The 72,089-nt window shown below is 51.2% G+C and overlaps 2 protein-coding genes across 2 annotated transcripts in view; both read right to left on the reverse strand.

The window, feature by feature from the left end:
* Positions 1-5,434: 5,434 nt before the first annotated feature.
* On the reverse strand, positions 5,435-28,340 carry LOC129694102 (LIM/homeobox protein Lhx8-like). Its single transcript, XM_055630828.1, has 8 exons — positions 28,275-28,340; positions 24,282-24,413; positions 19,863-19,984; positions 17,275-17,483; positions 15,626-15,729; positions 10,055-10,150; positions 8,283-8,466; positions 5,435-5,906 (listed from the first exon to the last, which is right to left on the reverse strand). The coding sequence occupies exons 1-8, from the start codon at positions 28,338-28,340 to the stop codon at positions 5,833-5,835; spliced, it is 987 nt and encodes a 328-aa protein (XP_055486803.1). The 3' UTR covers positions 5,435-5,832.
* Positions 28,341-65,610: 37,270 nt separating this feature from the next.
* The window catches only part of tyw3 (tRNA-yW synthesizing protein 3 homolog (S. cerevisiae)), a 25,861-nt gene continuing 19,382 nt past the window's right edge, over positions 65,611-72,089 (reverse strand). The window contains exons 4-6 of the mRNA XM_055630826.1: positions 69,366-69,437; positions 67,061-67,194; positions 65,611-66,100 (exon numbers count right to left, since the gene is read on the reverse strand). Of these exons, the coding sequence (XP_055486801.1) occupies positions 65,908-66,100; positions 67,061-67,194; positions 69,366-69,437 (399 nt within the window). The 3' untranslated portion in view covers positions 65,611-65,907. The remainder of the gene's footprint in view (positions 66,101-67,060; positions 67,195-69,365; positions 69,438-72,089) is intronic.

Genomic DNA, 72,089 nt, shown 5'->3' on the forward strand with positions numbered 1-72,089 from the left:
CTGCCTCCACCGCCCTCTGAGGCAGAAAATTCCACAGACTCACAACTCACAAAAGTGTTTCCTCGTCTCCGTCCTAAATGGCTTACCCCTTATTCTTAAACTGTGGCCCCTGGTTCTGGACTCCCCCAACATCGGGAACATGTTTCCTGCCTCTAGCGTGTCCAATCCTCGAAGAATTTGATATGTTTCTATAAGATTCCCTCCCATCATTCTAAATTCCAGCGTATACAAGCCCAGTTGCCCATGGTTACATCCTCAAAAAACTCCAGAGGATTAGTCAAGCATGACTTCCCCTTCGTAAATACATGCTGACATTGACCAGTGGGGGTCCCTGTGTTCTGGGGGTGGGGTCCCTGTGTTGTGGGGGTCCCTGTGTTGTGGGGGTGGGGGGGTTGTGGGTCCCTGTGTTGTGGGGGTCCCTGTGTTTGTGTGGGGGTGGGGGTCCCTGTGTTGTGGGGGTGGGGGTCCCTGTGTTGTGGGGGTCCCTGTGTTTGTGGGGGTCCCTGTGTTATGTGTGTGGGGGTGGGGGGTCCTGTGTGAGGGTCTCTGTGTCACACTCTGCCCCCTGTCCACAGTGGAGGACCTGGAGAGGAACGATGGGTCGGAGGAGAAGCCGTACTTCATGAGCAAGACCCTGATGAAGATCCTGCACAAACGCAACGACGAGAGTGACGGGCGGAGACACTAACGCAGCTCCTGCCTTCATCTAGCGCCCGTCTAATCCCACCGCTCCCCCGTCACCCCCGGCAACAGCGGCTCCCCCCTGCCTGTGGGATGGGGCGCAGCGAAGGGGGGGGGGGGAGAGAGTCCTGCACCCTGCAGTCGCCAGTCCCCCCACCCAGCCCAGTCTACCCAGGGGGGGAGAGAGAGGGAGGGTGGGGGGGGGGGAAAAGAGTGGGGGCACCCGGGGTCTCTCGACTGCCCTTTGGCCTGCTTGGGGGGGGGGGGGGGGGGGGCAGAGGGAATCTCGACCCCCCTCCCCTACCAACCCTACTCCCCCCCTCACCCACACTAGGGGACAATTTACAGAGGGCCAATCAACCTACAAACCTGCACGTCTTTGGAGTGTGGGAGGAAACCGGAGCGCCCGGAGAAAACCCACGCAGGTCCCGGGGAGAACGTACAAACTCTGCACAGACAGGGCCAGAGGGCGGGATTGAACCCGGGCCTCTGGCGCCGTGAGGCAGCAGCTCTACCCGCTGCCTGACCTCAATCACCAAGTGTAGACGGACTGGTAGGGGGGTAAACTCAGCGGGTCAGGCAGCATCTGTGGAGAGAAGGAATGGGTGACGTTCCGGGTGGAGACACTTGATCAGACCGGCCACGTGTGGGTGGGGGAGGGGGATGTTTCTGGGCGCTATCTAAATTCAGGGGTGCGGAGGGGGGAAGGGGGGGGGGGGGAGGGGGACCCAGTCCTCGCCCCTCCCCCACTGGACTGATCTAAAAGCGATACTAACCAAGAGCCAGTGGGCCCCACCGGTTTTAACTCGGCAAGCTCATCATCTGCATGACAATTTCAAGCTTGGTTTTTAATAAGCGTCTACTTCTGCTGTGCAGAAACAGATGAATATTTTGCTGTAAATCCTCTTGCGTGGAGCTGGCGACGCTGGGCATTCGCTGCCTTGTGTTGTCCAGTATAATCTGCCTACTCACAACGCACAATTTTATTCCACACCAATGCTTTCAATAAAAGTTTTTAAGTAAATCGTCTGTTGCTTGCGACGAGCGTTTGAAGGCCCGAGGCTTGGACATGTCGTTTAGTTTATGGATACAGCGCGGAAACGGGCCCTTCTGCCCATCGAGTCCGTGCCGACCAGCGATCCCCACACATTAACACTATCTTAAGGGGTTGGACAGACTAGATGCAGGAAGATTGTTCCCGATGTTGGGGAAGTCCAGGACAAGGGGTCACAGCTTAAGGATAAGGGGGAAATCCTTTAAAAACCGAGATGAGAAGAACTTTTTTTTTCACACAGAGAGTGGTGTATCTCTGGAACTCTCTGCCACAGAGGGTAGTCGAGGCCAGTTCATTGGCTATATTTAAGAGGGAGTTAGATGTGGCCCTTGTGGCTAAGGGATCAGAGGGTATGGAGAGAAGGCAGGTACGGGATACTGAGTTGGGTGATCAGCCATGATCATATTGTATGGCGGTGCAGGCTCGAAGGGCCGAATGGCCTACTCCTGCACCTAATTTCTATGTTTCTCTGTTTCTATCCTACACACACTAGCAGACACACGCAGGTCACGGGGAGAAGGTACAAACTCTGTACACAAGGCCCCCGTAATCTGGTTTGATCCCGGATCTCTGGCGCTGTGAGGCAGCTGCTCTACCCACTACACCGCCAAAGTGGAAACAGGCCCTTCAGCCCTCCGAGTCTATGCTGATCAGCGATCGCTCACACTTGAACAAACTCCTGCACTTGTATAGAAATATCATAGGGCCATAAGTGATAGGACTAGAATTAGGACATTCGGCCCATCGAGTCTACTTCGCCAAATAATCACGGCTGATCCATCTCTCCCTCCTAACCCCATTCTCCTGCCTTCTCCCCATAACCCGACACCCGCACTAATCAAGAATCTATCTATCTCTGCCTTAAATATATCCACTGACTTGTGGCCTCCACAGCCGTCTGTGGCAAAGAATTCCACAGATTCACCACCCTCTGGCTAAAGAAATTCCACCTCATCTCCTTCATAAAGGAACATCCTTTAATTCTGAGGCTGTGCCCTCTGGTCCTAGACTCTCCCACTAGTGGAAACATCCTCTCCACATCCACTCTATCCGGGCCTTTCACTATTCTGTAAGTTTCAATGAGGATACCACTCATCCTTCTAAACTCCAGCGAGTACATTCAGCCCATCAAGTCTACTCCGCCATTCATTCATGGCTGATCTATCTCTCCCTCCTAACCCCATTCTCCTGCCTTCTCCCCGTAATCTCTGACACCCGCACTAATCACCTGTATGGCACTGGGCCTGTACTCGATGGAGTTCAGAAGGATGAGGGGGCTCCTCATTTGAAACTTGACATAGTGTGTCGATGTGCTGTGCAATCTCTGCAGCAATATTTACTGTCAGCTCCAGAGGGCAGCAGACACAAGAGAAAACACACACACACACCTCCAGATTCAGGGACAGTTTCTTCCCGGCTGTTATCAGGCAACTGAACCGTCCTCTCACCAACTAGAGAGCGGTCCTGACCTCCCATCCACCTCATTGGAGACCCACGGACTATCCTTGATCGGACTTTACTGGCTTTACCTTGCACTAAACGTTATTCCCTTTATCATGTATCTGTACACTGTGGACGGCTCGATTGTAATCATGTATTGTCTTTCCGCTGACTGGTTAGCACGCTGCAGAAGCTTTTCACTGTACCTCGGTACACGGGACAATTATCTCAACTGATGTTGGAAGAGTCCAGAACTAGGGGCCACAATCTAAAGGCTTGGACTCACTAGAGGCAGGAAACATGTCCCCGATGTTGGGGGAGTCCAGAACCAGGGGCAAACACAGTTTAAGAATAAGGGGTAAGCCATTCAGAACGGAGACGAGGAAACACCTTTTCTCACAGAGAGTGGCGAGTCTGTGGAATTCTCTGCCTCAGAGGACGGTGGAGGCCGGTTCTCTGGATGCTTTCAAGAGAGAGCTAGATAGGGGTCTTAAAGATAGCGGAGTCAGGGGATATGGGGAGAAGGCAGGAACGGGATACTGATTGTGGATGATCAGCCATGATCACATTGAATGGCGGTGCTGGTTGGAAGGGCCGAATGGCCTACTCGTGCACCTGTTGTCTACTATAAAACCAACAACAGAGAGGTCATCACAGTGAAACCACTGGGTTTTGACCTCCATCGCAAGCAATGGCGAACACTGAACAGACCCCGCACCCTCCATGCAAGAACAGCCCAGCACCTACATCAGTGGGGGATGACAGACACCCAGACCAGACCAGCCTACACATGGTGAATGACTGCCCACTGAAGCTTTCCCCTGGGGCCATCAACACCACCCACCCAGTAATTGATGCTGTCCTGGCCTGGACGTCTCCCCTTGATCTACATAGAAAACAGGTGCAGGAGTAGGTCATTCGGCCCTTCGAGCCTGCACCGCCATTCAATATGATCATGGCTGATCATCCAACTCAGTATCCCGTACCTGCCTTCTCTCCATACATCCTGATCCCTTTAGCCACAAGGGCCACATCTAACTCCCTCTTAAATATAGCCAATGAACTGTGGCCTCAACTACCCTCTGTGGCAGAGAGTTCCAGAGATTCACCACTCTGTGTAAAAAAAGTTCTTCTCATCTCGGTTTTAAAGGATTTCCCCCTTATCCTTAAACTGTGACCCCTTGTTCTGGACGTCACCAACATCGGGAACAATCTTCCTGCATCTAGCCTGTCCAACACCTTAAGAATGTTGTAAGTTTCTATAAGATCCCCCCACAATATTCTGAATTCTAGCGAGTACAAGCTGAGTCTATCCAGTCCACAATGTTCGGCAAGAAGGAGGTTTGAAATGAGAGCAAATGTTTTCTAGTTGATTCACCCTCAAGTCTGCAGAAAAATATCACTGTTTCTGAGAATACGCAGTTCAATAGACAATAGGTGCAGGAGTAGGCCATTCGGCCCTTCGAGCCAGCACTGCCATTCAATGTGATCATGGCTGATCATCCCCAATCAGTACCCCGTTCCTGCCTTCTCCCCATATCTCCTGACTCCGCTATCTTTAAGAGCCCTATCTAGCTCTCTCTTGCAAGCATCCAGAGAACCGGCCTCCACCGCCCTCTGAGGCAGAGAATTCCACAGACTCACAACTCTCTGTGAGAAAAAGTGTTTCCTCGTCTCCGTTCTAAATGGCTTACTCCTTATTCTTCGACTGTGGCCCCTGGTTCTGGACTCCCCCAACATCGGAAACATGTTTCCTGCCTCTAGCGTGTCCAAACCCTTAATAATCTTATATGTTTCAATGAGATAACCTCTCATCCTTCTAAACTCCAGAGTGTACAAGCTCAGCCGCTCCATTCTCTCAGCATATGACAGTCCCGCCATCCCGGGAATTAACCCTGTAAACCTACGCTGCACTCCCTCAATAGCAAGAATGTCCTTCCTCAAATTAGGGGACCAAAACTGCACACAATACTCCAGGTGTGGACTCACTAGGGTACTGTACAACTTCAGAAAGACCTCTTTGCTCCTATACTCAACTCCTGTTGTTATGAAGGCCAACAGGCCATTATAACAAGGGGTCAAATGCTGGTGGTTTCACTATGAGGTCTGCGATGACCTGCGTGTTGCTGGTGTTGGCATCTTGCCAGGATTGTAAACCAGGGTAGTGTGTCTATTTAATCTCCGTACATACTTCCACCTCCGCTCTCCTCCAGAATAAAAGAGCTGCTATTTGAACACTGGCGGTGAGCGTTCTAGTGAACAAGACTGAACTGGAAACAAGAACAGTAGCAAATGTTTATTTGTGTTTAAGGCTCCGAATCCAAAAGGTGCCAACAGAAAAAATGTGAAACTTACGACAATATTCCTCACACGAGTTCCTTTCAATAGTCAACTGTATAAAACACAGGATTTACAAACAGGGAATACATTCTTCAACAATAACTTAGCAATATAAACTAGTGTGAATTCACACACACACACACACACACACAGACAGACACACACTCACACACAGGCGGGATTGTAAACATTTGGCACGCGTGTCACCAAGTATGAATCAAAGTGCTCCAACTAAATACCAATAAATACAAGAGTCGGGGTGGGGAAAGTTCCCCAACTCTAGGAGGTTGGTCCAATCATCGTCCAACGTGAAGAGTTCAGGCGTGACCTGGGGCCAGCTCCGTCATCAAGTGAGTGCCGTGATCTGGGAAGCCAAGTGTCTGAGACTGGGCTGTTGGAGAAATAGATAGATAGATAGCCTTTTATTGTCATTCAGACTTAGTCTGAACGAAATTGCAGCAGTCATACATATAATACAATACAATAAAACAACAATAAACACACATTAACATCCACCACAGTGAGTCCACCCAGCATCTCCTCACTGTGATGGAGGCAAAAGTCTTAGGTCGCAGTCTCTTCCCTCCTCTTCTCCCTCTGCCCCGGAGCGGTCTGTGCCCCGGAGCCAGATACCAGAAATCAGAACAAGTTTAAACTCAAACTCTTGTGGTGTGTGGGAAGGAACATGGTGAACCCTTTCCAGCTTGACAATATCTTGCCTATAACACGGTGCCCAGAACTGAACACAATATTCTAAAAGCTGGAGTAACTCAGCGGGACAGGCAGCATCTCTGGAGTCGACCCAAAACGCCACCTACTCCCTTCTCTCCAGAGATGCTGCCTGTCCCGCTGGGTTACTCCAGCATTTTGTGTCTACCTTCAAAAACTTGTAGCTTTAGTTGAGATAGAGTGGAAACAGGCCCTTCGGCCCAACGAGTCCGTGTCGTCCACACTTGAACAAACTCATGCACCTGTATAGAAATATCAGCACAATTATAGATGCAGGCACTTCTGCCCACTTTGCCCATGCCAGCCAACATGCTTTTTAGGAGGAAGTCATAGGAGTAGAATTAGGCCATTCGGCCCATCAAGTCTACTCCGCCATTCAATCATGGCTGATCTCTCTCTCCCTCCTAACCCCATTCTCCTGCCTTCTCCCCATAACCCCCGACACCCGTACTAATCAACAATCTATCTATCTCTGCCTTAAATATATCCACTGACTTGTGGCCTCCACAGCCGTCTGTGGCAAAGAATCCAACAAAACATTTCACTGTACCTCAGTACACGTGACAATAAAGTTGTCAATCACTCCCTCTCCGTATATCTGCACAATATATTTTCAAAGACATAATTCAATCCACTTCTGTAGTAGATTTAGACCTTGGAGTTCCAGCGTGGAAAGAGGCCATTCGGTCTAGAGTCTACGCTGACCAGCGATCACCCTGTACACTGTCCGACACACACTAGGGACAATTTTGCAACTTACCAAAGCCAATCAACCTGCACATCTTTGTTAGTGTGGGAGGAAACCGGAGCACCTGGAGAAAACCCACGCAGGTCACGGGGAGAACGTGCAAACTCCGTACAGACAGCACCCGTAGCCAGGGTGGAACCCGGGTCTCTGTCGCTGTGAGGCAGCCGCCCGCACTCCCTCTGGTAGTGTGCTCCAGATACGAGTGCCATAGATAGAGCAGACACAGAACCTTTTTCTCCCAGGGTGGAAACGTCCAAAACTGGAGGGGAAATATCTTTTGAAAGTCAGTCATCGTTCTATCCGTTCCTGTAACTTCTATAGACTTTAGTGATACAGCATGGAAACGGGAAAACTAAACTCAAGGCAGACACAAAAGCTGGAGTAACTCAGCGGGTCAGGCAGCATCTGTGGAGAACATGGATAGGTGACGTTTCACAGAGTGCTGGAGTAACTCAGTGGGTCAGGCAGCATCTGTGGAGAACATGGATAGGTGACGTTTCACAGAGTGCTGGAGTAACTCAGCGGGTCAGGCAGCATCTGTGGAGAACATGGATAGGTGACGTTTCACAGAGTGCTGGAGTAACTCAGAGGGTCAGGTAGCATCTGTGGAGCTAAGGAAATAGGTAACGTTTTGGGCCGAAGCCCATAAGGGTTTCGGCCCGAAACGTTGCCTATTTCCAGAGGGATTTCAGCCCGAAATGTTGCCTATTTCCAGAAGGATTTCAGCCCGAAACGTTGCCTATTTCCTTAGCTCCATAGATGCTGCTGCACCATAACTGAGTGGGTCAGGCAGCATCTGTGGAGAACATGGATAGGTGACGTTTCACACAGTGCTGGAGTAACTCAGCGGATCAGGCAGCATCTGTGGAGAACATGGATAGGTGACGTTTCACAGAGTGCTGGAGTAACTCTGAAATAGGTGACATTCCCCCGCACTCCCACATCAGTCTGAAGAAGGGTCTCGACCTGAAACGTCACCCATTTCCTTCGCTCCATAGATGCTGCCTGACCCGCTGAGTTTCTCCAGCACTTTTTGTCTATCTTTGATTTTCCCAGCATCTGCAGTTCCTTCTTAAACATCGTTAGCTGTGATCTAGATGAAAACGAGTTACAGACAACGAGACTGAAGACGACTTTGAAACTAGCACAAAGAGTTGGGTGGATGGGGGAAGGGACGGAGATAGAGGGGATGTCGGGGTTACTTGAAGTTGGATGAATCAACATTCATACCATTGGGCTGTAACCCGCCAAAAAAACATCAACTCATCATATCACCCAAACACAACTTACAGTCCATGTAGGTGTGCAGGCTGGCCAGTATCTGTCCATCAGATGCCCCATACGTAGTGAATACCACCTGCTCCATGGTGTGTGGTGACATGTTCTCCAGGTGAGTAGTGGACGCTGGTGTAGCGGGCAGTTGGCCCGGACCCACATGCTTTTTGTGTCGAGCTCGGCAGTTTTGAAACCAAACCTGAAACATCGTAATGAATGAATGAATACGTTTATTGGCCAAGTATTCACATACAAGGAATTTGCCCTGGTGCTCCGCCTGCAAGTGACAACATGACAGTTGTGAATGACACATAAAACATTAATAATGTTATTAATATTACATCAACATAAAAATATAAAACATTAATAATGTTTTTTCTGAAAACGCTTTTTAGCTCCAGACAAATTATTATAGAGCTAGTCATTGCTTCAGGGTAGACAAAAATGCTGGAGAAACTCAGCGAGTGCAGCAGCATCTATGGAGCGAAGGAAATAGGCAATGTTTCGGGCCGAAACCCTTCTTCAGACTGATGGGCGTTTCAGCCCGAAACGTTGCATATTTCCTTCGCTCCATAGATGCTGCTGCACCCGCTGAGTTTCTCCAGCATTTTTGTCTACCTTCGATTTTCCAGCATCTGCAGTTCCTTCTTAAACACATAGCTTCAGGGAGTCGGGCAGCACAGAAACATGCCTTGCGGACCAACTTGTATCTGTACATCAGATTGGTTGTAACCACGTAGGGCTTCTGCCGACTGGTTAGCATGCAACAAGAAAGCTTTACACTAACTCGGCACACATGACAATAAACGCACGCACACCAACATGCCCCATCTACACTCCTGGACAGAGTGGATGTGGAGAGGATGTTTCCACTAGTGGGAGAGTCTAGGACCAGAGGGCACAGCCTCAGAGTTAAAATATGTTCCTATAGGAAGGAGATGAGGAGGAATTTATTTAGTCAGAGCGTGGTGAATCTGTGGAATTCTTTGCCACAGACGGATGTGGAGGCCACAAGTCAGTGGATATATTTAAGGCAGAGATAGATAGATTTTTGATTAGTGCGGGTGTCAGGGGTTATGGGGAGAAGGCAGGAGAATGGGGTTAGGGGGGAGAGATAGATCAGCCGTGATTGAATGGGGGAGTAGACTAGATGGGCCGAATGGCCTAATTCTACCCCATCACATATATGAACTTGTGAACTAGTCCCAGCTAGTGGCCTTGTTCCTATAGCAGGAATGGGACATAATACTCCGTGTGGCCTCACCAACATCTTGTACATTCACCCCAATTCCTCAATGCAACTTATTCAGAATGGAGTGCCCTTCACTGACATGCGATGAAAGACTGGGTCGACTGGAATTGTATTCACTGGATCTTAGAAAGATCAGAGGGGAACTTATTGAAACATAAAATTATTAAGGGATTGGACAGGCTAGAAGTAGGAAACATGTTCCCCATGTTGGGGGAGTCCAGAACCAGGGGTCACACAGTTTAAGAATAAGGGGTCGGCCATTTCAGACCGAGATGAGGAAAAATCTATTCACCCAGAGAGTTGTGAATCTGTGGAATTCTCTGCCACAGAAGACAGTGGAGGCCGATTCACTGGAGGTTTTCAAGAGAGAGTTGGGTCTTAGGGCTAACGGAATCAATGGATATGGGGAGAAAGCAGGAACGGGGTACTGATTGGGGATGATCAGCCATGATCACATTGAATGGCGGTGTTGGCTCGAGGGGCCGAATGGCCTCTACTCCTGTACCTGTTGTCTGTGTTTCTAACACAGACTCACTTGAATCACTCGCCGGCTAAGCCCAGTGGTCTCCGCCAGAGTTTGCAGTGTCTGAGCGTCAGGGTTATTGTCCTGTGTAAACTGTGCTTGCATCACCTGCAAGGACAAGAACAAACCAGTGTTGGAAGCTGCCTGGGGATTAGAATATCTGGAGGCCAGTGAGAGAACGGCCCCAAATAAAACAGAATGCTGCAAACACTCGGGTCAGGCAGCATCTGCGGAAACAGTTTAGTTTAGCTTAGAGATACAGCGTGGAAACATAGAAAATAGGTGCAGGAGTAGGCCATTCGGCACTTCGAGCCTGCACCGACCAGCGATCCCAACATCGGGAACACGTTTCCTGCCTCTAGTGTGTCCAAACCCTTAACAATCTTATGTTTCAATGAGATAGCCTCACATCCTTCTAAACTCCAGAGTGTACAAGCCCAGCAGCTCCATTCTCTCAGCATATGACAGTCCCGCCATCCCGGGAATTAGCCTTGTAAACCTACGCTGCTCTCCCTCAATAGCAAGAATGTCCTTTCTCAAATTAGGGGACCAAACCAGCACAAAGTACTCCAGGTGTGGTCTCACTAGGACTCTGTACAACTGCAGAAGGACCTCTTTGCTCCTATATTCGATTCCTCTTGTTATAAAGGCCAACATGCCATTCGCTTTCTTCACTGCCTGCTGTACCTGCATGCTTGCTTTCATAGACTGATGAACAAGGACCCCAGATCCCGTTGTACTTCCCCTTTTCCCCACTTGATTCCATTTAGATAGCAATCTGCCTTCCTGCTTTTGATACCCAAAGTGGATAACCTCACATTTATCTGCATTAAACTGCATCTGCCATGCATCTGCCACTCCCCCAACCTGTCCAAGTCACCCTGCATTCTCATAGCATCCTCCTCACAGTTCACACTGCCACCCAGCTTTGTGTCATCTGCAAATTTGCTAATGTTACTTTGAATCCCTTCATCCAAATCATTGATGTATATTGTAAATAGCTGCAGTCCCAGCACCGAGCCTTGCGGTACCCCACTAGTCACTGCCTGCCATTCTGAAAGGGACCCGTTAATCCCTACTCTTTGTTTCCTGTCTGCCAACCATTTCTCTATCCCTGTCAGCACTCTACCCCCAATACCATGTGCCCTCATTTTGCCCACTAATCTATGTGGGACCTTATCAAATGCTTTCTGAAAGTCCAGGTACACTACATCCACTGACTCTCCCATGTGCATTTTCCTAGTTACATCCTCAAAAAATTCCAGAAGATTAGTCAAGCATGATTTCCCCTTCGTAAATCCATGCTGACTTGGACCGATCCTGTTACTGCTATCCAAATGTGTGGCAACTTCATCTTTTATAATTGACTCCAGCATCTTCCCCACCACCGATGTCGGGCTAACTGGTCTATAATTCTCTGTTTTCTCTCTCCTGCCTCTTCAAGTGGGATAACATTAGCTACCCTCGAATCCACAGGAACTGATCCTGAGTCTATAGAACATTGGAAAATGATCACCAATGCATCCACGATTTCTAGAGCCACTCCCTGGGATGCAGACCATCAGGCCCTGGGGATTTATCAGCCTTCAGTCCCATCAGTCTACCCAACACCATTTCCTGCCTAATGTGGATTTCCTTCAGGTCATCCGTCACCCCAGATCCTCTGGGCACTACTATATCAGGAAGATTGTTTGTGTCCTCCTTAGTGAAGACGGATCCAAAGTACCTGTTCAACTCATCTGCCATTTCCTTGTTCCCCATAATAAATTCACCTTTTTCAGTCTTCAAGGGTCCAACTTTGGTCTTAACTAATTTTTTCTCTTCTCATACCTAAAGAAGCTTTTACTATCCTCCTTAATATTCTTGGCTAGCTTACCTTCGTATCTTTTCTTCCCGTATTGTCTTTTTAATTATCTTCTGCTGCTCTTTAAACATTACCCAATCCTCTTGCTTCCCGCTCATCTTTGCTACGTTGTACTTCTCTATTAATTTTTATACTGTCCCTGACGTCCCTTGTCAGCCACGGTCACCCCTTACTCTCCTTGGAATCTTTCTTCCTCCTAGGAATGAACTGATCCTGCACCTTCTGTATTATTCCTAGAAATGCTTGCCATTGTTGTTCCACTGTCATCCCTGCTGGTGTATCTTCCCAGTCAACTTTGGCCAGCTCCTCCCTCATGGCCCCATAGTCCCTATTATTCAACTGCAACACTGACACCTCCCTTCTCCCTCCCCAATTGTAGATTTTGTGTTTATCTTCAATAGAAACCAGCATCTGCAGTTCCTTCCTACACTGATAGTTGATTAGTGTGTCAGGCGTGTGGGGAGAAAACAGAATGGGTTAGGAGCGAGATATAGATCAGCTGTGATTGATTGGTGGAGTAGACTAGATGGGCCGAATGGCCTCATCCTTCTCCTATCATATGACCTTACGACCGTTTCCATACTGCATCACAAAACCAAACTGAACTGATCACACGGTGGCGGCAGGTACAGGGGGCTCAGGTACAGGGGTGTGGGCGCAGGTACAGGGGGGGGTGAAGGTACAGGGGGTGCGGGCGCAGGTACAGGGGTGCGGGCGCAGGTACGGGGGTGCGGGCGCAGGTACGGGGGTGCGGGCGCAGGTACGGGGGTGCGGGCGCAGGTACGGGGGGTGCGGGCGCAGGTACGGGGGTGCGGGCGCAGGTACGGGGGTGCGGGCGCAGGTACGGGGGTGTGGGCGCAGGTACGGGGGTGCGGGGGCAGGTACGGGGGTGTGGGCGCAGGTACAAGGGTGCGGGCGCAGGTACGGGGGTGCGGGCGCAGGTACGGGGGTGCGGGGGCAGGTACGGGGGTGTGGGCGCAGGTACAAGGGTGCGGGCGCAGGTACGGGGGTGCGGGGGCAGGTACGGGGGTGCGGGCGCAGGTACGGGGGGTGCGGGCGCAGGTACGGGGGTGTGGGCGCAGGTACGGGGGTGCGGGGGCAGGTACGGGGGTGTGGGCGCAGGTACAGGGGGTGCGGGGGCAGGTACGGGGGTGTGGGCGCAGGTACAGGGGTGCGGGGGCAGGTACGGGGGTGTGGGGCGCAGGTACGGGGGTGCGGGCGCAGGTACAGGGGTGGGGGCGCAGGTACAGGGGTGCGGGGCGCAGGTACAGGGGCGCAGGTACAGGGGTGTGGGCGCAGGTACAGGGGTGCGGGGGCAGGTACGGGGGTGTGGCACAGGTACAGGGGGTGCGGGCGCAGGTACAGGGGTGGGGGCGCAGGTACAGGGGTGCGGGCGCAGGTACAGGGGCGCAGGTACAGGGGTGTGGGCGCAGGTACAGGGGTGCGGGGGCAGGTACGGGGGTGTGGGCGCGCAGGTACGGGGGTGCGGGCGCAGGTACAGGGGCGCAGGTACAGGGGTGCGGGCGCAGGTACAGGGGTGCGGGGGGCAGGTACAGGGGCGCAGGTACAGGGGGCGCAGGTACGGGGGTGCGGGCGCAGGTACAGGGGCGCAGGTACAGGGGGCGCAGGTACGGGGGTGCGGGGCGCAGGTACAGGGGCGCAGGTACGGGGGTGCGGGCGCAGGTACGGGGGTGCGGGGGCAGGTACGGGGGTGCGGGGGGCGCAGGTACGGGGGTGGGGGCGCAGGTACGGGGGTGCGGGGCGCGGGGGTACGGGGGCAGGTACGGGGGGTGCGGGGGCAGGTACGGGGGTGCGGGGGCAGGTACGGGGGTGTGGGGGGCAGGTACGGGGGTGCGGGGGCAGGTACGGGGGTGCGCGGGGCAGGTACGGGGGTGCGGGGGCAGGTACGGGGGTGCGGGGGCAGGTACGGGGGTGCGGGGGCAGGTACGGGGTGCGGGGGCAGGTACGGGGGTGCGGGGGCAGGTACGGGGGTGCGGGGCAGGTACGGGGGTGCGGGCGCAGGTACGGGGGGTGCGGGCGCAGGTACGGGGTGGGGCGCAGGTACGGGGGTGCGGGCGCAGGTACGGGGGTGCGGGCGCAGGTACGGGGGTGCGGGGGCAGGTACGGGGGTGCGGGGGCAGGTACGGGGGTGCGGGGGCAGGTACGGGGGTGCGGGGGCAGGTACGGGGGTGCGGGGGCAGGTACGGGGGTGCGGGGGGGGTACGGGGGTGCGGGGGGCAGGTACGGGGGGTGCGGGGCAGGTACGGGGGTGCGGGGGCAGGTACGGGGGTGCGGGGGCAGGTACGGGGGTGCGGGGGCAGGTACGGGGGTGCGGGGGCAGGTACGGGGGTGCGGGCGGGGGCAGGTACGGGGGTGTGTGGGGCGCAGGTACGGGGGTGCGGGGCAGGTACAGGGGGGCAGGTACAGGGGTGCGGGGGCAGGTACGGGGGTGCGGGCGCAGGTACAGGGGTGGGGGCGCAGGTACAGGGGTGCGCGGGCGCAGGTACAGGGGGGCGCAGGTACAGGGGTGTGGGGCGCAGGTACGGGGGGTGCGGGGGCAGGTACGGGGGTGTGGGCGCAGGTACAGGGGTGCGGGCGCAGGTACAGGGGTGCGGGCGCAGGTACAGGGGTGCGGGCGCAGGTACAGGGGCGCAGGTACAGGGGTGTGGGCGCAGGTACAGGGGGTGCGGGGGCAGGTACGGGGGTGTGGGCGCAGGTACGGGGGGTGCGGGCGCAGGTACAGGGGCGCAGGTACAGGGGTGCGGGGCGCAGGTACAGGGGTGCGGGGGCAGGTACAGGGGAGCAGGTACAGGGGGCGCAGGTACGGGGGTGCGGGCGCAGGTACAGGGCGCAGGTACAGGGGGCGCAGGTACGGGGGTGCGGGCGCAGGTACAGGGGCGCAGGTACAGGGGTGTGGGGCGCAGGTACGGGGGTGCGGGGGCAGGTACGGGGGTGCGGGCGCAGGTACGGGGGTGGGGCGCAGGTACGGGGGTGCGGGCGCAGGTACGGGGGTGCGGGGGCAGGTACGGGGTGCGGGGGCAGGTACGGGGGTGCGGGGGCATACGGGTACGGGGGTGCGGGGGCAGGTACGGGGGTGCGGGGGCAGGTACGGGGGTGCGGGGGCAGGTACGGGGGTGCGGGGGGGCAGGTACGGGGGTGCGGGGGCAGGTACGGGGGTGTGGGCGCAGGTACGGGGGTGCGGGCGCAGGTACAGGGGGGCAGGTACAGGGGTGCGGGCGCAGGTACAGGGGTGCGGGGGCAGGTACAGGGGTGCGGGCGCAGGTACAGGGGTGCGGGCGCAGGTACAGGGGTGCGGGCGCAGGTACAGGGGTGCGGGCGCAGGTACAAGGGTGCGGGCGCAGGTACAGGGGTGCGGGCGCAGGTACAGGGGTGCGGGCGCAGGTACAGGGGCGGGCGCAGGTACAGGGGTGGGGGCGCAGGTACAGGGGTGCGGGCGCAGGTACAAGGGTGCGGGCGCAGGTACAAGGGTGCGGGCGCAGGTACAGGGGTGCGGGGGCAGGTACAGGGGTGCGGGCGCAGGTACAAGGGTGCGGGCGCAGGTACAGGGGGTGCGGGCGCAGGTGCGGGCGCAGGTACAGGGGTGCGGGCGCAGGTACAGGGGTGCGGGCGCAGGTACAGGGGTGCGGGCGCAGGTACAGGGGTGTCAGGCAAGCACATGGTCGCAGGGCTGGACATGAATGAATACTTCAGGTGGTTACCTGCAGCTGCTCGGCTGTGAAGCTGGTCCGTGCTCTCTTGGTTGGTCTGGGCTGACTCGCATCTTGATCCACAGGCATCACTCCCTCCTCACCAAGTCCCCGCCCTGCAAGAAGTCAGCTTGTCTCAAACCGTGCGAGGCAACAATATTTACAATCATTTAAAACAAGTCGAGTATGTTGTGTAGTCCACGGTCACCAGGCTTGAGATGCAAGTAACAGGGGCACAACTCAAACGCCCAGGGATGAAGAGAGTGGTGTGGCCACTGCCCGGTCTATCACAGTACTGACCCCCCCACCATCGAAGGTCCACCTCAGTACTGACCTCCCCACCATCGAAGGGATCTACAGGAGTCGCTGCCTCAAACAGGCAGCCGGCATCAGAGACCCACACCACCCTGGCCACACTCTCATCTCGCTGCTACCATCGGGGAAGAAGGTTCAGGAGCCTGAAAACCGTGACCTCCAGGTTGAAGAACAGCTTCTTCCCAACAACCATTACCCAATTGAACACTGCACAACACTAACCTCAGCAACTGTGATCTTCTGCGGGCTGTGTCGGTGGTTGAACTGCCCACTTCAGTTTTGTACTGTGGGTCTAGTTAGTTTATTATATTAATTATTATTGCATATTTGCGTGTTATTGCATATTATTGGGTGTGTAAACCTGCAGCATCCTATCACCAACTAGAGAGCAGACCTGAGCTACTATCTACCTCTGGAAACCCTCAGACAATCTTTGATCGGACGTTACTGGTTTTATCTTGCACCTGGAGTATTGTGTGCAGTTTTGGCCCCCTAATTTGAGGAAGGACATTCTTGCTATTGAGGGAGTGCAGCTAGATAGGGCTCTTAAAGATAGCGGAGTCAGGGGATATGGGGAGAAGGCAGGAACGGGGTACTGATTGTGGACGATCAACCATGATCACATTGAATGGTGGTGCTGGCTCGAAGGGCTGAATGGCCTCCTCCTGCACCTATTGTCTATAGACATTAGTCACGTTATTCCCTTTATCCTGTATCTGTACACTGTGGACGGCTCGATTGTAATCATGTATTGTCTTTCCGCTGACTGGTTAGCACGCAACACAAGCTTTTCACTGTACCTCGGTACACGGGACAATAAACTAGACTCAAACACACAGAACATTGGTCTGTTGTCAGTGCATACGACTCAAATACAACAATCTGCAGCTCAAAATATCCACGCTTATCCTCGTCTCCACAGATGCCGCCTGACCCGCTGAGTTACTCCAGCACTCTGTGAAACGTCACCTATCCATTTCTCCACAGATGCTGCCTGACCCGCTGAGTTACTCCAGCACTCTGTGAAACGTCATATATTCATGTTCCCCACAGATGCTGCCTGACCCGCTGAGTTACTCCAGCACTCTGTGTTTACTTTCATCCAGACCATTTCCTATTCTTGGAATTCCATCCCAGCCTTCCAATCCTTGGCCAGAGGGACAGTTTACAATTGACCAGCAAACTGTCCACACATGGTCCAAGACTCATCATCTCACTCAGCCTAAACACACCGAAAATTAAAAATGACAAAGTGCTGGAGTAACCGAGCTAACCCTCCTCCCCTCCCCCCCCCTCCCCCCTTCCCTCCCCCCCTCCCCACACCCTCCCCCGTAATGAATCGTTACCAGTGTTGATGTTGTCCACCAGGCAGTCGTAATGGACGCGACAGACCACCTTCTCATCCACCAGGGCAAACTCCTCTCCTGTGGACAGTTGCCTCTTGCAGGTGAAGCAGGCGAAGCAGGCCAGGTGGTAGACGTTGCCCCTGGCCCTACGGATCCAGTCTGTCGCCTGTACCTGACGACCGCACCGGGCACATCGCGTCCCGTAGCGCCTGTGGGAACAGCGAGGGTCAGGGAACGCTGGGTGGGGGGGGGTCTGGAGGGATTGACAACTATCTATCTGTGAAACATAGAAATTAGGTGCAGGAGTAGGCCATTCGGCCCTTCGAGCCTGCACCGCCATTTAATATGATCATATATCGCCATTCCCGTACCTGCCTTCTCTCCATACCATCTGATCCCTTTAGCCACAAGGGCCACATCTAACTCCTCTTAAATATAGCCAATGAACTGTGGCCTCAACTACCTTCTGTGGCAGAGAATTCCACAGATTCACCACTCTCTGTGTGAAAAATGTTTTTCTCATCTCGGTCCTAAAAGATTTCCCTCTGATCCTTAAGCTGCGACTCCTTGTCCTGGACTTCCCCAACATCGGGAACAATCTTCCTGCATCTAGCCTGTCCAACCCCTTAAGAATTTTGTAAGTTTCTATAAGATCCCGTCAACTACCCCAAGAAACTACCACAGAAACCACAGATTCAGGCACAAGTTTCACCCCAGCTGTTATTAGACAACTGAACCATCCTACCACAACCAGAGGGCAGTGTTTCTGGATTAGCGCGGGTGTCAGAGGTGATGGGGAGAGGGCAGGAGAATGGAGTTAGGAGGGAGAGATAGATCAGCCATTGTTGAATGATGGAGCTGACTCGATGGGCCGAATGGCCTAATTCTACTACGATCACATGACTTATGCTGCTGACCTCCCATCTACCTCATTGGGGACCCTCGGACTATCCTTGATCGGACTTTGCTGACTTTACCTTGCGCTAAACATTATTCCCTTATCCTGTATCTGTACACTGTGGACGGCTCGATTGTAATAATGTATTGTCTTTCCGCTGACTGGTTAGCACGCAACACAAACTTTTCACTGTACCTCGGTACACGGGACAATAAACTAGACTGGTCTGCACAGAAGATAGACCCAAAAAGCTGGAGTAACTCAGCGGGACAGGCAGCATCTCAGGGGGGGAAGGGTTGGGTCGAGATCCTTCTTCAGACCCAATGATGGTCCCAACCCAAAACATCACCCGAACGTTTTTCTCCAGAGATGCTGCCTGTCCCACCGAGTTACTCCAGCTTTTGTGTCTCTCCTCCCAACTCTAACTCTTCTGCTCTGAGGATGTTTCCACTATTAGGAGAGTCTAGGACCAGAGGGCACAGCCTCAGAATAAAAGGACATACCTTTAGAAAGTATTGAGTGTGTAGAGTGCTGACATGGATAGAGAAGTGGTTGGCAGACAGGAAACAAAGAGTAGGGATTAACGGGTCCCTTTCAGAATGGCAGGCAGTGACTAGTGGGGTATCGCAAGGCTCGGTGCTGGGACACCAGCTATTTACAATATACATCAATGATTTGGACGAAGGAATTCAAAGTAACATTAGCAAATTTGCAGATGACACAAAGCTGGGTGGCAGTGTGAACTGTGAGGAGGATGTTATGAGAATGCAGGGTGACTTGGACAGGTTGGGGGAGTGGGCAGATGCATGGCAGATGACGTTTAATGCAGATAAATGTGAGGTTATTCACTTTGGTGGCAAAAACAGGAAGGCAGATTACTATCTAGATGGCGTCAAGTTGGGAAAAGGGGAAGTACAACGGGATCTGGGGGTCCTTGTTCATCAGTCTATGAAAGTAAGCATGCAGGTACAGCAGGCAGTGAAGAAAGCAAATGGCATGTTGGCCTTTATAACAAGAGGAATCAAATATAGGAGCAAAGAGGTCCTTCTGCAGTTGTACAGGGCCCTAGTGAGACCACACCTGGAGTATTGTGTGTTGTTTTGGTCCCCTAATTTGAGGAAGGACATTCTTGCTATTGAGGGAGCCCAGCGTAGGTTTACAAGGTTAATTCCCGGGATGGCGGGACTGTTATATGCTGAGAGAATGGAGCAGCTGGGCTTTTTCACTCTGGAGATTAGAAGGATGAGAGGGCATCTCATTGAAACATATAAGATTGTTAAGGGCTTGGACACGCTAGAGGCAGGAAACATGTTCCCGATGTTGGGGGAGTCCAGAACCAGGGGCCACAGTTTAAGAATAAGGAGTAAGCCATTTAGAACGGAGATGAGGAAACACTTTTTCTCACAGAGAGTGGTGAGTCTGTGGAATTCTCTGCCTCAGAGGGCGGTGGAGGCGGGTTCTCTGGATGCTTTCAAGAGAGAGCTAGATAGGGCTCTTAAAGATAGCGGAGTCAGGGGATATGGGGAGAAGGCAGGAACGGGGTACTGATTGGGGATGATCCAACACGGACAGCTGCAGAAGATAGTCATAGTGATACAGAGTGGAAACAGGCCCTTTGGCCCAACTTACCCACACTGGCCAACATGCCCCAGCTACACTAGTCCCACATATCTGCACTTGGTCATGTTACCTGAAATAGTCCATCTTGCAAAATATCTCCTGCTCCTTGATGTAGCAGCTGGAGTGCCTGCCCAGAGGGGTCCCACAGACACTGCAGACCAGGCATCGGACGTGCCAACATAGTTTGTTCACCTGTCAAGGGATGAATGTTGTTAGAGGTGCAATGTACCAAAAAGTTGTACCAATACAGTGCGGAAACAGGCCCTTCGGCCCATCGAATCCACACCGACCAGCGATCATAGAAACATAGACAATAGGTGCAGGAGTAGGCCATTCTGCCCTTCGAACCTGCACCGCCATTCAATGTGATCACGGCTGATCGTCCCCAATCAGTACCCCGTTCCTGCCTTCTCCCCATATACCCCGACTCCGTTATTCCCAAGAGCTAAATCTAACTGTTGAAAACATCCAGTGAATCGGCCTCCACTGCCTTCTGTGGCAGAGAATCCCACAGATTCACACAACTCTGGGTGAAAAAGTGTTTCCTCATCTTAGTCCTAAATGGCTTACCCCTTATTCTTAAACTGTGGCCCCTGGTTCTGGACTCCCCCAACATGGGGAACATGTTTCCTGCATTACCACAAACCCCGTACACTAAAGGGCCTGTCCGACTATCTTTTTTTATTTTTTTAATTTTATTTTTATTAGCAGTACAGTAAATTACATTAATACATCGCATATATTTTATTACATTATTTTGTACCACTTCATTTTTTGAGCTTTAAAAAAGATAGAAATAAAAGAAGTAAGGAAAGTAAGCAAGAATCGTGAAGGTGCAGGAAAGTGTTGGGAGAAGAGAACCCCTTAGGGAAGGAATTAGAGAAGGAAGTAAAGAAAAGAAATAAGACCCTAGAAAGAAAAGAAAAAAAAGAAAGGAAAATCAATCGCTCTATTGTAACACAAAACTCCGCAAAAAAGGATATACCAACCGTGTTTTTATTAAAAATTTATTTTATACCCCCCGTTACCAGGTCCTGGTAGCCTTTATGTTTTAGCTTATTGTTGCACCTTATGCTTGTAATAGTTCCATAAATGCAGACTACGTCTTTTGGAAGTGATCTGATTTGCCTGCTAGGAGGAGTCTCATCTCTTCCAAGTGTAATGTTTCGAACATGTTTGAAATCCACATTTTTGTTGTTGGTATTGGAGCATTTTTCCAAAATTTAAGTATAAGCTTTTTTCCAATTATTAGCCCATAATTAAGTAAATTCCTTTGAAACATATTTAATTCTGGGTTACCTTCCGATATTCCAAATGTCTGTCCGACTTTCACGACCTTTTTCACTCGTGGGCTATTTTCATCATGCTAGAAAAAATGCCCCGACCTAATTGATGCCACGAGTACCCACGACTAGCATCACGACCTGCTACGACCTAGCTACGATCATGCTGCGAGTACGAGTCAAGGGCAAACTCGGCAGAGGTCGTGAATTAGGTCGTGAAACACTATCCTACACACACACTGGGGACAATTTACATTTACAGAAGCCAATTAACCTACAAACCTGCACGTCTGGAGTGTGGGAGGAAACAGGAGCTCCTGGAGAAAACACACGCAGGTCACGCTATCTTTAACAGCCCTAGCTCTCTCTTAAAAGTATCCAGAGAACCCGGCCTCCACCGCCCTCCGAGGCAGAGAATTCCACAGACTCACAACTCTGTGTGAAAAAGTGTTTCCTTGTCTCTGTTCTAAATGGTTTACTCCTTATTCTTAAACTGTTCCCCCAACATCGGGAACATGTTTCCTGCCTCTAGTGTGTCCAAACCCTTAATAATCTTATATGTTTCAATGAGATGCCCTCTCATCCTTCTAAACTCCAGAGTACACAAGCCCAGCCGCTCCATTCTCTCAGCATATGACAGTCCCTGATGTACAGATACTGGTATACCAGAACAGAAAAAATGTTCAAATCCAGAATCAATTTACCCCCTGGGTCGGTGAAATTTACCCCAAGTTAAGAACCCTTGGGTTAGAGCAAAGGTTCCCAACCTGGGGGTAAATTTTGCCAACCCAGGGGGTACATTTGTTGATTCTGAAATTGTTAAACAGCATTTTAAATGTTCTGTGTTCTTTGTCAGTAGTAGTGCAAACTTCAATTACTGAACCACAGGCTGGGGGTAAATGCTGGGGTAAATGGGACGAGAAAGGTTGGGAAAGCCTGGCTTAGAGATACAGCGCAGAAACAGGCCCTTCAGCCCGCACCGACCATCCATCACCCATTCTCACAAGTTCAATACTATCCCACTTTCTCCTCCACTCCCTGCACACAAGGGGTTACCTACAGAAGCCAGTTTACTTATAAACCTGCACATCCTTAGTAAGTGAGGGGAAACCGGAGCACGTTGGGAAAAGGGGAAGTACAACGGGATCTGGGGGTCCTTGTTCATCAGTCTATGAAAGTAAGCATGCAGGTACAGCAGGCAGTGAAGAAAGCGAATGGCATGTTGGCCTTCATAACAAGAGGAGTTAAGTATAGGACAAAGAGGTCCTTCTGCAGTTGTACAGAGCCCTAGTGAGACCACACCTGGAGTATTGTGTGCAGTTTTGGTCCCCTAATTTGAGGAAGGACATTCTTGCTATTGAGGGAGTGCAGCGTAGGTTTACAAGGTTAATTCCCGGGATGGCGGGACTGTCATATGCTGAGAGAATGGAGCGGCTGGGCTTGTACACTCTGTAGTTTAGAAGGATGAGATGGGATCTCATTGAAACATATAAGATTATTAAGGGCTTGGACACACTAGAGGCAGGAAACATGTTCCCGATGTTGGGGGAGTCCAGAACCAGGGGCCACAGTTTAAGAATAAGGGGTAAGTCATTAAGAACAGAGACAAGGAAACATTTTTCACACAGAGAGTTGCGAGTCTGTGGAATTATCTGCCTCAGAGGGTGGTGGAGGCCGGTTCTCTGGATATTTTCAAGAGAGAGCTAGATAGGGCTCTTAAAGATAGTGGAGTCAGGGGATATGGGGAGAAGGCAGGAACGGGGTACTGATTGGAGATGGTCAGCCATGATCACATTGAACGGCTCGAAGGGCCGAATGGCCTACTCCTGCACCTATTGTCACCCGGAGTAAACCCATGCAGTCAGATGGAGAACGTGCAAATTCCACAGAGGCAGCACTAGGGGTCGGGGTCAATCCCAGGTCTCCGATTACCGACTGTAGCACTGTGCCACCCAGTGAAAAAACACCAGTAATATTGGGTGATGCAGCGGGTAGAGCTGCTACCTCACAGCACCAGAGACCAGGGATCCATCCCAACCTTCAAATGCTGTTTGTGAGGAGTTTGCACGTTCTCCCCATGACCACCTGCTCCGGTTTCCTCCCACACTCCAAAGGCATGCGGGCGGGCGTGGAGTTAATGGGCCACTGTAAATTACCCCCAGTGAGGGGTAGAAAACAAGATTAGAGTAGTAGGTGGTTGATGGCTGGAAGGGACTGGATGGGCCGAAGGGCCAGTCTCCATGCTGGGTAATTACATTGGTGAATGGAAAGTACTTTCAAACAACCAACATTGAATCCACTGTGCTCCAGCCAGGTCACGATATTTTTTAAGACCTCTCTTGAAAGTATCCAGAGAACCGGCCTCCACCTCTCTGAAGGCAGAGAATTCCACAGACTCACAACTCTCTGTGTGAAAAAATGTTTCCTCGTCTCCGTTCTAAATGGCTTACCCCTTATTCTTCTCTCACCCTCTTCCCCCAAATCCCTAGCGTGCCTGAGAAAACATTGCAGGTCTTTTAGTTTAGTTTACAGATACAGCGTAGAAACAGGCCCTTCGGCCCACCGATCCCCGGCACTAACACTATCCCACACAACCTATGGACAATTTACAGGAGTTACATTAACCTACAAATGTCTTTGCAGTATGGTTGGAAACCGGAGCACCCGGAGAAAACCCACGCGGTCACGGGGAGAACGTACAAACTCCGTACAGACAGCACCCGTGGTCGGGATCGAACCCGGGTCTCTGGCGCTGTGAGGCAGCAGCTCTACCCTCTATCCCTATCCAACCAGTCACTTACACTCTAATCCATAGATAGACACAAAATGCTGGAGTAACTCAGCGGGACAGGCAGCGTCTCTGGAGAGAAGGAATGGGTGACGTTTTGGGTCGAGCCCCGTCTTCAGACTGAATGAGATCTCCACACACTTCGTCTCATTTTCACACCTTATACTTCCTTATCTCTGTGTCTCGCTCTCCCCCGATACGGTCTGAAGAAAGGTCTCGACCCAAAACATCACCCGTTCCTTCTCTCCACAGATGCTGCCTGTCCCGCTGAGTTACTGCAGCATTCTGTGTCTATCTTCGGTGTAAACCCGCACCTGCAGTTCCTTCCTGCACATTCCCTAACCCGTGTAGACCAGGGGGTTTAACTGCCCACACCAATCTCCCGTTCTATCCCGCATTCTCCCCCCTCCCGCCTCACCTTCAACAGGTAGCGATCCACGATCTCCAGCCCGCAGCTGCTGCAGATGTTCCGGCCAGATGTGGATGAGGCTGATGACCGAGGAGAGAGGGGAGGCGAGGCGGGAGAGCTCGAGTCTGCGTCGGCATTAGTCTAGAGACAGAGAGAGAGTTGAGAGATACAGCGCGGATACATGTCCCTCGCGCCGACCAGCAATCCCCGACCAACTATCAACAGACAATAGGTGCAGGAGTGGAGGCCATTCAGCCCTTCGAGCCAGCACCGCCATTCAATGTGACCATGGCTGATCATCCACAATCAGTACCCCGTTCCTGCCTTCTCCCCATATCCCCTGACTCCACTATCTTTAAGAGCCCTATCTAGCTCTCTCTTGAAAGTATCCAGCGAACCGGCCTCCACCGCCACAGAATATCCTGCACAATCCGAGGACCATTTACAATTTTACGGAATTTACCTACAAGTCCTTTCTATTTGGAGTGCGGGAGGAAACCGGAGCACCCGGAGAAAAGGGGTTGGACAGGCTAGATGCAGGAAGATTGTTCCCGATGTTAGGGAAGTCCAGGACAAGGGGTCACAGCTTAAGGATAAAGGGGAAATCCTTTAAAACCGAGATGAGAAGAACTTTTTTCACGCAGAGAATGGTGAATCTCTGGAACTCTCTGCCACAGAGGGTAGTTGAGGCCAGTTCATTGGCTATATTTAAGAGGGAGTTAGATGTGGCCCTTGTGGCTAAGGGGATCAGGGGGTATGGAGAGAAGGCAGGTACGGGATGCTGAGTTGGATGATCATATTGAATGGCGGTGCAGGCTCGAAGGGCCGAATGGCCTACTCCTGCACCTAATTTCTATGTTTCTAAAACCCACGCAGGTCACGGGGAGAACGTGCAAACTCGGTACAGACAGCGCCCGTAGTCAGGATGGAACTCGGTCTCTGGCGCTGTGAGGCAGCAGCTCTACCCGCTGCACCACCGTGCCGGCCCCGACATACGGGTTGAGTTAGTCTGGGGGTTAACCGGGGGAAGGGGGGGGGGGGGGGGGGGGGGGGGGGAAGAGGAGGTGGGGGGGGGGGGGGGGGGGGGGGGAGGAGGGGGTGGGGTGGGGGGGAAGGGGGGCGATTGAATACCAAGTCCATCAACGCTCTGGGGTGTCCGATTCCGCCCGTCGGCCGCTTCACTCTGACCCGACATCGCCTTTATCTGGAGAGAGAGGAAATAAAGGCATTACAGGGAAAAGTTTACAACGGGTTCAGCGCCGCTCAATATTCTAACACTAAATGACACAGAGTGCTGGAGTAACTCAGCGGGTCAGGCAGCATCTATGGAGAACATGGATAGGTGACGTTTCACAGAGTGCTGGAGTAACTCAGCGGGTGCAGCAGCATCTATGGAGCTAAGGAAATAGGTAACGTTTCGGGCCGAAACCCGTAAGGGTTTCGGCCCGAAACGTTGCCTATTTCCAGAAGGATTTCGGCCCGAAACGTTGCCTATTTCCTTAGCTCCATAGATGCTGCTGCACCATAACTCAGTGGGTCAGGCAGCACCTGTGGAGAACATGGATAGGTGACGTTATGGCTCTCGACCTAAAACATCACCCATGTCTGTGGAATTCTCTGCCTCAGAGGGCGGTGGGGGCCGGTTCTCTGGATGCTTTCGAGAGCTAGATAGGGCTCTTAAAAATAGCGGAGTCAGGGGATATGGGGAGAAGGCAGGAACGGGGTACTGATTGGGGATGATCAGCCATGATCACATTGAATGGCGGTGCTGGCACGAGGGGCCGAATGGCCAACTCCTGCAGTCTGTCCATGTTCTCCACAGATGCTGCCTGACCCGCTGAGTTACTCCAGCACTCTGCGCTTTCCCCCATTAACTAGTTACTACACCCACCTGCCCCCGATGGTCAGTCCCGATGGTCCGGAGTGACGGCGGCGGCGGCGGGACAAGGGATTTATACCCCGGCTAGAGTCACAGAGTGGGGTGGGGAAGCCGTGCATCTGTCCGACAATTAACGTCTATATTGGGTGACGAGGTTTAATGGGGGGACACTTGAGTTAATTGTAGCGGGTGGGCGGGGAAATTACCGGCGCAGGTGAGTGTCGTTAAGCGGAGATACTCCACTCGCCCCAACTACCCCACACATAGAAACATAGACAATAGGTGCAGGAGTAGGCCATTCGGCCCTTCGAGCCTGCACCGCCATTCAATATGATCATGGCTGATCATCCAACTCAGTATCCCCTCCGTACCTGCCTTCTCTCCATACCCCCTGATCCCCTTAGCCACAAGGGCCACATCTAACTCCCTCTTAAATATAGCCAATGAACTGGCCTCGACTACCTTCTGTGGCAGAGAGTTCCAGAGATTTACCACTCTATGTGTGAAAAAAGTTCTTCTCATCTCGGTTTTAAAGGATTTCCCCATTATCCTTAAGCTGTGACCGCCTTGTTTCTGGACTTCCCCAACATCGGGAACAATCTTCCTGCATCTAGCCTGTCCAACCCCTTAAGAATTTTGTAAGTTTCTATAAGATCCCCCCTCAATCTTCTAAATTCTAGCGAGTACAAGCCGAGTCTATCCAGTCTTTCTTCATATGAAGTCCTGACATCCCAGGAATTAGTCTGGTGAACCTTCTCTGTACTCCCTCTATGGCAAGAATGTCCTTCCTCAGATTAGGAGACCAAAACTGTACGCAATACTCCAGGTGTGGTCTCACCAAGACCCTGTACAACTGCAGTAGAACCTCCCTGCTCCTATACTCAAATCTTTTTGGTATGAAAGCCAACATACCATTCGCTTTGGGAACTAACCCGGGTTAATAACACGCTGGGTTATCAATGACAGGAGTGATAGGAGCAGAATTAGGCCATTCGGCCCATCTAGTCTATTCCACCATTCAATCATGGCTGATCTATCTCTCCCTCCTAACCCCATTCTCCTGCCTTCTCCCCATAACCCCTGACACCCGCACTAATCAACAATCTATCTATCTCTGCCTTAAATATATCTGCTGACTTGTGGCCTCCACAGCCATCTGTGGCAAAGAATCCCACAGATTCACCACCCTCTGACTGAAGAAATTCCTCCTCATCTCCTTCCTAAAAGACGTCCTTTAATTCTGAGGCTGTGCCCTCTAGTCCTAGACTCTCCCACTAGTGGAAACATCCTCTCCACATGTTTAACATGTTATTAAACATCAGTAGGAAGGAACTGCAGATGCTGGTTTAAATCGAAGACAGACACAAAAAGCTGGAGTAACTCAGTGGGTCGGGCAGCATCTGTGGGGAGAAGTGGGTGACGTTTCTGGTCAAGTCTGAAGAAGGGTCTCGCCCATTCCTTCCCACCTGGGACTATACTGGGAAAACAAGTTGTTGTTCGGGTGCAGCACGGAAACAGGCCCTTCGGCCCGTCCTGCCCGTGTGGGCTAGTAAATAATGGCAGAAACACGCGGATCGGTTTAACTCACTGCCCGGTCCGGACACTCTCACCCCACACAGACCCCCACCCACCCCTCCCCTTCAGCTCTTTCTTTCCCCACCCCCACGTTCCCCCCTCCTATCTCCCCCCCCCCCCCCAATCAGGGGTCAGTAAGTGAGGGGAGAACATCTCCCCCCCCCCCCCCGTTTTTTCTCGAGACCTCACATGCCCCCCCCCCCGTTTGGTAAGATCTCTCCCCCCGGGGGGAGATCTCTCGCCCCCCCGTCGCCGGCTGCCGGTTTGTGCAGCTGCCTTGCTGTAGCCGCCGGTAGCGTCCCAACTCTCCCGCGCCGAACCAGCATCGGCGTCTCCGCGCTTTTCCAACCACCCATGGGGGCGCGGCGCGCTCCCGGTCCCAGCTCCCGGTCCCGCCCGGTGGGAGAGGGTGGGACACAGACCCACACACACAGGGGTGACACACGGACACAGACCCACACCACACACAGGGTGACACACACACACGGGGGGAGGGGGGGGGGGGGGGGTACAGAGGTTACAATCCATGCCGCGACTCTGCCGCTCACCTGAGCGAATGTGTTGTTGGCGGAGTTACAGACACGGGCGGAACTTTCCCGTCCCCTCGCCGGCATCACTGACCGCGCCCCCTCCCAGCAAGATCACTGCCCCCCTCTCTCACTGCCCCACCCTCCACACTTCTCTTTCCCCTCCCCCCCCTCTCCCCCCCTCTCCTCTCCTCCCCCCCCCTCTCTCCTCCCCGCGGGGGCTTTATTTCACAGCCTCTACCCCCTTCACTGCCCGATGAATATCCACATCTCTGATCCGATCTTTTTTCTCCGAACCGGTTACAGAATTCCGCTGAATTCCACAGAGGACTCGAGTCAGAGCAGCGGGACCAACACTGGCGACCCCGGCCCGCCGGGTTACTCCCCCCGCCCCCCGGGTGAAGGGGCTAGACCGGCGGGCCGAGCGGACTCGCTACTGTCAACTGACCGCTAGTAATGTCCGGCATTTGGGTCACATCACTATTATTCTGCATCCCAATGACCCTGATACACGCGTCCAGTGAGACTGGGGCTGGGAACATGAGTAACTGGACACAGCCCAACGTCCACTCACACATGTGGCCGGAGCTCGGACAATGGCTGGACTTCGGCTTCGAGTTGTAACCGGCTGGGTTTGACATCGACATCGTGGATTCATCAGCTGGCTTGAAATGGTTCAGAGAAGATTTACGAGGATGTTGCCAGGACTAGAGGGTGTGAGCTACAGGGAGAGGTTGAGTAGGCTGGGTCTCTATTCCATGGAGTGCAGGAGGATGAGGGGAGATCTTATAGAGGTGTACAAAATCATGAGAGGAATAGATCGGGTAGATGCATAGAGTCTCTTGCCCAGAGTAGGGGAATCGAGGACCAGAGGACACAGGTTTAAGGTGAAGGGGAAAAAATTTAATTGGAATCTGAGGGGTAACTTTTTCACACAGAGGGTGGTGGGTGTATGGAACAAGCTGCCAGAGGAGGTAGTTGAGGCTGGGACTATCCCAATGTTTAAGAAACAGTTAGACAGGTACATGGATAGGACAGGTTTGGAGGGATATGGACCAAATGCTGGCAGGTGGGACTAGTGTAGCTGGGACATGTTGGCCGGTGTGGGCAAGTTGGGCTGAAGGGCCTGTTTCAACACTGTATCATCTATCACTCTATATGAGTGGTTTATTTTAGAATAATGGTAGTTGGATTAAATCTGTCCTATCCATGTACCCGTTCAAATGTTTCTTAAACGTTGGGATAGTCCCAGCCCCAACTACCTCCTCTGGCAGCTCGTTCTATACACCCACCACCCTCTGTGTGAAAAAGTTGTCCATCGGGTTCCTTTTAAATCTCCCCCCCCCCCCCCCCCCCCACCCTCACCTTAAACCCATGTCCCCTGATTCTCGTTTTTCCCCTACTCTGGAGGGGGGGAGGAGGGGGGTGCTGGGGGAGGGGAGGGGGAGGGGGGGGGGGGGGAGGGGGGGGGGTGAAGAGTGCATTCAACCTTATTTATTCTCTTCACGATTCTATACACCTCTACAAAATCATCCCTCATCCTCCTGCACTCCAAGAAATAAGATCCTAGCCGGCCCCAACCTCTGCAGGACACAGCATATGCAATTAACCATTCCCCAGACCACTTGCCCAACCGATCATGATCCTGCTGTAGTTTGTAATAACCACCTTTACTGCCTACGATACTATCCCCTTCAGTGTCCCTTCATTAAATGGTGGACCCAAGCACAAGACCTAGTCCAGCTGCTCCTTTATAGGTCAGTATTTGTCTGTCCATCTCTCATCTCTAACGTCTTCCTTTCAACTTCTTCCATTGTAAACTCTTATGTCAACATGTCACAGGCACTAATTCAAGTTCCATCCATATTGAGGCCAACAGCCAAGAACCACACCAATGCCTCTACTTACAAAGAAGGCTGAGGAAGTTCAGCATGTCGCCAACACCTCTCCCCAACTTCTACAGATGCGCCACACAGAGCATTTTATCGGGATACATCCCAGCACGGTTTGGGAACAGCTCCGTCCAAGACCCGCATGAAATCGCGGAGAGTTGTGGACGCAGCCCAGACCATCACACAAACCAACCTCCCTCCCATCGACTCCATGTACCCGTACACTGTGATAGACACTAAATGCTGGAGTAACTCAGTGGGACGGGCAGCATCTCTGGAGAGGAGTGGGTGACGTTTCGTGTCGTGACCCTTCATCAGACTGAGAGTCAGGGGAGTAGGAAACGAGAGATATGTGGAAGGGTAAGGTGTGAAAACAACAGATTAAAGCAGATGGTGATCAAGGAAAGGTACACAAAAATGCTGGAGAAACTCAGCGGGTGCAGCAGCATCTATGTTGCAGCCTTGACTTTACCGGATGCTCAGGTTGAATATGCACCATACCCAGTCTCCATCTGATGTGCACTTAAAAGACACCTGGACAGGTACATGGATAGGACAGGTGTCCAGGTGGATTATCTAAATTGTGGCCGATTAGGAAAAGGGGAGATGCAACGAGACCTGGGTGTCATGGTACACCAGTCATTGAAAGTAGGCATGCAGGTGCAGCAGGCAGTGAAGAAAGCCAATGGTATGTTAGCATTCATAGCAAAGGGATTTGAGTATAGGAGCAGGAAGGCTCTACTGCAGTTGTACACGGTCTTGGTGAGACCACACCTGGAGTATTGCGTACAGTTTTTGGTCTCCAAATCTGAGGAAAGACATTATTGCCATAGAGGGAGCACAGAGAAGGTTCACCAGACTGATTCCTGGGATGTCAGGACTTTATATGAAGAAAGACTGGATAGACTCGGCTTGTACTTGCTAGAATTTAGAAGATTGAGGGGGATCTTATAGAAACTTACAAAATTCTTAAGGGGTTGGACAGGCTAGATGCAGGAAGATTGTTCCCGATGTTGGGAAGTCCAGGACAAGGGGTCACAGCTTAAGGATAAGGGGGAAATCCTTTAAATCCGAGATGAGAATTGCATTTTTCAGTGATCAAGGAAATGTGGATCTATTTAAGAAGGAACTGCAGATGCTGGAAAATTGAAGGTAGACAAAAATGCTGGAGAAACTCAGCGGGTGCAGCAGCATCTATGGAGTGAAGGGTCTTGACCCGATACGTCACCTATTCCTTTGCTCCGTAGATGCTGCCTCACCCGCTGAGTTTCTCCAGCATTTTTGTCTATCAAGGAAATGTAGAATAGTTCGATGTTGGCTGAGGGGAAGGTGACAACGAGGCGTGCAATCAGTAAAATTAATCAGGAGGACAGTGAAACTGGTGGGTGAACGAGGGTGGGGGGCGGACAGAGTGAGAGAGAAAGCAAGGGTTACTTGGAGTTAGAGAACCAAATATTCATACCGCTGGGGTGTACACTGTGGACGGCTCAATTGTAATCATGTATTGTCTTTCTGCTGACTGGTTAGCACGCAACAAAAGCTTTTCACTGTACCTCAGTACACGGGACTATAAACTAAAGTAAACTCAACTAAAGTAAAGAAATTAAACTAGTAACTAAACCAAAGTAACTAAACTAGTAAATAAACTAAAGTAAACTAACTAAACTAGTAACTAAACGAGTAATTAAACTAAAGTAAACTAACTAAACTAGTAACTAAACGAGTAATTAAACTAAAGTAAACTAACTAAACTAGTAACTAAACGAGTAATTAAACTAAAGTAACTAAACCAAAGTAACTAAACTAGTAAATAAACTAAAGTAAAGTAAACTAACTAAACTAGTAACTAAACGAGTAACTAAAATAAAGTAACTAAAGTAAACTAAAGTAACTCAACTAGTAACTAAACTAAACTAAAGTGACTAATAATAAAGTAACTAATCTAAACTAAACTAAAGTGAAGTAACTAAACTAGTAACTAAACTAACCTAAAGTAACTTGACTAAACTAAAGTGGCTAAACTAAACTAACTAAACTAAAGTAACTAACAATAAAATAGCTAAAGTAACTAACGTGAGCTAAAGTAACTGTGCTGCCACCTTGACTTTACCAGATGCTCAGGTTGAATTCTGGTCTTTATTGTTCATATGTTCCTGCGTTTAGAGGCCATCTGTAAATCAAATTAAGAATGAGATGAATAAATAATAGTGAAAGATCAGAGTGCGATAAACACTCATGCACTGAGAGTGAATAAAGATCACCGCACAATGTTTTGGTTTGTGTTGTGTTCAACCAGGGTGTTGAAGATTTGATTCACATATACAACACACCCCAGTCTCCATCTGATGTGCACTTAAAAGACACCTGGACAGGTACATGGATAGGACAGGTGTCCAGGTGGATTATCTGAATGGTGGCCGATTAGGAAAAGGGGAGATGCAACGAGACCTGGGTGTCATGGTACACCAGTCATTGAAAGTAGGCATGCAGGTGCAGCAGGCAGTGGAGAAAGCGAATGGCATGTTAGCATTCATAGCAAAAGGATTTGAGTATAGGAGCAGGGAGGGTTCTACTGCAGTTGTACAGGGTATTGGTGAGACCACACTTGGAGTATTGCGTACAGTTTTGGTCTCCTAATCTGAGGAAAGACATTCTTGCCATAGAGTGAGTACAGAGAAGGTTCATCAGACTGATTCCTGGGATGTCAGGACTTTCATATGAAGAAAGACTGGATAGACTCGGCTTATACTCGCTAGAATTTAGAAGATTGAGGGGGGATCTTATAGAAACTTACAAAATTCTTAAGGGGTTGGACAGGCTAGATGCAGGAAGATTGTTCCCGATGTTGGGGAAGTCCAGGACAAGGGGTCACAGTTTAAGGATAAGGGGGAAATCCTTTAGGACCGAGATGAGAAATGCATTTTTCACACAGAGAGTGGTGAATCTCTGGAACTCTCTGCCACAGAAGATAGTTGAGGCCACAGTTCATTGGCTATATTTAAGAGGGAGTTAGATGTGGCCCTTATGGCTAAAGGGATCAGTGGGGTATGGAGAGAAGGCAGGTACGGGATACTGAGTTGGATGATCAGCCATGATCATATTGAATGGCGGTGCAGGCTCGAAGGGCCGAATGGCCTACTCCTGCACCTATTTTCTATGTTTCTATGACAGGTGTAGAGGGATATGGGCAACACACGGACAGGTAGGAGTAGTGCATATGGGGCATGTTGGTCAGCATGGGCAAGTTGGGCTGAAGGGCCTGTTTCCGTGCTGTATCACTCCATGACTCTAAGACACAGGGTCAAACAGCACAGAAATAGTCCATTCGGCCCAATTCATCCATACTGACCAACATGCCCCATCTACACTAGTCCCACCTGCCTGTGCTTGGTCCATATCCCTCCAAAACTGTCCTATCCATGTACCTGTCTAAATGTTTCTTAAACAATGGATAGTCCCAGCCTCAACTACCTCCTCTGGCAGCTCGTTCCATACACCCACCACCCTCTGTGTGAAAAAGTTACCCCTTGGATTCCTATTAAATCTTTCCCCTTCACCTTAAACCTGTGTCCTCTGGTCCTCGATTCCCCTACTCTGGGCAAGAGACTCTGTGCATCTACCCGATCTATTCCTCTCATGATTTTGTACACGTCTATAAGATCTCCCCTCCTCCTCCTGCGCTATGGGAATGTCACCAAGTCAAAGACATACAGCCACTAGACAATAGCAAGTGCAGGAGTCAGGCCCTCCGGCCCTTGTGTGAAAGCTTGTGCCGATTCCACGTCATTGATCATGAGCAATCAATACATATGGTGTCCTGCCTTCTCCCCATTCCCCTGGTCCCTCGTGCCTTTGTTCCGCCCATCTGAGCTCCGGCTGATCATCTCCCAATGCTTCCCCATCCCCTCTGAGCAGAGCTCCCCACAGACATCACACTCTCTGTGCCTTCTCCCCCTATCCCCTGACTCTCCGCATTTTTAATGAGACCTATCTAGCTCTCTCTTCTAAAAGTCTGCCCCAAATCCAAACCCCTCTCGTGGCTACATCCATAGTTCATCTGATGCAGATAATTCCCACCCCAGTACTCTGATGAAGATAACTCTCCCCTGCCTGAGAAAAAAGCCTTCTTTAACCCCCTGACGGGTGACACCCGCAGCCATTCATTTATTTTCTACTTGTCATCCAAATGTCAGGCTTGGTGAACAAACAGGGCCGGCTCGTATTCACGGGTGACGACCCGTGCGGGTGTGAGCGGGCTACCACCTGGCTCACCACCCACCTCCAGAAAGCCCCTGATTGTTCACTCTGGACGCTTCGTCCAACCCCTACTCTGCCGGCTATCTGTGGTCCTGTTTCTGGCCCCCTCCAGGCAGTGAGTGGATGGTCACTCTCTCCTCCCTCTCCCCCCCCCCCCCCACTCCCCTCCCCCTCTGACACTCCACTCACCCCTTATACCCCCCTCCCTCGGTCCTCCTCACCCCTCCCCCCGTACTGAAGGCAGAGTAGTAACGTCACGCACGACCCCTCCCCCACACATCCGCCCCCTCATCCCCCCCCCCCACCTGAATCCCGCACGTAGTCCCCCCTATTATTTACTCCCTGTTCCACTCCCCTGTCATTCATGTCACTCCCCTCAGCCCCCGCATTGGTGAGAAAACTCCCCCACCCCTGGCTCACCATTACTCGCCCCAATTCACTGCCCCTCGAGAGCCACAACCACGTGCAGTCCTTTGTGCCCTCCCTGCCCCCCACTACGTCCTTCTCCCCAGCCCTCCCTCCCCCTGGAGGGTTCCAAAGCCCCCCTCAAATTCATTCACCCCCTGTTCCACTGTCCCCCCTTCCCCAAGCCCCTCTCTCCGGCGGCTCCCCACCTGTGGTCTCCCGTCTCACTACCCCTGTCCCTCACCCTCCCCACTCCCTCCCAATCTCCTCCTACCCCTCACCATCTCTCGCAGTCTCCCCACTGATCCCCCACTTCTCCCCCCTCTTCCTCACTCCCCCCCCTGTACCCCCTCCACCCGCCCCCCATTTAGTTCCCCCCTCCTTCATCTCCCCATCCCCTTGGTGAATTCCCACACTTCCTTTACTTTCCCCGTCTACTTCATTGGGGACTCCACTACCCCTCAACAGGTTTAGCCCCCCTCACCCCTCCTCACCTCCCCTCACCCTTATCCCGACTTCCCCTCCTTTTGCATTCTCACCCTCCCCCCCACACCCATCGGCTCTGTCCTCCCCGCTCTTCCCCTCCTGTGGCAGTGAGTGATGGGTCTCCTTTTCCCCTCTCTCCCCCCCCCCCCCCCTCCCCCTCCACCCCCCTCACCCCCCTCACCCCCCCCTCTCACCCCCCTCACCCCCCCCACCCACCCCCACTCCCTCACCCTTCCTCCTCCCCCTCCCCCACTCCCCTCACTCCCCCTCCCCCCCTCCCCCTCACCCCCCCCCCCTCACCTCCCCCCCCCCCCCCTCACCCCCCCCCCCCCCCCCCCCCCTCCCTCACCCCTCCCCCACTCCCCTCACCCCTCCCCCACTCTCCCCTCACCCCCCCTCCCCCCCCCCTCTCACCCCCCCCTCCACCCCCCTCACCCCCCCCCCCCCCTCACCCCCCCCCCCCACCCCTCACCCCCCCCCCCCCCCCCCCCCCCCCCCTCACCCCCCCCCCCCCTACACCCCCCCTCCCCTACCCCCACCCCCCCCTCACTCCCCTCACCCCCCTCCCCCCCCTCACTCCCCTCACCCCCCCTCGCCCCCCCCCCACTCCCCTCACCCCCCCCCACCCCCCCCACTCCACCCCCTCACCCCCCTCACTCCCCTCACCCCCCCCCACTCCCCTCACCTCCCCTCACCCCCCCCTCACCCCCCCCACTCCCCTCACCCCCCTCACACCCCCCCCCCACTCACCCCCCCACCCCCCCTCACTCCCCTCACCCCCCCCCCCCCCCCCCCCTCCCCCCCCCACTCCCCTCACCCCCCCCCCTCCCCTCACACCCCCCCCCCCCCCTCACCCCTCCCCCCCCCCCCCCCCCCCCTCATTCCCCCCACCCCTCACCCCCCCACTCCCCTCACTCCCCCCCCACACCCCCTCACCCCCCCTCACCCCCCTCACCCCCCTCACTCCCCTCCCCCCCTCCCCCCCCACCCACCCCCCCTCACTCCCCCACCACTCCCCCCCCCACCCCTCACCCCCCCCCCTCCCTCCCCCACCCCCTCACCCCCCCCCCCCCCCCCCCCCTCACTCCCCCCACTCCCCCCCAACACCCCCTCACCCCCTCACTCCCCCCCCCCCCACTCCCCCCCCACCCCCCCCTCAACCCCCCTCACCCCCCCCACCCTCCCCTCACTCCCCTCACCCCCCCCCCTCACTCCCCTCACTCCCCCTCACCCCCCTCACTCCCTCACTCCCCTCACCCCCCCCCCCACCCCCCCCACTCCCCCTCACCCCCCCACTCCCCCCACCCCCCCCCACCCCCCCTCACTATCCCCCTCCCCCCCCCCCCCCCTCCCCCCCCCCCATTCCCCTCCCCCCCCCTCACCCCCCTCACCCCCCCCCCTCACCCCCCCTCACCCCCCCCACTCCCCCCCTCACCCCCCCCCTCACCCCCCCCACTCCCCCCTCACCCCCCCCTCACTCCCCCCACTCCCCTCACTCCCCCTCACCCCCCTCACCCCCCCTCACCCCCCCTCACCCCCCCCCCACCCCCTCCACCCCCCTCCCCCCCCCCCCCTCACCCCCCTCACTCCCCCCTCCTCCCCCCGACTCCCCTCATTCCCCCTCCTCCCCCCACCCCCCTCCATCCCCCTCACTCCCCTCCCTCCCACTCACTCCCCTCACTCCCCTGCCTCCCATCCCTCCACCCCACTCCCCCTCACTGCTGTTACTCCCCTCACTCCCCTCACTCCCCTCACCCCTCCCCTCACCCTCACCCCCCCCTCACTCCCCCCCATCACTTCCCCTCACCTTTCCCTTACCTCCCCCCCACTCACCCCACTCACTGTCCTCCTCTCCCGCTCCTCCCCGCGCGGCTCCGTCTCCCGCCCCCGACACGCGCAACAGCGGGACCCCCCGAACCCCCGCGGCCCCACCACCCCCCCCCACCACCCCTCCCCCCCCCCCCCTACACTCCCCACCCCCTCCCCCCCCCTCCTCTCACCTCCACCCCTCCTTACGACAGGTTTAGAGGGACACGGGTGAAACGCGGGCAGGTGGGACTGGTGTAGCTGGGGCAATGTGTGTCAGTGTGGTCTGGATGGGCCGAAGGGCCTGTGTCCACCCTGTGAGGTGAGTGCTCAGAATTCCAGACGCCCCTTATTTCCCCCTTGACTGTCGGCCAGTGACGTGACCGTCAGCGGCGCTACACATACACTGGAGATTGCATCTGTGAGCTTTGTAAAGTATCGCGCTCAGGCTGGGCGCTTCCTTCACTCACTGAGTGGCGTGCAGTGTGGGCCAGACTGGGGCAGATAGTGATCACAGCCCATGCCTTCTGACAGCAGGGAGACTTCAGCTCTTTGCATTCTTTCTATTCTTTCCTGGGATCTGGGCGTTGCTGTGAAGACCAGCATTCGCCGCCCACCCCTCACTGAGCCCCGGGAACGGGGGAGGGTGGGGGGCGTGGGGAAGGGGGTGAGTTCCTCTCTTATATTGCCGCAGTCCTTGTAGTGATAGGGTGATAGGGTGACCCTCACTCCTCACTCCCTCCACTCACTCACTCCCCCATCACTCACTCACACTCCTCACTCCCCCCTCACTCCTCACTCCCCATCACTCCCCCCCCTCACTCCCCATCACTCCCCCTCACTCCCCCATCACTCCCCCCTCAATCCTCACTCCCCCCTCACTCCTCACTCCCCCTCACTCACTCCTCCTCACTCCCCCCTCACTCCACCCTCACTCCTCACTCCCCCCATCACTCACTACCCCCTCACTACCCCCATCACTCTCAATCCTCACTCACTCTTCATGGACTAATAGACTGATTGAGTCACAGAGTCAGTCACCCAGCATGGAAACAGGCCCTTCGGCCCAACTTGCCCACACCGGCCAACAATGTCCCAGCTACACTAGTCCCACCTGCCTGCGCTTGGTCCATATCCCTCCAAACCTGTCCTATCCATGTACCTGTCTAACTGTTTCTTAAACAATGGGATAGTCCCAGCCTCAACTACCTCCTCTGGCAGCTTGTTCCATACACCCACCACTCTTTGTGTGAAAAAGTTACCCCTCGGATTCCGATTAAATCTTTTCCCCTTCACCTTGAACCTGTGTCCTCTGGTCCTCGATTCCCCTACTCTGGGCAAGAGACTCTGTGCGTCTACCCGATCTATTCCTCTCATGATTTTGTACAGTAGTTGAGTTCAGGGAGCACCTCAAGGCTGCGTGCTCAGCCCCCTGCTGTACACTCTATACTCATGACTGCGTAGCCAGTCACAGTGCGAACTCCATCATCAAGTTCGCTGACGACACCACTGTTGTGGGACGTATCACTGATGGGGATGAGTCAGAGTATAGAAGAGAGATCAAGCAACTGTCCATATGGTGCCAGCGCAATAACCTGGCCCTCAACACCAGCAAAACCAAGGAACTGATTGTGGACGTTGGAAGTAGTAGGAGGGGGACCCACAGCCCCATTTATATCAACGGGTCGATGGTTGAAAGGGTCAAGAACTTCAAATTCCTGGGCGTGCACATCTCTGAAGATCTTTCCTGGTTCGAGAACACTAATGCAATTATCAAGAAAGCACATCAGCGCCTCTACTTCCTGAGCAGATTACGGAGAGTCGGTTTGTCAAGGAAGACTCTCTCTAACTTCTACAGGTGCACAGTAGAGAGCATGCTGACCGGTTGCATCGTGGCTTGGTTCGGCAACTTGAGCGCCCTGGAGAGGAAAAGACTACAAAAAGTAGTAAACACTGCCCAGTCCATCATCGGCTCTGACCTCCCTTCCATCGAGGGGATTTATCGCAGTCGCTGCCTCAAAAAGGCTGGCAGTATCATCAAAGACCCACACCATCTTGGCCACACACTCATCTCCCTGCTACCTTCAGGTAGAAGGTACAGGAGCCTGAAGACTGCAACAACCAGGTTCAGGAATAGCTACTTCCCCACAGCCATCAGGCTATTAAACTCAACTCAAACAAAACTCTGATTATTAATAACCACTTTCTGCTATTTGCACTTTACCAGTTTATTTATTCATGTGTGTTTTGTAGTAAATTCCTACTGATCTGTTTTGTAGTAAATGCCGACTAAAGCAAAGCAAGAATTTCATTGTCAGGGACATATGGCAATAAACTTGAACTTGAGTTGAAGGGCCTGTTTCACTGCTTTATCTCTCTGTGACCTCTCAGGTGTCAGGGGTTATGGGGAGAAGACAGGAGAATGGGGCTATGAGGACCTTTGGCCCAACTTGCCCATGCCGTCCCATCTACCCACATCCTAATAAACTGAACAAGGGTGCCAGCTCGATACGTCACCCATCCTTTTTCTCCACAGATGCTGCCTGACCCGCTGAGTTACTCCAGCACTCTGTGAAACGTCACCTATCCAGGTACACCAGACTGATTCCTGGGATGTCAGGACTGTCTTATGAAGAAAGACTGGATAGACTTGGTTTATACTCTCTAGAATTTAGGAGATTGAGAGGGGATCTTATAGTAACTTACAAAATTCTTAAGGGGTTGGACAGGCTAGATGCAGGAAGATTGCTCCCGATGTTGGGGAAGTCCAGGACAAGGGGTCACAGCTTAAGGATAAGGGGGAAATCCTTTAAAACCGAGATGAGAAGAACTTTTTTCACACAGAGAGTGGTGAATCTCTGGAACTCTCTGCCACAGAGGGTAGTTGAGGCCAGTGCATTGGCTATATTTAAGAGGGAGTTAGATGTGGCCCTTGTGGCTAAGGGGATCAGAGGGTATGGAGAGAAGGCAGGTACGGGATACTGAGTTGGATGATCAGCCATGATCATATTGAATGTCGGTGCAGGCTCGAAGGGCCGAATGGCCTACTCCTGCACCTAATTTCTATGTTTCTATGTTTGTACATTCCCTCTAAACTTTTCCTATCCATGTACCTGTCCAAGTGTCTATTAAATGTCATTATCGTACCAGCCTCAACTACCTCCTCTGGCAGCTCGTTCCATACACTCACCACCCTCTGTGTGAAAATGGTTCCAGCTGCAGAGAGGAGGAGCGGAATGTGAAACTGGAGGGAGGGATGTGGGTGGAAGGAGATGGGGAGAGGGGAATGAGGGGGGAATTGCAGCCCAGACCATCACACACACACACACAAACCAACCTCTCATCCATCGCCTCCATCTACACCTCACGCTGCCTCGGCAAGGCCAGCAGCATCATCAAGGACCAGTCTCACCCCGGTCACTCCCTCTTCTCCCCTCTCCCATCGGGCAAGAGGTACAGAAGTGTGAAAACCAACGCACACCTCCAGATTCAGTGTTTAAGAAGGAACTGCAGATGCTGGAAATATCGAAGGTAGACAAAAATACTGGAGAAACCCAGTGGGTGAGGCAGCATCTACGGAGCAAAGGAGTTGGTGACGTTTCGGGTTATTGGAGACGTTATTGGAGAGCCTCGGACTATCTTTGATCGGACTTTGCTGGCTTTACCTTGCACTAAATGTATCTGTACACTGTGGACGGCTCGATTGTAACCATGTATTGTCTTTCCACTGCATGACTTATTTCCACAATCTTGCAGCTTTAACTCGGTGAAGCAAAGCATCAGATAAAGTTGGAAAACAGGAAACAGGTCGTTTTCACCCAGAGAGTCGTGGATCTGTGGAACTCTCCTCCTCAGAGGGCGGTGGAGGCCGGTTCTCTGGATACTTTCAAGAGAGAACTAGATAGGGCTCTTAAAGATAACGGAGTCAAGGGAAAGATAGCGGAGTCAATGGATATGGGGAGAAGGCAGGAACGGGGTACGTTGATTGTGGATGATCAGCCATGATCACATTGAATGGTGGTGCTGGCTCGAAGGGCCGAATGGCCTACTCCTGCACCTATTGTCTATTGAAAGCTCCTCTACAATGTTACACAACAATTATAAATGTTTCACCGTTTATGTGTAGTAGAGAATTTAAACTCATATTGAAGGCAGGTTCGTGACAACTACTGTAACCCTTTAGCACCAGAGGCAGATACAATGACGGCTTTTATAAGACATTTTGGACAGGTATATGGATAGGAAGGTTTCAGAGGGATATGGGTCAAATGCAGGCAAATGGGACTCGCCCAGTAAGCCAACCTGGTTGGCATGAACAAGATGGGCCGAATGGCCTGTTTCTTTGGTTTGCTACTAAGGCTATGTCATCTTGTGATGCACTGGGGAAGGGGCTGACCCCACCATCGAAGGTCCACCACAGTACTGACCCCCCCACCATCGAAGGTCCACCACAGTACTGACCTCCCCACCATCGAAGGGATCTACAGGAGGCACTGCCTCAATAAGGCAGCCAGCATCATCAGAGACCCACACCACCCTGGCCACTCTCCCATCTCGCTGCTACCATCGGGGAAGAAGGTACAGGAGCCTGAAAACCGTGACCTCCAGGTTCAAGAACAGCTTCTTCCCAACAACCATCAGGCTGTTGAACACTGCACAACACTAACCTCAGCAACTGTGATCTCCTGTGGACTGTGTCTGCGGTTGCAATACCCACTTCAGTTTCTAGGCCATTTTGGTTGTCTAGTATTAACAATTATTAATTTATGCATTGATTATTATATGTTTATTTGTTGTGCTTTTGTGTTAACGGGCCTGTAAAGTAAGAATACACAATACACAATACAATTTATCTGGCCTCATAGATGCTCAAGTGAAATGTTGTTTCTGCAGTCATACATACAAGAAAAAAAGACCCAAGACACAACACAATTTACACAGACATCCATCACAGCGCATCGCCTCCTCGCTGTGATGGAAGGCAAAAAAACTTATCTCTCCCCTGCACTTCCCATTCCCCTCCCGATGTCAGAGTCAAAGTCAGAGTCAAAGTCAGAGCCCCCGGCGGGCGATAACAATTGTCCCGCGGCCATTAACGCCGCGCCGGGTGATGCAAGGCCGCGCTCCGGGTCTTGTTGTTGGAGCCCCGGGCGGGCGCTGGCAAAGTCCCACAGCCGTTGAAGCCACGCCGGGCGATGATGTAAGGCCCCGCTCCAGATCATCCTCGACCCCGCTACTCGGGCGGGAGAAGTCGCCGTTGCGGAAGCCCCGAAAAGCGGTCTCCCAGCAGGAACCTGCGGGCTCCCGGTGTTCCTGTCTGCCAGACCTGCGGTTGGAGCCTCCGAATCCCCGTGGTCGGGGCGCAGCAGCTCGCCACCACCGCTCCACCCGCTCCGGACTTGACCAGCTCCACGATGGTGAGTAGCTCCGCAGCTCCGTGACTGGAGCCCCAGGTCGTTCCTGCTGGAGGCCGCTCCACGGTGCTAGGCCCCAACGACATATTTCTGGTACATATTACAATAAGTATAGGACATCGAGCAGTACATCACATGAACAGGCCCTTTGGCCCACAATGTCCATGCTGTACACGACACCAAGTTAAACTGATCTCCTCTGCCTGCACGTGATCCATATCCATGTTCCTGTCTAAAAGCCTCATAAACACCACTCTCGTATCTGCCTCCACCCCCACCCCTGGCAGCGCGTTCCAGGCACCCACCACCCTCTGTGTAAAATAAATAAATGGCCCAATTCTGCTCCTGTCACTTAGAAACCTGCCCAAAATTTTTTTTTAAACATTGGGATAGTCCCTGCCTCAACTATCTTCTCTAGCTCGTCCCATACACCCACCACCCTCTGTATTATAAAACTTGTCCTCCTCTCTCCTTCAAGATCTGCCCTCTAGTCTTTGACATTTCCACCCTGGGACAGATACTTTCTAGACGAATACGGGCCAAATACGGGCAGGTGGGACTAGTATAGCTGGGACATGTTGATTGGTGTGGGCAAGTTGGGCCAAAGGGCCTGTTTCTGTGCTGGGTGACTAGTGTAGATGGGGCATGTTGGCCGGTGTGGACAAGTTGGGCTGAAGGGCCTGTTTCTGTGCTGGGTGACTAGTGTAGCTGGGGCAAGTTGGGCTGAAGGAAGGGCCTGTTTCCGTGACGCTGGGTGACTACTGTAGATGGGGCATGTTGGCCGGTGTGGGCAAGTTGGGCTGAAGGAAGGGCCTGTTTCTGTGCTGGGTGACTAGTGTAGCTGGGGCATGTTAGCCGGTGTGGACAAGTTGGGCCGAAGGGCCTGTTTCTGTGACTCTGGGACTACTGTAGATGGGGCATGTTGGCCGGTGTGGACAAGTTGGTTTCCACACAGTGTGCCTCTACGATCCTTGAGTCTTTGACTTTTAACAATGTCGGCCTATCTTTATCGGCTTGTGTTCCTCTCCGATCTGGAGCGAAGCCTCCTTGTATTTTTGGATGGCTTGACGCTCCATTAAGAAAACAAAAACATCATGCGATCCCAGTGGGTGTGTGAGGAGGCCGCAGGAGATGTTTTGACCACTGGAGCCGGTCACGTTGGTGTGGGGAGGGTGGTGTTTCCTGCCTGATACTGGTGTTACACAGATGGTTAATTGCCTGCTCTCCATGGCTGTCATCACCGGCGTAGAGACCTTCCTGTCCTTGCGTGCAGAGTACCTGGGCAGGACCAGTCAGACACATAACGGCCTCGCACTCCATCCATTTCCCCACACAGAGCCACTTCACTGTCGTTCAACTCAGTTTGTCTCAAGGCTCAAGAGACAGAAGATCACAGTTGCTGAGGCTAGTGGTGTAGTCAGGATCGAGCCCGGTTCTCTGGCGCTGTGAGGCAGTAACTCCACCGCTGTGCCACCATGCTGCCCTTCTCATGGTTGTTGGGAACGATCTGTCATTCAACCTGGACGTCGATGGTGGCAGCGAGATGAGAGCGTGGCCAGGGTGGTTTAGTTTAGTTGCAGAGATACAGTGTGGAAACAGGCCCTTCGGCCCACCGAGTCCGTGCTGACCAGCGATCCCCGCACACTAACACTACCCTACACACACTAGGGACAATTTACAATTTTACCAGAGCCACTTAGGCGACAAGTGTGGGAGGAATCCGGAGATCCCAGAGAAAACACACGAGGAAAACTTGCAAACTCCACACAGATAGCACCCCTAGTCAGGATAGAACCCTGGTCTCTGGCCCTATGAGGCAGCAACTCTACCGCTGTGCCACCGTACTGCCCTACTGTTCTAGAGCCTGAAGCTGTTCTTGAACCTGGAGGTCACGGTTTTCAGGCTCCTGTACCTTCTTCACCCATGATAGCAGCGAGATGAGAGGGTGGTCAGGGTGGTGTGGGTCTCTGATGATGCTGGCTGCCTTATTGAGGATTTGGGAGTGGACTTGGACCAATATCAACAATGCACTTGTACCATCGAAGGCACTCACTGAAAAGAATGAAGTGGGTGTTAAAAGGAATAGCAACATGAAGGGCTTCAGCCGACTCGTTCTTGAGGCAAAGATGTCTCCTTCACTAACTAAAGCAAAAACAGGAAGGCAGATTACTATCTAAATGGTGTCAAATTGGGAAAAGGGGAAGTACAACGGGATCTGGGGGTCCTTGTACATCAGTCTATGAAAGTAAGCATGCAGGTACAGCAGGCAGTGAAGAAAGCGAATGGCATGTTGGCCTTTATAACAAGAGGAATCGAATATAGGAGCAAAAAGGTCCTTCTGCAGTTGTACAGAGCCCTAGTGAGACCACACCTGGAGTATTGTGTGCAGTTTTGGTCCCCTAATTTGAGGAAGGACATTCTTGCTATTGAGGGAGCGCAGCGTAGGTTTACAAGGTTAATTCCCGGGATGGCGGGACTGTCATATGGTGAGAGAATGGAGCAGCTGGGCTTGTACACTCTGGAGTTTAAAATGTTGAGAGGATATTTCATTGAAACATATAAGATTGTTAAGGGCTTGGACACGCTTGAGGCAGGAAACATGTTCCCGATGTTGGGGGAGTCCAGAACCAGGGGCCACAGTTTAAGAATAAGGAGTAAGCCATTCAGAATGGAGACGAGGAAACACTTTTTCAAAAGTCTGTGGAATTCTCTGCCTCAGCGGGCGGTGGAAGCAGGTTCTCTAGATACTTTCAAGAGAGAGTAGATAGGGCTCTTAAAAATAGCAGAGTCAGGGGATATGGGGAGAAGGCAGGAACGGGGTACTGATTGTGGATGATCAGCCATGATCACATTGAATGGCGGCACTGGCTCGAAGGGCCGAATGGCCTACTCCTGCACCTGTTGTCTATTATGGTTCGAATAGCAACCCTAGACTGGAACCGTAGCAGTGTGGTTAGATGGTGAGTGTAGGGACCTGGACTCATGAAAGGAACATGCATGTTCAGATCCCACCGCCACAGCTGGAGCTTAACCCAACTAATGAAATAAATATAGAACTAGGCCCAGGGCTCATGTGAGGGGATATAGTGGAGAAGCAGAAAGAGCAGCACGGTGGCACAGCGGTAGAGTTACTCCCTCATGGCGCCAGATATCATGGTTCGATCCTGACTGCGGGTGCTGTCTTTACGGAGTTTGCACGTTCTCCCCGTGGCTTTTCCCCGAGATCTTCGGTTTCCTCCTACAATCCAAAGACGTGCAGGTTTGCAGGTTAATTGGCTTGGTGTAAATGTAAATTGTCCCCAGTGTGTGTAGGATAGTGTTAGGGGAGTGTGCGGGGATCGCTGGTCGGCACGGACTCGGTGGGCCGAAGGGCCTGTTTCCCCGCTGTATCTCTGCAATACACTAAAAAGCAAATGAGGAGATGGTGAATCTGGGTGGGAGCTAGCATGAGTCAGTGGGCTGAATGGCCTTATTCTGGTTATATTGAAATTAAATCTGTTCTGGTTTGTTCCACTGCGACTCAAAATCCAAGTTACCAAATCTGTGGAGAACATGGATAGGTGACGTTTCACAGAGTGCTGGAGTAACTCAGCGGGTCAGGCAGCATCTGTGGAGAACATGGATAGGTGACGTTTCACAGAGTGCTGGAGTAACTCAGCGGGTGCAGCAGCATCTATGGAGATAAGGAAATAGGCAACGTTTCGGGTCGAAAACCTTCCGGGTTTCAGCCCAAAACGTTGCCTATTTCCTTTGTGTTTCGGCCCGAAACGTTGCCTATTTCCTTCGCTCCATAGCTGCTGCTGCACCATAACTCAGCGGGTCAGGCAGCATCTGTGGAGAACATGGATAGGTGACGTTTCACAGAGTGCTGGAGTAACTCAGCGGGTCAGGATGGATGATGTTTCGGGTCAGGACCTTTCTTGAGTCTGCAATCTAAAGAATGGCCCCGCCACCTATCCATGTTCTTTGGTATGAACCAGCATCTGCCGTTCTTTATTTCTACCTTTGATTCAAACAAACCTGATGAAAAACGAACAGGAACTAGTCGGAATTGTCATTACATTTTATTATAAACCAGCATCTGCAGTTCCATGTTTCCACATCAAACCTTCTGCTGGTGAATGTGTGGGATTTCTTCGGCCAGAGGGTGGTGAGATTGACAGATTGTTGATTAGTGCGGGTGTCAGGGGTTATGGGGAGAGGGCAGGAGAATGGGGTTAGGAGGGAGAGATAGATCAGCCGTGATTGAATGGTGGAATAGACTGGATGGGCCGAATGGCCTAATTCTGCTCCTATCACTAATGACCTTCCCCATTTCTCATCCCTCATTCATTTACTCTTAAATGATTTGCTGAACTGTTGAAAGATTTAAGAAGGAACTGCAGATGCTGGAAAAACCTAAGGGAGACAAAAATGCTGGAGAAACTCAGCGGGTGAGGCAGCATCTATGGAGCGAAGGAAATAGGTGACATTTCTTGTAAAGACCCTTAAGGGAATTACCCTTAAATAAGGGACCCTTAAAGGAAATAGGCGACGTTTCGTGTAGAGACCCTTAAGGGAATTACCCTTAAATAAGGGACCCTTAAAGGAAATAGGTGACGTTTCGGGTCGAGACCCAAGGGTCTCGCCCCGAAACGTCGCCTATTTCCTTCGCTCCATAGATGCTGCCTCACCCGCTGAGTTTCTCCAGCATTTTTGTCTACCTGCTGATCTGTTAGGTTCAGTTTATTGCCACTTACACCGAGGGACAGTGTTGCGTGCTAACCAGTCAGCGGAAAGACTATACAGGCATCGTTAGAAAGGAAGAGAGTTCCAGATAATAACAATAGATGTTTGAGTCCTGGTTTTTGATGTACATGATGCAGTTATTCCCAGACAGAGTGTTTGGCCGGCAGCAGGATCAGTCATCATTGTGGTCCGGTGTTGATGTACAGCGCTGCTTCCTGCGCCAATACCTCCTCCCCCCCACCCTCGACCGGAGCACTAATGGGTTTAGTCTCTGGGACTTCCTCACCGGGACTGAATCATCAGTCACGCACCTCGTATCGTGACAGACTCCGCTGGGATCAGACACCCACCTCTCCGCTCCCACTGCCCGCTCAGGTTCACAGTCCCTGCTGTGTGGTCAAGTCAAGTCAAGACAGTTTATTGTCATGTGTCCCAGATAGGACAATGAGATTCTTGCATGCTGCAGCCCAGCAGAGTATTGTAAGCATAAATACAGAACAGTTCAGTGTGTCTATATAGCATAGACCATATACATACACATAAATAAACAGATAAAGTACAATAGGCTGTTATAGTTCAGAGTCTGTTTGTTGGCCAGGTTTAATAGCCTGATGGCTGTGGGGAAGTAGCTGTTCCTGAACCTGGATGTTGCAGATTTCAGGCTCCTGTACCTTCTACCTGATGGCAGCGGGGAGATGAGTGAGTGGCCAGGATGGTGTGGGTCTTTGATGATACTGCCAGCCTTTTTGAGGCAGCGACTGCGATAGATCCTCTCGATGGTGGGGAGGTCAGAGCCGATGATGGACCGGGCAGTGGTCACAACTTTTTGTAGTCTTTTCCGCTCCTGGACGCTCAAGTTACCGAGCCAAGCCACGATGCAACCGGTCAGCATGCTCTCTACTGTGCACCTGTAGAAGTTAGAGAGAGTCCTCCTTGACAATCCGACTCTCCGTAATCTTCTCAGGAAGTGGAGGCGCTGATGTGCTTTCTTTGATTACATCAGTGTGCTGGGACCAGGAAAGATTTCCTGAAATATTCACGCCCAGGAATTTGAAGTTCTTGACCCTCTCCACCATCGTCCTGTTGATATAAACGGGATTGTGGGTCCCTATCCTACCCCTTCCAAAGTCCACAATCAGTTCCTTGGTTTTGCTGGTGTTGAGAGCCAGGTTACTGTGCTTGCACCATTTGGTTAATCGGTCAATCTCACTTCTATACACTGACTCATCCCCATCAGTGATACGTCCCACAACAGTGGTGTTGTCGGCCAACTTGATGATGGAGTTCGCACTGAACAAGACAGCTCAGCTTTTGATGCCCCCCAACATTGTGTGGGGAGCTTGGGGACACCATCTAGTGTTTCTCTGGAGAAGGGTCTCGACCCGAAACGTCACCCCTTCCGTCCCTCCAGAGATGCTGCCTGCCCCGCTGAGTTGCTCCAGCACTTTGTGTCTATCTTCAATTAAACCAGCATCTGCAGTTCCTTCCTACCCACCTAGTGTTTAGAGACACAGGGCGGAAACAGGCCATTCGGCCCACCGATTCTACGCCGACCAGCGATCCCCGCTCACTAACACTATCCTACACACACACTAGGGACAAATTTACAATTTTTACCAATGCCAATTAATATACAAACCCGCACGTCTTTGGAGTGTGGGAGGAAACCGAAGATCTCGGAGAAAACCTACACAGGTCACGGGGAGAACGTACAAACTCCGTACAGACAGCACCCGTAGTCAGGATCGAACCCGGGTCTCTGGCGCTGTGAGGCAGCAGCTCTACCCGCTGCACCGCCGTGACCGTCCAACATTGGGAACATTCTTCCTGCATCTAGCCTGTCCAATCCCTTAAGAATTTTAGATCAGCTGATCATAGTTCATGCTGAGATTAGCCTATCTTGGCAACATGTTCAGCATGGACATTGTGGGCCGAAGGGCCTGTTCTAGTGCTGTACTGTTCTCATCTACTTAAAATGCTGGAGTAACTCAGCGGGTCAGGCAGCATCTCTAGATAGAAGGATCAGGAGACGTTTCGGGTCGAGACCCTTAAGGAAGGTTTCAACCTGAAACGTCACCCATTCCTTCTCTCCGGAGATGCTGCCTCACCCGCTGAGTTCCTCCAGAGTTTTATGTATATCTTCGGTGAAAACCAGCATCTGCAATTCCTTGCCGTACGGTTCTATGATCTAAGGGGAACAATCTCAGTTGGACAACTTGGTCATCATGAAGGAGGCATAGTCACAGAGAGATACTGCATGGAAACAGGCCCTTCGACCCAACTTGCCCACACTAGCCAACACTGTCCCAGCTACACTAGTCCCACCTGCCTGTGCTTGGTCCATATCCCTCCAAACCTGTCCTATCCATGTACCTGTCTAACTGTTTCTTAAACATTGTGATAGTCCCAGCCTCAACTACCTCCTCTGGCAGCTCCTTCCTTACACCCATTGTGTAAAAACAGTTACCCCCTCAGATTCCTATGAAATCTTTTCCCCTTCACCTTAGACCTATGTCCTCTGGTCCTCGATTCCCCTACTCTGGGCAAGAGACTCTCTACCCGATCTATTCCTCTCGTGATTTTATAGTTGGGCCGGGGGGGGGGGGGGGGGGGGGGGGGGGGGGCTATTTCCCTGCGATCTCTTGGGTGTCAGAGGTTATGGGGAGAAGGCAGGAGAATGGGGTTAGGAGAGAGAGATAGATCAGCCGTGATTGAATGGCAGAGTAGACTTGATGGGCTGAATGGCCTAATTTTGCTCCTATCACTTACAGTGCCCTCCATAATGTTTGGGACAAAGACCCATCGTTTATTTATTTGCCTCTGTACTCCACAATTTGAGATTTGTAATAGAAAAAAATCACATGTGGTTAAAGTACACATTGTCAGATTTTATTAAAGGCCATTTTTATACAGTTTGGTTTCACCATGTAGAAATTACAGCTGTGTTTATACATAGTCCCCACATTTCAGGGCACCATAATGTTTGGGACACATGGCTTCACAGGTGTTTGTAATTGCTCAGGTGTGTTTAATTGCCTCCTTAATGCAGGTACAAGAGAGCTCTCAGCACCTAGTCTTTCCTGCAGTCTTTCCAAACTTTTATTGCTGTTTATCATCACGAGGACCAAAGAAGTACTGACAAGAGCAACCACAGCTCTGGAAAAAGGTCTTGTGGACAGATGAGATGAAGATTAACTTATATCAGAGTGATGGCAAGAGCAAAGTATAGAGGAGAGAAGGAACTGCCCAAGATCCAAAGCATACCACCTCATCTGTGAAACACGGTGTGGGGGTGTTATGGCCTGGGCATGTATGGCTGCTGAAGGTACTGGCTCACTTATCTTTATTGATGATACAACTGCTGATGGTAGTAGCATAATGAATTCTGAAGTGTATAGACACATCCTATCTGCTCAAGTTCAAACAAATGCCTCAAAATTCATTGGCCGGCAGTTCATTCTACAGCAAGCCAATGATCCCAAACATACTGCTAAAGCAACAAAGGAGTTTTTCAAAGCTAAAAATTGGTCAATTCTTGACTGGCCAAGTCAATCCCCCGACCTGAACCCAATTGAGCATGCCTTTTATATGCTGAAGAGAAAACTGAAGGGGATTAGCCCCCAAAACAAGCATAAGCTAAAGATGGCTGCAATACAGGCCTGGCAGAGCATCACCAGAGAAGACACACCCAGCAACTGGTGATGTCCATGAATCGCAGACTTCAAGCAGTCATTGTATGCAAAGGATATGCAACAAATTACTAAACATGACTACTTTCATTTACATGACACTGCTGTGTCCCAAACATTATGGTGCCCTGAAATGGGGGGGGGACTATGTATAAACACAGCTGTAATTTCTACATGGTGAAACCAAACTGTATAAAAATGGCCTTTAATAAAATCTGACAATGTTCACTTTAACCACATGTGATTTTTTTCTATCACAAATCTCGAATTGTAGAGTACAGAGGCAAATAAATAAATGATGGGTCTTTGTCCCAAACATTATGGAGGGCACTGTATGAATATGGATTTATCATGTGGAAAAGGCAGAGAGAGAGGATGTTGACTGTGAATGGCAATCAGTCAGCCACTTGTCCATGGGACTGGGATAAGTGGTCTATCAGCCTGTGAGCGGTGCTAATGGGGTGGAGGGGGGAGAGCACACACAATGGTCACTGCTGGGCAAGGAGCTGACCACTGACCGCTGCCCGGACATCACAGACACAGACAGATCACTGCTACTTCAGTGTGGCCACATCAAGCTGCTGATTGCCCAGTGGGTTTCATCAGCGGACAAGTGTCAGGAGGGTTAAATTGTCAGTTCTGCCAGCAATTGACCCATGACATTCTTACTGGCTGAATCCCGCTGAGTTACTCCAGCATTTTGTGTCATGTCCGCACCCTGGTCACTCCCTCTCCCCCCCCCCCCCCCCCCCCCCCCTCCCATCGGATCACAAACCAACCTCCCTTCCATCGCCTCCATCTACACCTCACGCTGCCTCGGCAAGGCCAGCAGCATCATCAAGGACCAGTCTCACCCCGGTCACTCCCTCTTCTCCCCTCTCCCATCGGGCAAGAGGTACAGAAGTGTGAAAACCAACGCACACCTCCAGATTCAGGGACAGTTTCTTCCCGGCTGTTATCAGGCAACTGAATCGTCCAACCACAACCAGAGAGCGGAACTACTACTGCTGAACTACTATCTACATCATTTGGAGAACCTCCGATAATCTTTGATCGGACTTTAGTCATAAGGGTGGTGAATCTGCAGAATTATTTGCCACAGACGGCTGTGGGGGCCAAGTCTGTGGATATTTTTGAGGCAGAGATAAATAGATTCTTGATTAATAATAATAATAATAATAATAATAATATCTTTTATTGTCATTGCACATAAGCACAACAAGATTTGGGTCTGCAGCTTCCATCCGATGTCATAACTTAAATAACTAATAAAATTTAGATTTAGATACCCCGAGAACACGGTTTGCAAAAGAACAGTAAAATAGTCAAAACAGTTCAAACAGACTTAAGTGCAGATGTATCTATGCGACTTGACCATCCGAGGGAGACAGTCCAGGGGGGGGGGGGGGGCACTCAGCAGGGCCGGTTCAGACCCATTAGTGCAGGTGTCAGAGGTTATGGGGAAAAGGCAGGAGAATGGGGTTAGGAGGGAGAGATAGATCAGCCATGATTGAATGGCGGAGTAGATTTGATGAGCCGAATGGCCTAATTTTATTCCCTTCACTTATGACATAGAAACATAGAAAACAGGTGCAGGAGTAGGCCATTCGGCCCTGCACCGCCATTCAATATGATCATGGCTGATCATCCAACTCAGTATCCTGTACCTGCTTTCTCTCCATACCCCCTGATCCCTTTAGCCACAAGGGCCTTATGACTTTACTGGCTTTACCTTGCACTAAACGTTATTCCCTTTATCCTGTATCTGTACACTGTAGACGGCTCGATAGTAATCATGTATTGTCTTTCCGCTGACTGGTTAGCACGCAACACAAGCTTTTCACTGTACCTCGGTACACGGGACATTTTTCCTGCATCTAGCCTGTCCAATCCTTTAAGAATTTTATATTTTTCTATACGATTCCCTCTGATCCTTCTAAATTCCAGTGAATACAAGCCCAGTCGACCCATTCTTTCATCATATGTCAGTCCCGCCATCCCCGGAATTAACCTGTTGAACCTACACTGCGTTCCCTCAATGATCACCAATGTATCCACAATTTCTAGGGTCACCTCCTTGAGTGCTATGGGATGCAGACCAGCAGGCCCTGGGGATTTATGAATGAATGAATGAATAAGTTTTTTGGCCAAGTATTCACATACAAGCAATTTGCCTTGGTGCTCAGCCCACAAGTGACAACATGACATACAGTGACAGTTGTGAATGACACATTCAACATTAATAATAAAACATTATTGATTAAACATGTGAATTAAATAAAATACCAGACCAAAAGGAGGCTACAGATTTTTGGTTGTTGAGTAGAGCTACTGCTCGTGTTTTTATGTCTGGCTGTGGCAGCTTTGACAGTCCGGAGTTGCCTTCCAGAGGGAAGTGATTCAAAGAGTTTGTGGCCAGGGTGAGAGGGGTCAGAGATGATCTTGCCCACTCGCTTCCTGGCCCTTGCAGTGTACAGTTCATCAATGGAGGGAACTATACACTGCAAGGGCCAGGAAGTGAGCGGGTAAGATCATCTCTGACCCCTCTCACCCTGGCCACATCAGCCTTCGGTCCCAACAGTTTACCTGACATGTTGGGCTGAATGGCCTAATTCTTCTCTTATCGCTTATGACCTTATGAGATGACGGGCCGAATGGCCTAATTCTGTTCCTGTGACTCACGGACTTCTGAGCACCAGCTTTGGAGGGGAAGGAAGTAGCTGGATAAAAGGTGTAGATGGATGGGTTGTTTGTGTCAGTGAGACTGCCAGTGTGCGTGGGATTGTGAGTGGGCGGTGATAATGTTTAGTCTGGGCTCCCGAGGCGTGTGTAGGTCCCAGCTCCATCTACCGTGGCCCAACACATTGTAGATCTCTGGAGAGAAGGAACGGGTGATGTTTCGGGTCTCGACCCTTCTCCCGAAACGTCACCCATCCCTCCTCTCCAAAGATGCTGCCTGGCCCGCTGAGTCACTCCAGCATTCTGGCGTCTGTCCTCGGTGTAGAGCAGCATCTGCAGTTCCTTCCTACACGTTGCAGATGTTCGAGGCTGGAGTAATTCAGTGTGTCAGGCAGCATCTGTGGGGAAAAGGAATAGGTGACGTTTCGGGTCAGACTGAGAGTCAGGGGAAAGGGAATAGATGCAGGAGTCTGAGTAGGCCATTCGAGAGATTTAGACGATGATGTAGAGAGATATAGAACAAATGAATGAGAGATATGCAAAAAAGTAACGATGATCTAGGAAACATGGATGATAAAGGGAGGTTGGTTGGTGTGATAGGCTGGACTGTGGACTGATGACCCTTCTCTGTGGGCTGATCGAGGGGTTAATAGGTCAGGCAGGGCGGTGATCGAGGGGTTAACGGGTGAGGCAGGGCTGTGTGAGGGTGAGCAGCAATCGAGGGGTTAACGGGTGAGGCAGGGCTGTGTGAGGGTGCGCGGTGATCGAGGGGTTAACGGGTGAGGCAGGGCTGTGTGAGGGTGAGCAGCAATTGAGGGGTTAACTGGTGAGGCAGGGCTGTGGGGAGGTGACCAGCAATTGAGGGGTTAACGGCGAGGCAGGGCTGTGGGGAGGTGACCAGCAATTGAGGGGTTAACGGCGAGGCAGGGCTGTGGGGGGGTGCGCGGTGATTGAGGGGTTAACGGGTGAGGCAGGGCTGTGGGGAGGGTGAGCAGTAATCGAGGGGTTAACGGACGAGGCAGGGCAGTGATCGAGGGGTTAACGGGCGAGGCAGGGCTGTGGGGAGGGTGAGCAGCAATTGAGGGGTTAACGGGTGAGGCAGGGCTGTGGGGAGGGTGAGTGCTGCTTGCAGCAACATGAAGATCACCTTTCGCTGGAGGCTGCAGGCATGATCACCGATCACATCTCCTGCACAAAGCCGTGTCGTGCCGACCTGTGCCCGCTTGGTTCCAGCCACTGCCGCTGAATAGTGTTTATCACATCGCCCATCCGAGCCTGTACACACACTGCTGTCAAAGGCAGCAACACACACTGCTGCTCAAAGCTTGACTTCAGCAACATTACTGGAGGTCGGCAGTGACCATGATTGTGTACACATGCAGGGGGACATCCATCAGCTGGCAAGATGGGCAGAGAGGTGGCAGATGCAATTTAAAGTGGACAAGTGTCAGCTAATGCATTATAGCATGTCGGGGACAGTTTAGTTCAGTTGAGTTTATTGTCCCGTGTACCGAGGTACAGTGAAAAGCCTTCCTTGCGTGCTAACCAGTCAGCGGAAAGACAATACATGATTACAATCGAGCCGTCTACAGTGTACAGATACAGGATAAGGGAATAATGTTTGGTGCAAGATGTCAGGGGTTATGGGGAAAGGGCAGGAGAATGGGGTTAGGAGGGAGAGATAGATCAGCCATGATTGATAGGTCGAATGGCCTAATTCTGCTTCTTTCACTTATGAAGAGCAGTCCTGAACTATTATCTACGTCATTGATGATCCACAGACTAACTTGGATCGGACGTTACTGGTTTTACCTTGCACTAAACATTATTCCCTTTTATCCTGTATCTGTACACTGTGGACGGCTCGATTGTAATCATGTATTGTCTTTCCGCTGACTGGTTAGCACGCAACAAAAGCTTTTCACTGTACCTCGATACACGGGACAATAAAGTACACTGAACTGAACTTCCCCCCCTCCCCTCCCCTCCCCGACACACATACTCACCTCCTCTCATTAAAATCAGTCTGAACTGGAAGAGACTCAAATCAACAGAATACTGGGACACACTTCACAATCAAACTAGTGCTTTTTGCCTTGCAATTTGAGCATTAGTACTGATTGCTTAAGGACCAGACGTCTACTGATCGTTCGAACAACCATTCATTTAACAAAACATGAAAATAATTTTGATAACCTGTTTAAGACAAATTATACTTATTTCGGATGTGGGGGTGGGGAGCAGTTAGGCAGACGTCTATTTACGGGACACTTGATGTGATTATCGCAATGATTTAACAATTTAAGCCTTAATTGGCCTTCATCAGTCAGGTCAGGTCGGGTCGGGGTATTACGTTGCAGTTGTACAAGACATGGGTGAGGCCACGTTTGGGGAATTGTGTTCCGTTTTGGTCGCCCTGCTGGAGGAAGGATGCAATAAGGTAGAAAGGGTGCAGAGAAGATTTTACAAGGATGTGTAGTAATGTTTGAGAAGGTAAACCGCAGATGCTGGAAAAATCTAAAGTCGACAAAAACGCTGGAGAAACTCAGCGGGGTGAGGCAACATCTATGGAGCGAAGGAATAGGCAGGGCTGCCAACATTGGATGAGGGTTGAGAGTTAGAAATTTCGAGGGAGCGTAGCGACTGAGAGGGGGAGGGTGTGGGAGGGGGGTGACCCACGGTAGGGGGCTGTTGCATTTTTCATCTTGAAATTGTATAATCTGGTGCATACTGTAGCAAGTCTTTTAACTTACACTTGAATGCAACATTTATGCTTCAAATTGGATTAGGTATGAATAAGGTTAGGTTAAAGTACATTCCACAGTAGAGCCAGGCTCTGATCAACAGGTGCAGCACATGAATGACCTTTGTATATTCATGTATGGAAATCAGATTATAATTCATGCTGCTATGCATATATATATATATATATATATATATATATATATATATATAGAGAGAGAGAAACAAAAACATAGAAACAAGGCAAGAGGAGTTAGACTTCCATCACTGTTCTGCACCAATAAATCAATCAACCTTACCCTTTGACTACAGAAACTAGACAAAAATAATGCCACATATTCACCCGTATATGGTTCCATGAAATTAAGATATATCCAAATCTGAGGAAGGACATTATTGCCATAGAGGGAGTGCAGAGAAGGTTCACCAGACTGATTCCTGGGATGTCAGGACTGTCTTATGAAGAAAGACTGGATAGACTTGGTTTACACTCTCTAGAATTTAGGAGATTGAGAGGGGATCTTATAGAAACTTACAAAATTCTTAACGGGTTGGACAGGCTAGATGCAGGAAGATTGTTCCCGATGTTGGGGAAGTCCAGGACAAGGGGTCACAGCTTAAGGATAAGGGGGAAATCCTTTAAAACCGAGATGAGGAGAACTTTTTTCACACAGAGAGTGGTGAATCTCTGGAACTCTCTGCCACAGAGGGTAGTTGAGGCCAGTTCATTGGCTATAATTTAAGAGGGAGTTAGATGTGGCCCTTGTGGCTAAGGGGATCAGAGGGTATGGAGAGAAGGCAGGTACGGGATACTGAGTTGGATGATCAGCCATGATCATATTGAATGGCGGTGCAGGCTCGAAGGGCCGAATGGCCTACTCCTGCACCTAATTTCTATGTTTCTATATTTGTAAAACATATACATAGAAACAGGCCCTTTGGCCCACCACGTCCACACCGACCAGCAATCTACCATACACCAGTTGTATCCTACATGCCAAGGACTATTTACAGAAGCCAATTAACCTACAAACCTGCACTTCTTTCGGATGTGGGAGAAACCGGAATATCCAGAGAAAACCCATGTGGTCATAAGGAGAATGTACAAATACTGTACAGACAGCACCCGTAGTCAGGATCAAATCTGTGTCTGTGGTGCTGTAAGGCAGCAACTCTACCACTGCGCCACCGTGCCACCCCATTATATTATTTTTGCTGTAATATATTTATTATGGTGTCACATCAATAAAGATGAACATATGATTCTGATTTCTGCCCTTAGTTAGGTACCACACATGTCCAGTCATTGTGTTTTATGGCTGGTTTTCAACCTCTTCAGTCTGAAGGTCTCGACCCGAAACATCACCTATTCTTTCTGTGCACAGATGCTGCCTGTCCTGCTGAGTTATTCCAGCTTTTTGTGTCCATCTTCAGTTTAAACCAGCATCTGCAGTTCCTTCCTACACTCTTTATTAAGCGAAACAGGTCCTATTCTCATAATATTATTCACCTCAACTAAATCTTTTCCTCACCTCTGTTGCTGCAGAGAATACAATCCCAGTTATCAAATCTTTCTTCAAAGTGAAAACAAAATTCCAGCCCTGCCAATATGTTCAATAATTGCCCCTGGATCGTCTCCAGAGCAATTGCAGTGTGTCATAGTCTTACAGCATGGAAACAGGCCCTTCATCCCAACTTGTCCATTCACATCAAAATGCCCCATCCAAACTAGTCCCATTTATCCGCATTTGGCCCATATCCCTTTAAATCTTGTGTGTGTCAGTGTGTTAGGCTGTGTGTGAGAGTGTGTGTCAGGCTGTGTGTGAGAGTGTGTGTTAGGCTGTGTGTGAGAGTGTGTGTGTTAGGTGTGTGTTAGGCTGTGTGTGAGAGTGTGTGTTAGGCTGTGTGTGAGAGTGTGTGTCAGTGAAACGGCGACAACACCCGGAGTGAGCGGAGACTTGGTGATGTCCGGGGAGCATTTCCCTCTCTCCCCCCCTCCGTGGGAATATGGGCCGGCCCAGGTGCTCTGTGTCCAGCTGGGGTCCGGGTGAGGTGAGGGTCAGTGACTCAGGGGGGTCCGGGTGAGGTGAGGGTCAGTGACTCAGGGGGGTCCGGGGGAGGTGCGGGTCAGTGACTCGGGGGTCTGTGGGAGGTGAGGGTCAGTGACTCGGGGGTCAGGCATCGGAGCGGAGCTATAGCCCGAGATTCATCCCCGCGGCTCCGGCGGCACCCCACACGCCCCCACTCACCCGGCCCGCTCCTGGCTCTGGGCCAGGGTTAAAACTCCATGCGGTGTGGACAGAGCTGCCGGAGGTGAGGGTGGGAGGTGTGAGTGGTGCGTCAGGGGGGGGTCGGTGCTGGGACCACCGCCGTGTCTCACCTATCACACCATCCGCACGGGAATGTGAATGTGAATGCGGGTGAGGCAGCATCTATAGAGCGGTAGACAAAAATGCTGGAGAAATGCCCGAGTCAGAAGAAGGGTCAAACTCAGGCATAGATGCTGCCTCACCCGCTGAGTTTCTCCAGCAGTTTTGTCTACATTGCCATTTTGAATAGTGTACGATGGGCTTAGGCTAATTAAATTGCTCGTTCTTTACGGGGAACCTGCCGACAGAAAACTATTCTCCTTGGTGAGTGTGACTTTATTTATTTATTTATATTTTTTTGTAAAAAAATGTTTTTGAGCATGAGAACTTCTGCCATCAGCGTGAGAGCGTGAGAATTTCGTCAAATGCGTGAGTCTCACGCTCTATGCGTGAGAGTTGGCAGCCCTGGAATAGGTGGCGTTTCGGGTCACCTATTCCTTCGCTCCATAGATGCTGCCTCACCCGCTGAGTTTCTCCAGCATTTTTGTCCACCAAGGATGGGTAGTTCAGTTTAGTTTATTGTCACGTGTGCCGAGGTAGAGTGAAAAGCTTTAGTCGCGTGCTAACCAGTCAGCAGTAAGACAACAGATGGTGCGAGGACTCATGGTCCTGAACTACAGGGAGAGCTCGGGCAGGCTAGGACTTTATTCCTTGGAGCACAGGAGGATGAGGAGTGATCTGTTAAAGGTGTATAAAAATCATGCGGGGAGTGGATAGCATGAATGTACAGTATTTTACCCAGAGTAGTGGAGTCAAGAACCATAAAACATAGGTGTAAGATGAGGGGGGAAAGATTTAATATGAACGCGGTGGGTAACATTTTCACTCAGAGGGTGGTAGGTGTACGCAACGAGCCACCAGAGGTTTCACAATCTTTTAACCTCATGCTAACTTCAATCAGACTTTGCCTTGCACTAAATCTTACAGTTACGGTGGTGCAGCGGGTAGAGCTGCTGCCTCACAGCGCCAGAGACCCGGGTTCCATCCTGACTACGAGTGCTGTCTGTACGGAGTTTGTACGTTCTCCCCGTGACCTGCGTGGGTTTTCTCCGAGATCTTCGGTTTCCTCCCACATTCCAAAGACGTGCGGGTTTGTAGGTAAATTGGCTTGGTGTAAATGTAAAAATTGTCCCTAGTGTGTGTGGGATAGTGTTAGTGTGCGGGAATCGCTGGGCGGCACGGACACAGTGGGCCAAAGGGCCCGTTTCCGTGCTGTATCTCTAAACTAAAACTAAAACAAGAACCTCAGCAAGAATGCCAGCTGTTATCAGGCAACTGAACCATCCTATCTCCAACTAGAGAGAGGTCCTGACCTCCCATCTACCTCATTGGAGACCCACGGACTATCCTTGATCGGACTTAGTCTTGCACTAAACATTATTCCCTTTATCCTGTATCTGTACACTGTGGACGGCTTGTTTGTAATCACGTATTGTCTTTCCGCTGACTGGATAGCATGCAACTAAGCTAAACTAAACTATGAGTAGAGGAATTGTTGGCTGCTGAAAATTGCTCACAATTTGACAATAGTTGCAGGAGTAGGCCATTCGGCCCTTCAAGCCAGCATCACCATTCACTATGATCATGGCTGATCATCCCCAATCAGTACCCCGTTCCTGCCTTCTCCCCATATCCCCTGACTCCGCTATCTTTAAGAGCCCTATCTAGCTCTCTCTTCAAAGTATCCAGAGAACCAGCCTCCACCGCCCTCTGAGGCAGAGAATTCCACAGACTCATCACTCTCTGTGTGAAAAAGTGTTTCCTCATTTCCATTCTTAATGGCTTACCCCTTATTCTGAAACTGTGGCCCCTGGTTCTGGACTCACCCAACATCGGGAACATGTTTCCTGCCTCTAGCGTGTCCAAACCCTTATTAATGTTATATGTTTCAATAAGATTCCCTCTCATCCTTCTAAACTCCAGAGTATACATGCCCATTTGCTCCATTCTCTCAGCATATGACAGTCCCACCATCCCGGGAATTAACCTTGTGAACCTACGCTGCACTCCCTCAATAGCAAGAATGTCCTTCCTCAAATTAGCGGACCAAAACTGCACACAATACTCCAGGTGTAGTCTCACTAGGGCCCTGTACAACTGCAGAATGACCTCTTTGCTCCTATACTCAACTCCTCTTGTTATAAAGGCCAACATGCCATTCGCTTTCTTCACTGCCTGCTGTACCTGCATGCTTACTTTCATTGACTGATGAACAAGGACCCCCAGATCCCGTTGTACTTCCCCTTTTCCCAACTTGACACCATTTAGATAGTAATCTGCCTTCCAATTTTTGCTACCAAAGTGGATAAACTCACATTTATCCACATTAAACTGCATCTGCCCACTCCCCCAAACTGTCCAAGTCACCCTGCATTCTCGTAGCATCCTCCTCACAGTTCACACTGCCACCCAGCTTTGTGTCATCTGCAAATTTGCTAATGTTACTTTGTGGGTGGGGGTAGACTGTGGAGGAGTTGATGGGAGTGTGGTGGGGGGGAGGGAAAGTGAGATCAGTGTGGATGAGTGTTTGGTTTAGTTTAGTTACACAGCGTGGAAACAGGCCCTTCTGCCCATCGGGTCCACGACGACCAGTGATACCGGCACACTAACACTATCTTGCACAAACTATGGACAATTTACAATTATACCAAGCCAATTAATCTACAAAACCTGTGCATCTTTGGTGTGGTTGATGGTTAACCATATAACAATTACAGCACGGAAACAGGCCATCTCGGCCCTACAAGTCCGTGCCGAACAAATTTTTTTTCCCCTTAGTCCCACCTGCCTGCACTCATACCATATCCCTCCATTCCCTTCTCATCCATATGCCTGTCCAAATTATTTTTAAATGATACCAATGAACCTGCCTCCACCACTTCCACTGGAAGCTCATTCCACACCGCTACCACTCTCTGAGTAAAGAAGTTCCCCCTCATATTACCCCTAAACTTCTGTCCCTTAATTCTGAAGTCATGTCCTCTTGTTTGAATCCTCCCTATTCTCAAAGGGAAAAGCTTGTCCACATCAACTCTGTCTATCCCTCTCATCATTTTAAAGACCTCTATCAAGTCCCCCCTCAACCTTCTGCGCTCCAGAGAATAAAGACCTAACTTATTCAACCTATCTCTGTAACTTAGTTGTTGAAACCCAGGCAACATTCTAGTAAATCTCCTCTGTACTCTCTCTATTTTGTTGACATCCTTCCTATAATTGGGCGACCAAAATTGTACACCATACTCCAGATTTGGTCTCACCAATGCCTTGTACAATTTTAACATTACATCCCAGCTTCTATACTCAATGCTCTGATTTATAAAGGCAAGCATACCAAAAGCTTTCTTTACCACCCTATCTATATGAGATTCCACCTTCAAGGAACTATGCACGGTTATACCCAGATCCCTCTGTTCAACTGTATTCTTCAATTCCCTACCATTAAATTCAGTTGTCCAGTGATGATTTAAGGACAGTCTAAAACCCACTGAAATCCCACACATGCTACCCACAGGCTTTGCTACTTACACTCATTGAAACTTCCCGAATAGTGAAAGGCCTGGATAGAGTGGATGTGGAGAGGATGTTTCCACTAGTGGGAGAGTCTAGGACCAGAGGGCACAGCCTCAGAATTAAAGGATGTTCCTTTAGGAAGGAGATGAGGAGAAATTTCTTTAGTCAGAGGGTGGTGAATCTGTGGGATTCATTGCCACAGACGGCTGTGGAGGCCACAAGTCAGTGGATATATTTAAGGCAGAGATAGATAGATTCTTGATGAGTGCGGGTGTCAGGGGTTATGGGGAGAAGGCAGGAGAATGGGATTAGCGGGGAGATAGATCAGCCATGGCAGAGTAGACGTGTTGGGCCGAGTGGACTAATACTGCTCCTCTCACTCATGGAAACATAGGCAATAGATGCAGGAGTAGAGGCCATTCAACCCTTCGAGCCAGCACCGCCATTCAATGTGATCATGGCTGATCATCCACAATCAGTACCCCGTTCCTGCCTTCTCCCCATATCCCTTGATTCCGTTAGCCCTAAGAGGTAAATCTAACTGTTGAACTTATGAAGACTGTGTCTCTCCTGAAGCTGGAGCCGACGCCGGTGAGTTGGTGTCTCCCGTCCCACAGCCCGGCGGTGTGATACATCCCTCCACATGGCCTGTGGACATGGTTTGGCCAACATGTGTTTTTTATCATCAATCAGTCACAGCCGTGCAAAGTACATAATGTTTTAGTGTTACGTTACCTCTCTGGCTCTCCTGAACAACCTCCCGTATTAACCACACTCCAGGCCTGAATGTGCCCGCTAACCCATTACTGGAAGCACAGATCCCTCATGCATCTGCTATGGTTTTGGGAAGTTGAGATTTCCTCTCTTGCTCTCTGTACGTACATCCATCCACTGCACTCCACCACTCTCTCCCCATCTCTGCAAACCCCCATCACAAATCACAGTGTAAGCTCGCATCACCTGTCCTTGTTTATTCTACAGATGATACAGTCATACAGTGTGGAAACAGGCCCTTCAGCCCCACTTGCCCATACACTGTGGAAACAGGCCCTTCAGCCCCACTTGCCCATACACGTGGAAACAGGCCCTTCACCCCCACTTGCCCATACAGTGTGGAAACAGGCCCTTCAGCCCCACTTGCCCATACACATGGAAACAGGCCCTTCAGCCCCACTTGCCCATACACTGTGGAAACAGGCCCTTCAGCCCCACTTGCCCATACACATGGAAACAGGCCCTTCGCCCCCACTTGCCCATACACATGGAAACAGGCCCTTCATCCCCCACTTGCCCATACAGTGTGGAAACAGGCCCTTCGGCCCAACTTGCCCATACAGCGTGGAAACAGGCCCTTGATCCCCACTTGCCCATACAGTGTGGAAACAGGCCCTTCGGCCCCACTTGCCCATACACATGGGAAACAGGCCCTTCGCCCCCACTTGCCCATTCAGCATGGAAACAGGCCCTTGATCCCAACTTACCCATACACATGGAAACAGGCCCTTCGCCCCCACTTGCCCATACAGCGTGGAAACAGGCCCTTCATCCCCACTTGCCCATACAGTGTGGAAACAGGCCCTTCGGCCCCACTTGCCCATACAGCGTGGAAACAGGCCCTTCATCCCCACTTGCCCATACAGTGTGGAAACAGGCCCTTCGGCCCCACTTGCCCATACACATGGAAACAGGCCATTCAGCCCCTGGGAGAGCTGCTGCTTCACAGCGCCAGAGATCCGGGTTTGTTCCTAATCACGGGCGCTGTTTACGGAGTTTGTAGGCTCTCCCTGTCACCCCGTGGGTTTCCTCCCACATTCCTAAGGCGTGCGGGTTTGCAGGTTAAATTTATCTGGTGAGTTGGGAGAGGAAGAGAAAGTGGGATAACATAGAATTAGTGTGAACGGGTGGTCGATGGTGGGCCATAGGGCCTGTTTCCACGCTGCATCTCTAAACTAGACAACATTCTGTCCAATGGGTCACAGGTCAGTGTTCATTTCGCTGAACACCTCCGCTCAGTCTGCCTAGACCTACGCAATCTCTCACTTGCCAAACACGTTAACTCCCCCTCCCAATCTGACCTTTCTGTCCTGGGCCTCCTCCAATGTCAGAGTGAGGCCCAGCGCAAATTGGAGGAACAGCACCACATATTTCGCTTGGGTAGTTTACACCCCAGTGGTATGAACATGGACTTCTCTAACTTCATGTGACCCTTGCTTTCCCACTCTCTCCATCCCCTCCCCCACCCTAGTTCTCCGACTAATTTCACTGTCAATAGACAATAGACAATAGGTGCAGGAGTAGGCCATTCGGCCCTTCGAGCCAGCACCGCCATTCAATGTGATCATGGCTGATCATCCCCAATCAGTACCCCGTTCCTGCCTTCTCCCCATACCCCTTGACTCCATGACTATATTTTTAAGAGCCCTATCTAGCTCTCTCTTGAAAGTATCCAGAGAACCGGCCTCCACGGCCCTCTGAGGCATAGAATTCCACTGTCCTGATTAATTGCACTGACTATTGTTGTCACCTTCCCCTCAGCTAACAATGAACCATTCTATACTTTCCTTGACCATCGTCCTCTTTGATCTGTCGTTTTCACACCTTGCCCTTCCATATCTCTAGTTTCCCTCTGCCCTGCCTCTCAGTCTGAAGGCTCTTGAACTGAAACATCACCCATTCCTTCTCTCCAGATGCTGCCTGTCCTGCTGAGTTACTCCAGCATTTTGCGCCTTTCTTCGGTGTAGACCAGCACCTGCAGTTCCTTCATGCTCAACATCCCACATCTGTGCCAGGAATTAGAGTGCTGGAGGACACCCCCACCTTCTGGTCGGGCTGGGAACAGCAGGTGTGAGTAGTCATGCCTCCCCCACTCAGCTGAGGCAAGGAGCCTACCCAGGATCAGGCCCTTCGGCCCACCGAGTCCCTGCCAACCATCCGCTACCCATCCATACCGACCCCCGGCACCTGCACTTGGTCTGTAGACTCCATTCATTTGCAAAAACCACAGAGGCACCAGAAAACACTTTAGAGATACAGCGCAGACACAGGCCTTTCGGCCCACCGATCCCCGCACACTTACACTACCCTACACACACTGGGGACAATTTACAATTTTACTGAAGCCAATTCACCTACAAATCCGCACGTCTTTGGAGTGTGGGAGGAAACCGGAGCACCCGGAGAAAACCCACGCAGGTCACGGGGAGAACGTGCAAACTCCGTACAGACAGCGCCCGTAGTCAGGATGGAACCCGGGTCTCTGGCGCTGTGAGGCAGCAGCTCTACCCGCTGCACCACCGTGACACCCCTCTCCTTTGACTCCTGCTGGTTTTCAGCAACTGATGCTAAAGAAACACACAAACACGATAAAGACATAACACACATTTGAACTTTACATCTCATGTTTCCTTTACTGAACCACTTTCAGACGATTCCTGAAACAAATACGTTGGATGTAATCCAGCGCAGATCATCCAAGACATGCCGCAAATTTAGCGGCAGCAGAGATACGATTCACTTTACAAGAGTGGTTCTCTCCCACCGCCAACCCCGCACCCCAGCGAGCGGTGATTGAATTATCCAGCTGTGGAAGGGAGATTACATCTGGACAGGCAGCCTGCTGAAGTTGGGACAGTGGGACGTCAGACAGGAGGTGAGCTCTCTGTGTGCTGGAGTCGCCATCATGTGGGGCCCATGAGGAACGCCAGGTCGCTCTCACCGTCGCTCTGGGAGGTTTCCTCTCCGCCTGTCTGCCGCTTCGCTCCCGCTCCCCGCCTCCTCCTGCGCGTGTAGACGGCAGCGGCCCCTACATCCTCCTCGCCGGGACCCTCGGGGGCCGTGGGGTCCAGGATGGATCGGAGGCAAGCGTGGAACCTGTAATGCAGCACACAGACACAGTCAGTCCACGCTTCCAGTGGAGGGGGAAGGTAGGAGTCACAGAGCTGTACAGCACAGAATCAGGCCCTTCGGCCCACCTCATCCCCATCACCACACGGGTGTGGGAGGAAACCGGAGCACCCGGAGAAAACCCACACGGTCACAGGGAGAACGTACAAACTCCACACAGACAGTGCGTGAAGTCAGGATGGAACCCGGGTCTCTGGCGCTGTGAGGCAGCAGCTCTACTCACTGTGCCACCATGCTGCCTCTTGCCCAATGAACGCTAATATCCCATCGAAGGTAGACAAAAATGTTGGAGAAACTCAGCGGGTGAGGCAGCATCTATGGCAGCGAAGGAACGTTTCGGGTCGAGACCCTTCTTCAGACTGATGTTGGGGGGGGGAATAAAGGAAGAGGCGGAGACTGTGGGCTGTGGGAGAGCTGGGAAGGGGAGGGGAAGGAGGGAAAAAGCAATGACTACCTGAAGTTGGAGAAGTCAATGTTCATACCTCTGAGGTGTAAACTGCCCAAGCTAAATACGAGTTGCTGCTCCTCCAATTTGCGGTGGCCATGGAGGAGGCCCAGGACGGAAAGGTCGGATTGGGAATGGGAGGGGGAGTTGAAGAGCTGAGCCACCGGGAGATCAGGTTGGTTAATGCGGAATGTACGGAGGTGTTGGGCGAAGCGATCGCCGAGCCTCCGCTTGGTCTCACCGATATAGAGCAGCCGACACCTAGAGCAGTGGATGCAATAGATGAGGTTGGAGGAGGTGCAGGTGAACCTCTGCCAATATCCCATGGGCCATCTGCACCATGCCACCTTCTGTGGTCCCTCTGCCCCTCAGTGCTTCCCATCACCCCATCCTCTGCGAAGCATGCCCAAGCCCAAGCCCAAGCCGCTTCAGTGACCCTGGGGTACATCCCGTCACCGTGCTGGGGGGGGGACGGGACTTACCGATCGATCCTTCTCTGGTTTTCCTCCATTTTGCGGTTGGCCACTTGCACCAGGTACCCGATATACTCGTCACTCACCAGGACTGTTCCCCGGTGGCACAGTGGAACCTCCAGGCAGTGGGTGCTGCGGACAGCCTGAGAGGGAAGAGGAGGCAACAAAGAGCAGCATCAGTCTGTGGAACTGGAAATCATAGCTGAGCAAGGATGGCAAGTTCTGGAGAGGGTCCACAGGAGGTTTACAACAATTAATCTAGTAATCACTGGGTTGGTACACAGCGTATGACGGCACTGGGCCTGTACTCGCTGGAGTTTAGAAGGATGAGGGGGGACCTCATTGAAACCTACAGAATAGTGTAAGGCCTGGATAGAGTGGATGTGGAGAGGATGTTTCCACTAGTGGGAGAGTCTAGGACCAGAGGGCACAGCCTCAGAATTAAAGGGCGTTCCTTTAGGAAGGAGATGAGGAGGGATTTCTTTAGCCAGAGGGTGGTGAATCTGTGGAATTCTTTGCCATAGACGGCTGTGGAGGCCACAAGTCAGTGGGTATATTTAATATTTGATTAGTACAGGGGTCAGGGGTTATGGGGAGAAGGCAGGAAAATGTGGTTAGGAGGTAGAGGTAGATCAGCCATGATTGAATGGCAGAGACTTGATGGGCCTAATGGCCTAATTCTAATCCTATCACATGATCTTAAAACCATACTAACCACACACTCTCAGCATCATCAGAGGCTGAAGGTAGACTTAATCGAAGTACATAGAAACATGGAAAAATAGGTGCAGGAGAAGGCCATTCGGCCTTTCGAGCCTGCACCGCCATTCAATATGATCATGGCTGATCATCCCCAATCAGAACCACATTCCTGCCTTCTCCCCATATCTCTTGATTCCTTTAGCCCATGGAGCTAAATCTAACTCTCTCTTGAAAACATCCAGTGAATTGGCCTCCATTGCCTTCTGTGGCAGAGAATCTATGGATTCACAATTCTCTGGGTGATATAAAATTATTTAAAATATAAATATACAAGATAGGGTGATTTATAAAATTCTGAGAGGCATAGAAAGGGCAGATAGTCAGAAGCTTTTCCCCCCAGGGTGGAAATGTCTAATTCTAGAGGGCATAGCTGTGAGGTGGGAGGAGGATAGCTTCATGTCGATGTGCGGAGAAAGTATTTTAAAATAAATCAGAGTTTTTTCTTAAACCCACGTGGATTTTCTACAGGAGCTCCGGTTTTCTTCCACACTTCAGAGACGCAAAGGTTTGTAGGTTAATTAGCGTCAGTAAAATTGTAAATTGTCCTTCGTGTGTTGGTCACCCTATTACAGTAAATATGTTGTTGAGCTGGAAAGGGATTTGGGTGAATCCTGCAAAGATTTACGAGGATGATTTACTCGAGGGCCTGAGCTACAGGGAGAGGTTGGGGCAGGCTAGGACTTTATTCCTTGGAGGGCAGGAGGATAAGGGGTGATCTTACAGAGGTGAATAAAATCATGAGGGGAATAGATAAAGTGAATGCTCTTTTACCCAGAGTTGGGGAAATTCAGGACATAGGTTTAAGGTAGGGGGGAAAGATTTAACATGAACCAGTGTGGCAACTTTTTTCACACAAACAGAATGGTTAAACACAAATTTAAACCCGATGCCAGGGATGGGTGGGGGGTGCGGGAAGGTATATCTCCATCTTCTCTTTTCTTATTTCTTTTGTTTTCTCTTTTCTTTTCTTTAAACTCTTTGGTAGTTTAGGGGTCTGTTTCTTGCTTTCTCTTATTTTACTTCTCTTTCTTCATTCTCTCTTTCTTCATTTTTTGTCTTTTCTTTTCTTGATTTAGGTTTTAACGTTGAAAATGAAGCTGTACAATAATTGTATAACTGTTATGTCAATTGCCTTATCCCTATACAATTGCTTCTAATAAAATTAATTCAAAAACAGACAAAAAAGAAACAAAAAACTTTTTTTCACACAAAGGGCGGTGGGTGTATGGAACGAGCTGCCGGACGGAGGAGGTAGTTGAGGCTGGGACTATCACAACGTTTAAGAAACATTGGGACAGGTAAATTGGATTGTTATATAGACGGGAAGGGAATGGAAGGTTATGGTCTGAGCGCAGGTATATGGGACTAGGGGGAGAATAAGTGTTCGGCACGGACTAGAAGGGTAGAGATGGCCTGTTTCCGTGCTGTAATTGTTATATGGTTATATGGTTATATGCATAGATAGGACAGGTTTGGAGGGATGTGGGCAGGTGGGACTAATGTAGATGGGGTGGGGTGAAGGGCATGTTTCCACGCTGTGTGTGACTCTCACCATCATTATTTTCCCCTTCTTGCTGATGGTGATGCCAGAGTTCCTGAAGCCGGAGTTAACTGCCGCCGAATGCTGCGAGACAGGACAGCACAAGTTAGGAAACACCAATGCAACGTCTGGTGCATTTGCTGCATGGAAAATACATCCCGCCTAACCCTGGTGCATTAGGTCCACTGTAGGAACACAAAGCACTGCTATCAAGCTTCTGAAGGGTCCTTCCATAAGCTCAGGTACTGTCAGATTCACCTCTACCCCATTGCGGACATTGCACTTTGTCTGTGGAACTGATGCACTACAATGCTGAGAACTATATTCTGGACTCTGTATCTTCCCCATTGCTCTACCAGTTGTACTTGAGTTCGGTTAAAATTTATAGATACAGTGTGCCCACAGGCCCTTCAGCCCATCAAGTCTGTGGGGACCAGCGATTACTCCGTACACTAGCTCTATCCTACACACTAGGGACAATTTACAGAAACCAATCAACCTACAAACCTGCACGTCTTTGGAGTGTGGGAGGAAACCGGAGCGCCCGGAGAAAACCCACGCAATCACGGGGAGAACGTACAAACTCCGTACAGACAGCAGTCGGGTCTCTGTCGCTGTGAGGCAGCAGCTCTACCCGCTGCACCACCTTGAGTTTGACGATGTGTGCTGTTATCTCATCAGTTTGGACAGCATGCAAAACCAAGCTTTTCACTGTACCTCGATACATGTGGCAATAATAAATCTGGCCCACATTGTGAGACACAGTCAATATGGCCATGTCCATCTGTGGTCCCATCCTATTCTCAAACAAGCTTTTCACTTTTCCAAATCTTTCCTCGATACACGTGACAATAAACTAAACTAAACCTCCTGTACTATCCACCTCAAGCTGCCACTTTCCCTGGGCCTTTCCACAGCCTCCTCTCCCCATCCCAAGATCACAGATAGATGGAGAGACATGGAAACAGGCCCTTTGGCCCATCTCATTCCTGCTAGCCATCGGGCACCCATTAATCCTACATTTACACTAAAGCTACATTGATTGCGTTTTGTTATTTTCCCCACATTCCCATCACTTTAGTTATTGCATGAGAATTAGACCATTCGGCCCATCGAGTCTACTCTGCCATCAATCATGGCTGATCTATCTCTCTCTTTGTATCTTCACCCTGACGGAAGAGGGAAAAAGGAGGAATGACCGGGGTGTGAGTGGTCCGTGATTACGTGGGCAGCTTTAGCAAAGCTGAGGCACGGTGGTGCAGCGGGTAGAACTGCTGCCTCACAGCGCCAGAGACCCGGGTTCGATCCTGACTACGGGTGCTGTCTGTACGGAGTTTGCACGTTCTCCCCGTGACCTGCGTGGGTTTTCTACGGGTGCCTCGGTTTCCTCCCACACTCCAAAGCGGTACAGGTTTCTAGGGTAATTGGCTTGGTGTAAATATAAATTGTCCCGAGTGTGTGTAGGATAGTGTTAGTGTGTGGGGTTCGCTGGTTGGCACGGACTCGGTGGGCCGAAGGGCCTGTTTCTGCACTGTATTTCTAAACTAAACATCAATGTTTCTTGTCCCTTAGGCTCCATTGGTGAATATATTTAATTCCACAGATTGCAGGTGAATTCTCCCCGGGACTGGAACTATATTAACTATATTATATTATCTATATTATCACTATTTTATCGATAACTATATTTATCACTCCTTAAATTACCAAGTCACATTATTTGATATCATTACATTGGTCTGAGGGAATTTTCTCACACTAATTATTTCCCTCATTACAACGATGGCCACACTTCAAACGAACATTTAGTTTAGTTTAGAGATTTTAGTTTAGTTTAGAGATACAGCATGGAAACAGGACCTTTAACCCACCGTGTAGGAAGGAACTGCAGACATTGGCTTAAACCGAAGATAAGACACAAAATGCTGGAGTAACTCAGCAGGTCAGGCAGCATCTCTGGTCGAGACCCATCTTCAGTCTCTGAAGAAGGGTCTCGACCCGAAACGTTACGTATTCCTTTTGTCAGGAGATGTTGCCTGACCCGCTGAGTTACTCCAGCATTTTGTGTCAATCTTCGACCCACTGAGTACACGTTGACCAACAATCACCCGTTCACACTAGTTCCATGTTATCCCACCTTCTCATCCACTCCCTATACGCTAGGAGCAATTTACAGAGGGCCAAATAACCTACAAACACGCACATCTTTGGGATGTGGGAGGAAACCGGAGCACCTGTGGTCATGGGGAGAACGTACAAACTCCACACACAGACTGCACCCATAGTCAGGATCAATATATTGAAGAGAGAGTTAGGTATAGCTCGAAGGTAGACACAAAATGCTGCAGTAACTCAGCGGGACAGACAGCATCTCTCGAGAGAAGGAATGGGAGACATTTCGGGTCAAGACCCTTAAGAAAGGCCTCGACCTGAAACGTCACCCATTCCTTCTCTCCGGAGATGCTGCCTGACCCACTGAGTTCGGGTCGAGACCCTTCTTCATACTGATATAGCTCTTAGGGGTAACGGAATCAAGGGATATGGGAAGAAAGCAGGATCGGGGTACTGATTTTGGATGATCAGCCATGATCATATTGAATGGCGGTACTGGCTCGAAGGGCCGAATGGCCTCTACTCCTGCACCTATTGTCTATGTCTCTATGAATCCGGGTCCTTGACGCTGTGAGGCAGCAGCTCTACCCGCTGCGCCGATGTGCCGTTAAACACACAGGTGAG

This window comes from Leucoraja erinacea, unplaced genomic scaffold, assembly GCF_028641065.1.
Source record: "Leucoraja erinacea ecotype New England unplaced genomic scaffold, Leri_hhj_1 Leri_541S, whole genome shotgun sequence".
NCBI lineage: Eukaryota > Metazoa > Chordata > Chondrichthyes > Rajiformes > Rajidae > Leucoraja > Leucoraja erinaceus.

What these genes read in the sequence shown, in the direction of transcription:
- LOC129694102 (XM_055630828.1), bottom strand. Translation starts at nt 28,340, where the DNA reads ATGCCGGCGAGGGGACGGGAAAGTTCCGCCCGTGTCTGTAACTCCGCC. An exon ending in TGGATCGCTACCTGTTGAAG is followed by an intron (nt 19,985 to 24,281) that starts GTGAGGCGGGAG and finishes ATCCCTTGACAG; the next exon opens with GTGAACAAACTATGTTGGCA. An exon ending in TTAGCCGGCGAGTGATTCAA is followed by an intron (nt 8,467 to 10,054) that starts GTGAGTCTGTGT and finishes ACGATGTTTCAG; the next exon opens with GTTTGGTTTCAAAACTGCCG.